Below are 68,726 nucleotides of genomic sequence, written 5' to 3'. Positions count from 1 at the left end.
GCAGACAGTGGGTAGAGGAGGTCTGTGATCATAGCAGACAGTGGGTAGAGGAGGTCTGTGTGTGGTCACAGCAGACAGTGGGTAGAGGAGGTCTGTCTGTGGTCACAGCAGACAGTGGGTAGAGGAGGTCTGTGTGTGATCACAGCAGACAGTGGGTAGAGGAGGTCTGTCTGTGATCACAGCAGACAGTGGGTAGAGGAGGTCTGTGATCACAGCAGACAGTGGGTAGAGGAGGTCTGTCTGTGGTCACAGGAGACAGTGGGTAGAGGAGGTCTGTGTGTGATCACAGCAGACAGTGGGTAGAGGAGGTCTGTGTGTGATCACAGGAGACAGTGGGTAGAGGAGGTCTGTGATCACAGCAGACAGTGGGTAGAGGAGGTCTGTGATCACAGCAGACAGTGGGTAGAGGAGGTCTGTGTGTGATCACAGCAGACAGTGGGTAGAGGAGGTCTGTGATCACAGCAGACAGTGGGTAGAGGAGGTCTGTGTGTGATCACAGCAGACAGTGGGTAGAGGAGGTCTGTGATCACAGCAGACAGTGGGTAGAGGAGGTCTGTGATCACAGCAGACAGTGGGTAGAGGAGGTCTGTGTGTGGTCACAGGAGACAGTGGGTAGAGGAGGTCTGTGTGTGATCACAGCAGACAGTGGGTAGAGGAGGTCTGTGATCACAGGAGACAGTGGGTAGAGGAGGTCTGTGTGTGATCACAGCAGACAGTGGGTAGAGGAGGTCTGTGTGTGATCACAGCAGACAGTGGGTAGAGGAGGTCTGTGTGTGATCACAGGAGACAGTGGGTAGAGGAGGTCTGTGATCACAGGAGACAGTGGGTAGAGGAGGTCTGTGTGTGGTCACAGCAGACAGTGGGTAGAGAAGGTCTGTGTGTGATCACAGCAGACAGTGGGTAGAGGAGGTCTGTGTGTGGTCACAGGAGACAGTGGGTAGAGGAGGTCTGTGTGTGTTCACAGCAGACAGTGGGTAGAGGAGGTCTGGGATCACAGGAGACAGTGGGTAGAGGAGGTCTCTGTGATCATAGCAGACAGTGGGTAGAGGAGGTCTGTGTGTGGTCACAGCAGACAGTGGGTAGAAGAGGTCTGTGATCACAGGAGACAGTGGGTAGAGGAGGTCTGTGTGTGATCACAGCAGACAGTGGGTAGAGGAGGTCTGTGATCACAGCAGACAGTGGGTAGGGGAGGTCTGTGATCACAGCAGACAGTGGGTAGAGGAGGTCTGTGTGTGGTCACAGGAGACAGTGGGTAGAGGAGGTCTGTGTGTGATCACAGCAGACAGTGGGTAGAGGAGGTCTGTGATCACAGGAGACAGTGGGTAGAGGAGGTCTGTGTGTGGTCACAGGAGACAGTGGGTAGAGGAGGTCTGTGTGTGATCACAGCAGACAGTGGGTAGAGGAGGTCTGTGATCACAGGAGACAGTGGGTAGAGGAGGTCTCTGTGATCATAGCAGACAGTGGGTAGAGGACGTCTGTCTGTGGTCACAGCAGACAGTGGGTAGAGGAGGTCTGTGCGTGATCACAGGAGACAGTGGGTAGAGGAGGTCTGTGTGTGATCACAGGAGACAGTGGGTAGAGGAGGTCTGTGTGTGGTCACAGCAGACAGTGGGTAGAGGAGGTCTGTGCGTGATCACAGGAGACAGTGGGTAGAGGAGGTCTGTGTGTGATCACAGGAGACAGTGGGTAGAGGAGGTCTGTGTGTGATCACAGCAGACAGTGGGTAGAGGAGGTCTGTGTGTGATCACAGCAGACAGTGGGTAGAGGAGGTCTGTGTGTGATCACAGGAGACAGTGGGTAGAGGAGGTCTGTGATCACAGCAGACAGTGGGTAGAGGAGGTCTGTGTGTGATCACAGGAGACAGTGGGTAGAGGAGGTCTGTGATCACAGCAGACAGTGGGTAGAGGAGGTCTGTGTGTGATCACAGCAGACAGTGGGTAGAGGAGGTCTGTGATCACAGGAGACAGTGGGTAGAGGAGGTCTGTGATCACAGGAGACAGTGGGTAGAGGAGGTCTGTGATCACAGGAGACAGTGGGTAGAGGAGGTCTGTGTGTGATCACAGCAGACAGTGGGTAGAGGAGGTCTGTGTGTGGTCACAGGAGACAGTGGGTAGAGGAGGTCTGTGTGTGATCACAGCAGACAGTGGGTAGAGGAGGTCTGTGTGTGATCACAGGAGACAGTGGGTAGAGGAGGTCTGTGTGTGATCACAGCAGACAGTGGGTAGAGGAGGTCTGTGATCACAGCAGACAGTGGGTAGAGGAGGTCTGTGTGTGATCACAGCAGACAGTGGGTAGAGGAGGTCTGTGTGTGATCACAGCAGACAGTGGGTAGAGGAGGTCTGTGTGTGATCACAGCAGACAGTGGGTAGAGGAGGTCTGTGTGTGATCACAGGAGACAGTGGGTAGAGGAGGTCTGTGATCACAGCAGACAGTGGGTAGAGGAGGTCTGTGTGTGGTCACAGCAGACAGTGGGTAGAGGAGGTCTGTGTGTGGTCACAGGAGACAGTGGGTAGAGGAGGTCTGTGTGTGGTCACAGCAGACAGTGGGTAGAGGAGGTCTGTGTGTGGTCACAGCAGACAGTGGGTAGAGGAGGTCTGTGATCACAGCAGACAGTGGGTAGAGGAGGTCTGTGTGTGATCACAGGAGACAGTGGGTAGAGGAGGTCTGTGTGTGATCACAGCAGACAGTGGGTAGAGGAGGTCTGTGTGTGATCACAGGAGACAGTGGGTAGAGGAGGTCTCTGTGATCACAGCAAACAGTGGGTAGAGGAGGTCTGTGTGTGATCACAGCAGACAGTGGGTAGAGGAGGTCTGTGATCACAGCAGACAGTGGGTAGAGGAGGTCTGTGTGTGGTCACAGCAGACAGTGGGTAGAGGAGGTCTGTGTGTGGTCACAGGAGACAGTGGGTAGAGGAGGTCTGTGTGTGGTCACAGCAGACAGTGGGTAGAGGAGGTCTGTGTGTGGTCACAGCAGACAGTGGGTAGAGGAGGTCTGTGTGTGATCACAGGAGACAGTGGGTAGAGGAGGTCTGTGTGTGGTCACAGCAGACAGTGGGTAGAGGAGGTCTGTGTGTGGTCACAGCAGACAGTGGGTAGAGGAGGTCTGTTTGTGATCACAGCAGACAGTGGGTAGAGGAGGTCTGTGTGTGGTCACAGCAGACAGTGGGTAGAGGAGGTCTGTTTGTGATCACAGCAGACAGTGGGTAGAGGAGGTCTGTGATCACAGGAGACAGTGGGTAGAGGAGGTCTGTGTGTGGTCACAGGAGACAGTGGGTAGAGGAGGTCTGTGTGTGATCACAGGAGACAGTGGGTAGAGGAGGTCTGTGTGTGGTCACAGGAGACAGTGGGTAGAGGAGGTCTGTGTGTGATCACAGCAGAAAGTGGGTAGAGGAGGTCTGTGGTCACAGGAGACAGTGGGTAGAGGAGTTCTGTGGTCACAGCAGACAGTGGGTAGAGGAGGTCTGTGATCACAGGAGACAGTGGGTAGAGGAGGTCTGTGGTCACAGGAGACAGTGGGTAGAGGAGGTCTGTGATCACAGCAGACAGTGGGTAGAGGAGGTCTATGATCACAGCAGACAGTGGGTAGAGGAGGTCTGTGTGTGATCACAGGAGACAGTGGGTAGAGGAGGTCTGTGATCACAGGAGACAGTGGGTAGAGGAGGTCTGTCTGTGATCACAGCAGACAGTGGGTAGAGGAGGTCTGTCTGTGATCACAGCAGACAGTGGGTAGAGGAGGTCTGTGATCATAGCAGACAGTGGGTAGAGGAGGTCTGTGTGTGGTCACAGCAGACAGTGGGTAGAGGAGGTCTGTCTGTGGTCACAGCAGACAGTGGGTAGAGGAGGTCTGTGTGTGATCACAGCAGACAGTGGGTAGAGGAGGTCTGTCTGTGATCACAGCAGACAGTGGGTAGAGGAGGTCTGTGATCACAGCAGACAGTGGGTAGAGGAGGTCTGTCTGTGGTCACAGGAGACAGTGGGTAGAGGAGGTCTGTGTGTGATCACAGCAGACAGTGGGTAGAGGAGGTCTGTGTGTGATCACAGGAGACAGTGGGTAGAGGAGGTCTGTGATCACAGCAGACAGTGGGTAGAGGAGGTCTGTGATCACAGCAGACAGTGGGTAGAGGAGGTCTGTGTGTGATCACAGCAGACAGTGGGTAGAGGAGGTCTGTGATCACAGCAGACAGTGGGTAGAGGAGGTCTGTGTGTGATCACAGCAGACAGTGGGTAGAGGAGGTCTGTGATCACAGGAGACAGTGGGTAGAGGAGGTCTGTGATCACAGGAGACAGTGGGTAGAGGAGGTCTGTGATCACAGGAGACAGTGGGTAGAGGAGGTCTGTGTGTGATCACAGCAGACAGTGGGTAGAGGAGGTCTGTGTGTGGTCACAGGAGACAGTGGGTAGAGGAGGTCTGTGTGTGATCACAGCAGACAGTGGGTAGAGGAGGTCTGTGTGTGATCACAGGAGACAGTGGGTAGAGGAGGTCTGTGTGTGATCACAGCAGACAGTGGGTAGAGGAGGTCTGTGATCACAGCAGACAGTGGGTAGAGGAGGTCTGTGTGTGATCACAGCAGACAGTGGGTAGAGGAGGTCTGTGTGTGATCACAGCAGACAGTGGGTAGAGGAGGTCTGTGTGTGATCACAGCAGACAGTGGGTAGAGGAGGTCTGTGTGTGATCACAGGAGACAGTGGGTAGAGGAGGTCTGTGATCACAGCAGACAGTGGGTAGAGGAGGTCTGTGTGTGGTCACAGCAGACAGTGGGTAGAGGAGGTCTGTGTGTGGTCACAGGAGACAGTGGGTAGAGGAGGTCTGTGTGTGGTCACAGCAGACAGTGGGTAGAGGAGGTCTGTGTGTGGTCACAGCAGACAGTGGGTAGAGGAGGTCTGTGATCACAGCAGACAGTGGGTAGAGGAGGTCTGTGTGTGATCACAGGAGACAGTGGGTAGAGGAGGTCTGTGTGTGATCACAGCAGACAGTGGGTAGAGGAGGTCTGTGTGTGATCACAGGAGACAGTGGGTAGAGGAGGTCTCTGTGATCACAGCAAACAGTGGGTAGAGGAGGTCTGTGTGTGATCACAGCAGACAGTGGGTAGAGGAGGTCTGTGATCACAGCAGACAGTGGGTAGAGGAGGTCTGTGTGTGGTCACAGCAGACAGTGGGTAGAGGAGGTCTGTGTGTGGTCACAGGAGACAGTGGGTAGAGGAGGTCTGTGTGTGGTCACAGCAGACAGTGGGTAGAGGAGGTCTGTGTGTGGTCACAGCAGACAGTGGGTAGAGGAGGTCTGTGTGTGATCACAGGAGACAGTGGGTAGAGGAGGTCTGTGTGTGGTCACAGCAGACAGTGGGTAGAGGAGGTCTGTGTGTGGTCACAGCAGACAGTGGGTAGAGGAGGTCTGTTTGTGATCACAGCAGACAGTGGGTAGAGGAGGTCTGTGTGTGGTCACAGCAGACAGTGGGTAGAGGAGGTCTGTTTGTGATCACAGCAGACAGTGGGTAGAGGAGGTCTGTGATCACAGGAGACAGTGGGTAGAGGAGGTCTGTGTGTGGTCACAGGAGACAGTGGGTAGAGGAGGTCTGTGTGTGATCACAGGAGACAGTGGGTAGAGGAGGTCTGTGTGTGGTCACAGGAGACAGTGGGTAGAGGAGGTCTGTGTGTGATCACAGCAGAAAGTGGGTAGAGGAGGTCTGTGGTCACAGGAGACAGTGGGTAGAGGAGTTCTGTGGTCACAGCAGACAGTGGGTAGAGGAGGTCTGTGATCACAGGAGACAGTGGGTAGAGGAGGTCTGTGGTCACAGGAGACAGTGGGTAGAGGAGGTCTGTGATCACAGCAGACAGTGGGTAGAGGAGGTCTATGATCACAGCAGACAGTGGGTAGAGGAGGTCTGTGTGTGATCACAGGAGACAGTGGGTAGAGGAGGTCTGTGATCACAGGAGACAGTGGGTAGAGGAGGTCTGTCTGTGATCACAGCAGACAGTGGGTAGAGGAGGTCTGTCTGTGATCACAGCAGACAGTGGGTAGAGGAGGTCTGTGATCATAGCAGACAGTGGGTAGAGGAGGTCTGTGTGTGGTCACAGCAGACAGTGGGTAGAGGAGGTCTGTCTGTGGTCACAGCAGACAGTGGGTAGAGGAGGTCTGTGTGTGATCACAGCAGACAGTGGGTAGAGGAGGTCTGTCTGTGATCACAGCAGACAGTGGGTAGAGGAGGTCTGTGATCACAGCAGACAGTGGGTAGAGGAGGTCTGTCTGTGGTCACAGGAGACAGTGGGTAGAGGAGGTCTGTGTGTGATCACAGCAGACAGTGGGTAGAGGAGGTCTGTGTGTGATCACAGGAGACAGTGGGTAGAGGAGGTCTGTGATCACAGCAGACAGTGGGTAGAGGAGGTCTGTGATCACAGCAGACAGTGGGTAGAGGAGGTCTGTGTGTGATCACAGCAGACAGTGGGTAGAGGAGGTCTGTGATCACAGCAGACAGTGGGTAGAGGAGGTCTGTGTGTGATCACAGCAGACAGTGGGTAGAGGAGGTCTGTGATCACAGCAGACAGTGGGTAGAGGAGGTCTGTGATCACAGCAGACAGTGGGTAGAGGAGGTCTGTGATCACAGGAGACAGTGGGTAAAGGAGGTCTGTGTGTGGTCACAGCAGACAGTGGGTAGAGGAGGTCTGTGTGTGATCACAGCAGACAGTGGGTAGAGGAGGTCTGTGTGTGGTCACAGGAGACAGTGGGTAGAGGAGGTCTGTGTGTGTTCACAGCAGACAGTGGGTAGAGGAGGTCTGTGATCACAGGAGACAGTGGGTAGAGGAGGTCTCTGTGATCATAGCAGACAGTGGGTAGAGGAGGTCTGTGTGTGGTCACAGCAGACAGTGGGTAGAGGAGGTCTGTGATCACAGGAGACAGTGGGTAGAGGAGGTCTGTGTGTGATCACAGCAGACAGTGGGTAGAGGAGGTCTGTGATCACAGCAGACAGTGGGTAGGGGAGGTCTGTGATCACAGCAGACAGTGGGTAGAGGAGGTCTGTGTGTGGTCACAGGAGACAGTGGGTAGAGGAGGTCTGTGTGTGATCACAGCAGACAGTGGGTAGAGGAGGTCTGTGATCACAGGAGACAGTGGGTAGAGGAGGTCTGTGTGTGGTCACAGGAGACAGTGGGTAGAGGAGGTCTGTGTGTGATCACAGCAGACAGTGGGTAGAGGAGGTCTGTGATCACAGGAGACAGTGGGTAGAGGAGGTCTCTGTGATCATAGCAGACAGTGGGTAGAGGAGGTCTGTCTGTGGTCACAGCAGACAGTGGGTAGAGGAGGTCTGTGCGTGATCACAGGAGACAGTGGGTAGAGGAGGTCTGTGTGTGATCACAGGAGACAGTGGGTAGAGGAGGTCTGTGTGTGGTCACAGCAGACAGTGGGTAAAGGAGGTCTGTGCGTGATCACAGGAGACAGTGGGTAGAGGAGGTCTGTGTGTGATCACAGGAGACAGTGGGTAGAGGAGGTCTGTGTGTGATCACAGCAGACAGTGGGTAGAGGAGGTCTGTGTGTGATCACAGCAGACAGTGGGTAGAGGAGGTCTGTGTGTGATCACAGGAGACAGTGGGTAGAGGAGGTCTGTGATCACAGCAGACAGTGGGTAGAGGAGGTCTGTGTGTGATCACAGGAGACAGTGGGTAGAGGAGGTCTGTGATCACAGCAGACAGTGGGTAGAGGAGATCTGTGTGTGATCACAGCAGACAGTGGGTAGAGGAGGTCTGTGATCACAGGAGACAGTGGGTAGAGGAGGTCTGTGATCACAGGATACAGTGGGTAGAGGAGGTCTGTGATCACAGGAGACAGTGGGTAGAGGAGGTCTGTGTGTGATCACAGCAGACAGTGGGTAGAGGAGGTCTGTGTGTGGTCACAGGAGACAGTGGGTAGAGGAGGTCTGTGTGTGATCACAGCAGACAGTGGGTAGAGGAGGTCTGTGTGTGATCACAGGAGACAGTGGGTAGAGGAGGTCTGTGTGTGATCACAGGAGACAGTGGGTAGAGGAGGTCTGTGATCACAGGAGACAGTGGGTAGAGGAGGTCTGTGTGTGGTCACAGGAGACAGTGGGTAGAGGAGGTCTGTGTGTGATCACAGGAGACAGTGGGTAGAGGAGGTCTGTGTGTGATCACAGCAGACAGTGGGTAGAGGAGGTCTGTGATCACAGCAGACAGTGGGTAGAGGAGGTCTGTGTGTGATCACAGCAGACAGTGGGTAGAGGAGGTCTGTGTGTGATCACAGCAGACAGTGGGTAGAGGAGGTCTGTGTGTGATCACAGCAGACAGTGGGTAGAGGAGGTCTGTGTGTGATCACAGGAGACAGTGGGTAGAGGAGGTCTGTGTGTGATCACAGGAGACAGTGGGTAGAGGAGGTCTGTGATCACAGCAGACAGTGGGTAGAGGAGGTCTGTGTGTGATCACAGGAGACAGTGGGTAGAGGAGGTCTGTGTGTGATCACAGCAGACAGTGGGTAGAGGAGGTCTGTGTGTGATCACAGCAGACAGTGGGTAGAGGAGGTCTGTGTGTGATCACAGGAGACAGTGGGTAGAGGAGGTCTGTGATCACAGGAGACAGTGGGTAGAGGAGGTCTGTGTGTGATCACAGCAGACAGTGGGTAGAGGAGGTCTGTGTGTGATCACAGGAGACAGTGGGTAGAGGAGGTCTGTGTGTGATCACAGCAGACAGTGGGTAGAGGAGGTCTGTGATCACAGGAGACAGTGGGTAGAGGAGGTCTGTGTGTGATCACAGGAGACAGTGGGTAGAGGAGGTCTGTGTGTGATCACAGCAGACAGTGGGTAGAGGAGGTCTGTCTGTGATCACAGGAGACAGTGGGTAGAGGAGGTCTGTCTGTGATCACAGCAGACAGTGGGTAGAGGAGGTCTGTGTGTGATCACAGCAGACAGTGGGTAGAGGAGGTCTGTGTGTGATCACAGCAGACAGTGGGTAGAGGAGGTCTCTGTGATCACAGCAGACAGTGGGTAGAGGAGGTCTGTGTGTGATCACAGGAGACAGTGGGTAGAGGAGGTCTCTGTGATCACAGCAAACAGTGGGTAGAGGAGGTCTGTGTGTGGTCACAGCAGACAGTGGGTAGAGGAGGTCTGTGATCACAGGAGACAGTGGGTAGAGGAGGTCTGTGTGTGGTCACAGCAGACAGTGGGTAGAGGAGGTCTGTCTGTGATCACAGGAGACAGTGGGTAGAGGAGGTCTGTGTGTGATCACAGGAGACAGTGGGTAGAGGAGGTCTGTGTGTGATCACAGGAGACAGTGGGTAGAGGAGGTCTGTGTGTGATCACAGCAGACAGTGGGTAGAGGAGGTCTGTGTGTGGTCACAGCAGACAGTGGGTAGAGGAGGTCTCTGTGATCACAGCAGACAGTGGGTAGAGGAGGTCTGTGTGTGGTCACAGCAGACAGTGGGTAGAGGAGGTCTGTGTGTGATCACAGGAGACAGTGGGTAGAGGAGGTCTGTGTGTGATCACAGGAGACAGTGGGTAGAGGAGGTCTGTGTGTGATCACAGCAGACAGTGGGTAGAGGAGGTCTGTGTGTGGTCACAGCAGACAGTGGGTAGAGGAGGTCTCTGTGATCACAGCAGACAGTGGGTAGAGGAGGTCTGTGATCACAGCAGACAGTGGGTAGAGGAGGTCTGTGTGTGTTCACAGGAGACAGTGGGTAGAGGAGGTCTGTGTGTGATCACAGCAGACAGTGGGTAGAGGAGGTCTGTGTGTGATCACAGGAGACAGTGGGTAGAGGAGGTCTGTGTGTGATCACAGGAGACAGTGGGTAGAGGAGGTCTGTGTGTGGTCACAGCAGACAGTGGGTAGAGGAGGTCTGTGTGTGGTCACAGCAGACAGTGGGTAGAGGAGGTCTGTGATCACAGCAGACAGTGGGTAGAGGAGGTCTGTGTGTGATCACAGCAGACAGTGGGTAGAGGAGGTCTGTGTGTGATCACAGGAGACAGTGGGTAGAGGAGGTCTGTGTGTGGTCACAGCAGACAGTGGGTAGAGGAGGTCTGTGTGTGATCACAGCAGACAGTGGGTAGAGGAGGTCTGTGTGTGATCACAGGAGACAGTGGGTAGAGGAGGTCTGTGTGTGGTCACAGCAGACAGTGGGTAGAGGAGGTCTGTGTGTGGTCACAGCAGACAGTGGGTAGAGGAGGTCTGTGTGTGATCACAGGAGACAGTGGGTAGAGGAGGTCTGTGTGTGGTCACAGCAGACAGTGGGTAGAGGAGGTCTGTGTGTGGTCACAGCAGACAGTGGGTAGAGGAGGTCTGTGTGTGATCACAGCAGACAGTGGGTAGAGGAGGTCTGTGATCACAGCAGACAGTGGGTAGAGGAGGTCTGTCTGTGATCACAGCAGACAGTGGGTAGAGGAGGTCTGTGTGTGGTCACAGCAGACAGTGGGTAGAGGAGGTCTGTGTGTGATCACAGGAGACAGTGGGTAGAGGAGGTCTCTGTGATCACAGCAAACAGTGGGTAGAGGAGGTCTGTGTGTGATCACAGCAGACAGTGGGTAGAGGAGGTCTGTGATCACAGCAGACAGTGGGTAGAGGAGGTCTGTGTGTGGTCACAGCAGACAGTGGGTAGAGGAGGTCTGTGTGTGGTCACAGGAGACAGTGGGTAGAGGAGGTCTGTGTGTGGTCACAGCAGACAGTGGGTAGAGGAGGTCTGTGTGTGATCACAGCAGACAGTGGGTAGAGGAGGTCTGTGTGTGATCACAGGAGACAGTGGGTAGAGGAGGTCTGTGTGTGGTCACAGCAGACAGTGGGTAGAGGAGGTCTGTGTGTGGTCACAGCAGACAGTGGGTAGAGGAGGTCTGTGTGTGATCACAGGAGACAGTGGGTAGAGGAGGTCTGTGTGTGGTCACAGCAGACAGTGGGTAGAGGAGGTCTGTGTGTGGTCACAGCAGACAGTGGGTAGAGGAGGTCTGTTTGTGATCACAGCAGACAGTGGGTAGAGGAGGTCTGTGTGTGGTCACAGCAGACAGTGGGTAGAGGAGGTCTGTTTGTGATCACAGCAGACAGTGGGTAGAGGAGGTCTGTGATCACAGGAGACAGTGGGTAGAGGAGGTCTGTGTGTGGTCACAGGAGACAGTGGGTAGAGGAGGTCTGTGTGTGATCACAGGAGACAGTGGGTAGAGGAGGTCTGTGTGTGGTCACAGGAGACAGTGGGTAGAGGAGGTCTGTGTGTGATCACAGCAGAAAGTGGGTAGAGGAGGTCTGTGGTCACAGGAGACAGTGGGTAGAGGAGTTCTGTGGTCACAGCAGACAGTGGGTAGAGGAGGTCTGTGGTCACAGGAGACAGTGGGTAGAGGAGGTCTGTGGTCACAGGAGACAGTGGGTAGAGGAGGTCTGTGATCACAGCAGACAGTGGGTAGAGGAGGTCTATGATCACAGCAGACAGTGGGTAGAGGAGGTCTGTGTGTGATCACAGGAGACAGTGGGTAGAGGAGGTCTGTGATCACAGGAGACAGTGGGTAGAGGAGGTCTGTCTGTGATCACAGCAGACAGTGGGTAGAGGAGGTCTGTCTGTGATCATAGCAGACAGTGGGTAGAGGAGGTCTGTGTGTGGTCACAGCAGACAGTGGGTAGAGGAGGTCTGTCTGTGGTCACAGCAGACAGTGGGTAGAGGAGGTCTGTGTGTGATCACAGCAGACAGTGGGTAGAGGAGGTCTGTCTGTGATCACAGCAGACAGTGGGTAGAGGAGGTCTGTGATCACAGCAGACAGTGGGTAGAGGAGGTCTGTCTGTGGTCACAGGAGACAGTGGGTAGAGGAGGTCTGTGTGTGATCACAGCAGACAGTGGGTAGAGGAGGTCTGTGTGTGATCACAGGAGACAGTGGGTAGAGGAGGTCTGTGATCACAGCAGACAGTGGGTAGAGGAGGTCTGTGATCACAGCAGACAGTGGGTAGAGGAGGTCTGTGTGTGATCACAGCAGACAGTGGGTAGAGGAGGTCTGTGATCACAGCAGACAGTGGGTAGAGGAGGTCTGTGTGTGATCACAGCAGACAGTGGGTAGAGGAGGTCTGTGATCACAGCAGACAGTGGGTAGAGGAGGTCTGTGATCACAGCAGACAGTGGGTAGAGGAGGTCTGTGTGTGGTCACAGGAGACAGTGGGTAGAGGAGGTCTGTGTGTGATCACAGCAGACAGTGGGTAGAGGAGGTCTGTGATCACAGGAGACAGTGGGTAGAGGAGGTCTGTGTGTGATCACAGCAGACAGTGGGTAGAGGAGGTCTGTGTGTGATCACAGCAGACAGTGGGTAGAGGAGGTCTGTGTGTGATCACAGGAGACAGTGGGTAGAGGAGGTCTGTGTGTGATCACAGCAGACAGTGGGTAGAGGAGGTCTGTGATCACAGGAGACAGTGGGTAGAGGAGGTCTGTGTGTGATCACAGCAGACAGTGGGTAGAGGAGGTCTGTGTGTGATCACAGCAGACAGTGGGTAGAGGAGGTCTGTGATCACAGGAGACAGTGGGTAGAGGAGGTCTGTGTGTGATCACAGCAGACAGTGGGTAGAGGAGGTCTGTGTGTGATCACAGCAGACAGTGGGTAGAGGAGGTCTGTGTGTGATCACAGGAGACAGTGGGTAGAGGAGGTCTGTGTGTGGTCACAGCAGACAGTGGGTAGAGAAGGTCTGTGTGTGATCACAGCAGACAGTGGGTAGAGGAGGTCTGTGTGTGGTCACAGGAGACAGTGGGTAGAGGAGGTCTGTGTGTGTTCACAGCAGACAGTGGGTAGAGGAGGTCTGGGATCACAGGAGACAGTGGGTAGAGGAGGTCTCTGTGATCATAGCAGACAGTGGGTAGAGGAGGTCTGTGTGTGGTCACAGCAGACAGTGGGTAGAAGAGGTCTGTGATCACAGGAGACAGTGGGTAGAGGAGGTCTGTGTGTGATCACAGCAGACAGTGGGTAGAGGAGGTCTGTGATCACAGCAGACAGTGGGTAGGGGAGGTCTGTGATCACAGCAGACAGTGGGTAGAGGAGGTCTGTGTGTGGTCACAGGAGACAGTGGGTAGAGGAGGTCTGTGTGTGATCACAGCAGACAGTGGGTAGAGGAGGTCTGTGATCACAGGAGACAGTGGGTAGAGGAGGTCTGTGTGTGGTCACAGGAGACAGTGGGTAGAGGAGGTCTGTGTGTGATCACAGCAGACAGTGGGTAGAGGAGGTCTGTGATCACAGGAGACAGTGGGTAGAGGAGGTCTCTGTGATCATAGCAGACAGTGGGTAGAGGACGTCTGTCTGTGGTCACAGCAGACAGTGGGTAGAGGAGGTCTGTGCGTGATCACAGGAGACAGTGGGTAGAGGAGGTCTGTGTGTGATCACAGGAGACAGTGGGTAGAGGAGGTCTGTGTGTGGTCACAGCAGACAGTGGGTAGAGGAGGTCTGTGCGTGATCACAGGAGACAGTGGGTAGAGGAGGTCTGTGTGTGATCACAGGAGACAGTGGGTAGAGGAGGTCTGTGTGTGATCACAGCAGACAGTGGGTAGAGGAGGTCTGTGTGTGATCACAGCAGACAGTGGGTAGAGGAGGTCTGTGTGTGATCACAGGAGACAGTGGGTAGAGGAGGTCTGTGATCACAGCAGACAGTGGGTAGAGGAGGTCTGTGTGTGATCACAGGAGACAGTGGGTAGAGGAGGTCTGTGATCACAGCAGACAGTGGGTAGAGGAGGTCTGTGTGTGATCACAGCAGACAGTGGGTAGAGGAGGTCTGTGATCACAGGAGACAGTGGGTAGAGGAGGTCTGTGTGTGATCACAGCAGACAGTGGGTAGAGGAGGTCTGTGATCACAGCAGACAGTGGGTAGAGGAGGTCTGTGTGTGGTCACAGCAGACAGTGGGTAGAGGAGGTCTGTGTGTGATCACAGGAGACAGTGGGTAGAGGAGGTCTGTCTGTGATCACAGGAGACAGTGGGTAGAGGAGGTCTGTGATCACAGGAGACAGTGGGTAGAGGAGGTCTGTGTGTGATCACAGCAGACAGTGGGTAGAGGAGGTCTGTGTGTGGTCACAGGAGACAGTGGGTAGAGGAGGTCTGTGTGTGATCACAGCAGACAGTGGGTAGAGGAGGTCTGTGTGTGATCACAGGAGACAGTGGGTAGAGGAGGTCTGTGTGTGATCACAGCAGACAGTGGGTAGAGGAGGTCTGTGATCACAGCAGACAGTGGGTAGAGGAGGTCTGTGTGTGATCACAGCAGACAGTGGGTAGAGGAGGTCTGTGTGTGATCACAGCAGACAGTGGGTAGAGGAGGTCTGTGTGTGATCACAGCAGACAGTGGGTAGAGGAGGTCTGTGTGTGATCACAGGAGACAGTGGGTAGAGGAGGTCTGTGTGTGATCACAGGAGACAGTGGGTAGAGGAGGTCTGTGATCACAGCAGACAGTGGGTAGAGGAGGTCTGTGTGTGATCACAGGAGACAGTGGGTAGAGGAGGTCTGTGTGTGATCACAGCAGACAGTGGGTAGAGGAGGTCTGTGTGTGATCACAGGAGACAGTGGGTAGAGGAGGTCTCTGTGATCACAGCAAACAGTGGGTAGAGGAGGTCTGTGTGTGATCACAGCAGACAGTGGGTAGAGGAGGTCTGTGATCACAGCAGACAGTGGGTAGAGGAGGTCTGTGTGTGGTCACAGCAGACAGTGGGTAGAGGAGGTCTGTGTGTGGTCACAGGAGACAGTGGGTAGAGGAGGTCTGTGTGTGGTCACAGCAGACAGTGGGTAGAGGAGGTCTGTGTGTGGTCACAGCAGACAGTGGGTAGAGGAGGTCTGTGTGTGATCACAGGAGACAGTGGGTAGAGGAGGTCTGTGTGTGGTCACAGCAGACAGTGGGTAGAGGAGGTCTGTGTGTGGTCACAGCAGACAGTGGGTAGAGGAGGTCTGTTTGTGATCACAGCAGACAGTGGGTAGAGGAGGTCTGTGTGTGGTCACAGCAGACAGTGGGTAGAGGAGGTCTGTTTGTGATCACAGCAGACAGTGGGTAGAGGAGGTCTGTGATCACAGGAGACAGTGGGTAGAGGAGGTCTGTGTGTGGTCACAGGAGACAGTGGGTAGAGGAGGTCTGTGTGTGATCACAGGAGACAGTGGGTAGAGGAGGTCTGTGTGTGGTCACAGGAGACAGTGGGTAGAGGAGGTCTGTGTGTGATCACAGCAGAAAGTGGGTAGAGGAGGTCTGTGGTCACAGGAGACAGTGGGTAGAGGAGTTCTGTGGTCACAGCAGACAGTGGGTAGAGGAGGTCTGTGATCACAGGAGACAGTGGGTAGAGGAGGTCTGTGGTCACAGGAGACAGTGGGTAGAGGAGGTCTGTGATCACAGCAGACAGTGGGTAGAGGAGGTCTATGATCACAGCAGACAGTGGGTAGAGGAGGTCTGTGTGTGATCACAGGAGACAGTGGGTAGAGGAGGTCTGTGATCACAGGAGACAGTGGGTAGAGGAGGTCTGTCTGTGATCACAGCAGACAGTGGGTAGAGGAGGTCTGTCTGTGATCACAGCAGACAGTGGGTAGAGGAGGTCTGTGATCATAGCAGACAGTGGGTAGAGGAGGTCTGTGTGTGGTCACAGCAGACAGTGGGTAGAGGAGGTCTGTCTGTGGTCACAGCAGACAGTGGGTAGAGGAGGTCTGTGTGTGATCACAGCAGACAGTGGGTAGAGGAGGTCTGTCTGTGATCACAGCAGACAGTGGGTAGAGGAGGTCTGTGATCACAGCAGACAGTGGGTAGAGGAGGTCTGTCTGTGGTCACAGGAGACAGTGGGTAGAGGAGGTCTGTGTGTGATCACAGCAGACAGTGGGTAGAGGAGGTCTGTGTGTGATCACAGGAGACAGTGGGTAGAGGAGGTCTGTGATCACAGCAGACAGTGGGTAGAGGAGGTCTGTGATCACAGCAGACAGTGGGTAGAGGAGGTCTGTGTGTGATCACAGCAGACAGTGGGTAGAGGAGGTCTGTGATCACAGCAGACAGTGGGTAGAGGAGGTCTGTGTGTGATCACAGCAGACAGTGGGTAGAGGAGGTCTGTGATCACAGCAGACAGTGGGTAGAGGAGGTCTGTGATCACAGCAGACAGTGGGTAGAGGAGGTCTGTGTGTGGTCACAGGAGACAGTGGGTAGAGGAGGTCTGTGTGTGATCACAGCAGACAGTGGGTAGAGGAGGTCTGTGATCACAGGAGACAGTGGGTAGAGGAGGTCTGTGTGTGATCACAGGAGACAGTGGGTAGAGGAGGTCTGTGTGTGATCACAGCAGACAGTGGGTAGAGGAGGTCTGTGTGTGATCACAGGAGACAGTGGGTAGAGGAGGTCTGTGATCACAGGAGACAGTGGGTAGAGGAGGTCTGTGTGTGGTCACAGCAGACAGTGGGTAGAGGAGGTCTGTGTGTGATCACAGCAGACAGTGGGTAGAGGAGGTCTGTGTGTGGTCACAGGAGACAGTGGGTAGAGGAGGTCTGTGTGTGTTCACAGCAGACAGTGGGTAGAGGAGGTCTGTGATCACAGGAGACAGTGGGTAGAGGAGGTCTCTGTGATCATAGCAGACAGTGGGTAGAGGAGGTCTGTGTGTGGTCACAGCAGACAGTGGGTAGAGGAGGTCTGTGATCACAGGAGACAGTGGGTAGAGGAGGTCTGTGTGTGATCACAGCAGACAGTGGGTAGAGGAGGTCTGTGATCACAGCAGACAGTGGGTAGGGGAGGTCTGTGATCACAGCAGACAGTGGGTAGAGGAGGTCTGTGTGTGGTCACAGGAGACAGTGGGTAGAGGAGGTCTGTGTGTGATCACAGCAGACAGTGGGTAGAGGAGGTCTGTGATCACAGGAGACAGTGGGTAGAGGAGGTCTGTGTGTGGTCACAGGAGACAGTGGGTAGAGGAGGTCTGTGTGTGATCACAGCAGACAGTGGGTAGAGGAGGTCTGTGATCACAGGAGACAGTGGGTAGAGGAGGTCTCTGTGATCATAGCAGACAGTGGGTAGAGGAGGTCTGTCTGTGGTCACAGCAGACAGTGGGTAGAGGAGGTCTGTGCGTGATCACAGGAGACAGTGGGTAGAGGAGGTCTGTGTGTGATCACAGGAGACAGTGGGTAGAGGAGGTCTGTGTGTGGTCACAGCAGACAGTGGGTAAAGGAGGTCTGTGCGTGATCACAGGAGACAGTGGGTAGAGGAGGTCTGTGTGTGATCACAGGAGACAGTGGGTAGAGGAGGTCTGTGTGTGATCACAGCAGACAGTGGGTAGAGGAGGTCTGTGTGTGATCACAGCAGACAGTGGGTAGAGGAGGTCTGTGTGTGATCACAGGAGACAGTGGGTAGAGGAGGTCTGTGATCACAGCAGACAGTGGGTAGAGGAGGTCTGTGTGTGATCACAGGAGACAGTGGGTAGAGGAGGTCTGTGATCACAGCAGACAGTGGGTAGAGGAGATCTGTGTGTGATCACAGCAGACAGTGGGTAGAGGAGGTCTGTGATCACAGGAGACAGTGGGTAGAGGAGGTCTGTGATCACAGGATACAGTGGGTAGAGGAGGTCTGTGATCACAGGAGACAGTGGGTAGAGGAGGTCTGTGTGTGATCACAGCAGACAGTGGGTAGAGGAGGTCTGTGTGTGGTCACAGGAGACAGTGGGTAGAGGAGGTCTGTGTGTGATCACAGCAGACAGTGGGTAGAGGAGGTCTGTGTGTGATCACAGGAGACAGTGGGTAGAGGAGGTCTGTGTGTGATCACAGGAGACAGTGGGTAGAGGAGGTCTGTGATCACAGGAGACAGTGGGTAGAGGAGGTCTGTGTGTGGTCACAGGAGACAGTGGGTAGAGGAGGTCTGTGTGTGATCACAGGAGACAGTGGGTAGAGGAGGTCTGTGTGTGATCACAGCAGACAGTGGGTAGAGGAGGTCTGTGATCACAGCAGACAGTGGGTAGAGGAGGTCTGTGTGTGATCACAGCAGACAGTGGGTAGAGGAGGTCTGTGTGTGATCACAGCAGACAGTGGGTAGAGGAGGTCTGTGTGTGATCACAGCAGACAGTGGGTAGAGGAGGTCTGTGTGTGATCACAGGAGACAGTGGGTAGAGGAGGTCTGTGTGTGATCACAGGAGACAGTGGGTAGAGGAGGTCTGTGATCACAGCAGACAGTGGGTAGAGGAGGTCTGTGTGTGATCACAGGAGACAGTGGGTAGAGGAGGTCTGTGTGTGATCACAGCAGACAGTGGGTAGAGGAGGTCTGTGTGTGATCACAGCAGACAGTGGGTAGAGGAGGTCTGTGTGTGATCACAGGAGACAGTGGGTAGAGGAGGTCTGTGATCACAGGAGACAGTGGGTAGAGGAGGTCTGTGTGTGATCACAGCAGACAGTGGGTAGAGGAGGTCTGTGTGTGATCACAGGAGACAGTGGGTAGAGGAGGTCTGTGTGTGATCACAGCAGACAGTGGGTAGAGGAGGTCTGTGATCACAGGAGACAGTGGGTAGAGGAGGTCTGTGTGTGATCACAGGAGACAGTGGGTAGAGGAGGTCTGTGTGTGATCACAGCAGACAGTGGGTAGAGGAGGTCTGTCTGTGATCACAGGAGACAGTGGGTAGAGGAGGTCTGTCTGTGATCACAGCAGACAGTGGGTAGAGGAGGTCTGTGTGTGATCACAGCAGACAGTGGGTAGAGGAGGTCTGTGTGTGATCACAGCAGACAGTGGGTAGAGGAGGTCTCTGTGATCACAGCAGACAGTGGGTAGAGGAGGTCTGTGTGTGATCACAGGAGACAGTGGGTAGAGGAGGTCTCTGTGATCACAGCAAACAGTGGGTAGAGGAGGTCTGTGTGTGGTCACAGCAGACAGTGGGTAGAGGAGGTCTGTGATCACAGGAGACAGTGGGTAGAGGAGGTCTGTGTGTGGTCACAGCAGACAGTGGGTAGAGGAGGTCTGTGTGTGGTCACAGCAGACAGTGGGTAGAGGAGGTCTGTGTGTGATCACAGGAGACAGTGGGTAGAGGAGGTCTGTGTGTGATCACAGGAGACAGTGGGTAGAGGAGGTCTGTGTGTGATCACAGGAGACAGTGGGTAGAGGAGGTCTGTGATCACAGCAGACAGTGGGTAGAGGAGGTCTCTGTGATCACAGCAGACAGTGGGTAGAGGAGGTCTGTGATCACAGGAGACAGTGGGTAGAGGAGGTCTGTGTGTGATCACAGGAGACAGTGGGTAGAGGAGGTCTGTGTGTGATCACAGCAGACAGTGGGTAGAGGAGGTCTGTCTGTGATCACAGGAGACAGTGGGTAGAGGAGGTCTGTGTGTGATCACAGGAGACAGTGGGTAGAGGAGGTCTGTGTGTGATCACAGGAGACAGTGGGTAGAGGAGGTCTGTGATCACAGGAGACAGTGGGTAGAGGAGGTCTGTGTGTGGTCACAGGAGACAGTGGGTAGAGGAGGTCTGTGTGTGATCACAGGAGACAGTGGGTAGAGGAGGTCTGTGTGTGATCACAGCAGACAGTGGGTAGAGGAGGTCTGTGATCACAGCAGACAGTGGGTAGAGGAGGTCTGTGTGTGATCACAGCAGACAGTGGGTAGAGGAGGTCTGTGTGTGATCACAGCAGACAGTGGGTAGAGGAGGTCTGTGTGTGATCACAGCAGACAGTGGGTAGAGGAGGTCTGTGTGTGATCACAGGAGACAGTGGGTAGAGGAGGTCTGTGTGTGGTCACAGGAGACAGTGGGTAGAGGAGGTCTGTGTGTGATCACAGGAGACAGTGGGTAGAGGAGGTCTGTGATCACAGCAGACAGTGGGTAGAGGAGGTCTGTGTGTGATCACAGGAGACAGTGGGTAGAGGAGGTCTGTGTGTGATCACAGCAGACAGTGGGTAGAGGAGGTCTGTGTGTGATCACAGCAGACAGTGGGTAGAGGAGGTCTGTGTGTGATCACAGGAGACAGTGGGTAGAGGAGGTCTGTGATCACAGGAGACAGTGGGTAGAGGAGGTCTGTGTGTGATCACAGCAGACAGTGGGTAGAGGAGGTCTGTGTGTGATCACAGGAGACAGTGGGTAGAGGAGGTCTGTGTGTGATCACAGCAGACAGTGGGTAGAGGAGGTCTGTGATCACAGGAGACAGTGGGTAGAGGAGGTCTGTGTGTGATCACAGGAGACAGTGGGTAGAGGAGGTCTGTGTGTGATCACAGCAGACAGTGGGTAGAGGAGGTCTGTCTGTGATCACAGGAGACAGTGGGTAGAGGAGGTCTGTCTGTGATCACAGCAGACAGTGGGTAGAGGAGGTCTGTGTGTGATCACAGCAGACAGTGGGTAGAGGAGGTCTGTGTGTGATCACAGCAGACAGTGGGTAGAGGAGGTCTCTGTGATCACAGCAGACAGTGGGTAGAGGAGGTCTGTGTGTGATCACAGGAGACAGTGGGTAGAGGAGGTCTCTGTGATCACAGCAAACAGTGGGTAGAGGAGGTCTGTGTGTGGTCACAGCAGCCAGTGGGTAGAGGAGGTCTGTGATCACAGGAGACAGTGGGTAGAGGAGGTCTGTGTGTGGTCACAGCAGACAGTGGGTAGAGGAGGTCTGTGTGTGGTCACAGCAGCCAGTGGGTAGAGGAGGTCTGTGTGTGATCACAGGAGACAGTGGGTAGAGGAGGTCTGTGTGTGATCACAGGAGACAGTGGGTAGAGGAGGTCTGTGTGTGATCACAGGAGACAGTGGGTAGAGGAGGTCTGTGATCACAGCAGACAGTGGGTAGAGGAGGTCTCTGTGATCACAGCAGACAGTGGGTAGAGGAGGTCTGTGATCACAGGAGACAGTGGGTAGAGGAGGTCTGTGTGTGATCACAGGAGACAGTGGGTAGAGGAGGTCTGTGTGTGATCACAGCAGACAGTGGGTAGAGGAGGTCTGTCTGTGATCACAGGAGACAGTGGGTAGAGGAGGTCTGTGTGTGATCACAGGAGACAGTGGGTAGAGGAGGTCTGTGTGTGATCACAGGAGACAGTGGGTAGAGGAGGTCTGTGTGTGATCACAGCAGACAGTGGGTAGAGGAGGTCTGTGTGTGGTCACAGCAGACAGTGGGTAGAGGAGGTCTGTGTCTGTGGTCACAGCAGACAGTGGGTAGAGGAGGTCTGTGTGTGGTCACAGCAGACAGTGGGTAGAGGAGGTCTGTGTGTGATCACAGCAGACAGTGGGTAGAGGAGGTCTGTGTGTGATCACAGCAGACAGTGGGTAGAGGAGGTCTGTGATCACAGCAGACAGTGGGTAGAGGAGGTCTGTGTGTGGTCACAGGAGACAGTGGGTAGAGGAGGTCTGTGTGTGATCACAGCAGACAGTGGGTAGAGGAGGTCTGTGATCACAGGAGACAGTGGGTAGAGGAGGTCTGTGATCATAGCAGACAGTGGGTAGAGGAGGTCTGTGTGTGTGGTCACAGGAGACAGTGGGTAGAGGAGGTCTGTGATCACAGGAGACATTTGCATAGTTTATATCCTCTGAACACAAGCAGAGGCCATTGTGCCCCCTCCCTGTCCAGCTCTGCCAGGCAATATGGTCACTCTCCCTGGCACAGGCCAGTGTGTGCTGTGTGTCCCAGCTTCTGGTGAAGGACCAAGGAAAGCAGACACAAGGCTTCTCCCCAAGGACAAATGGGACCAGCGTGCTCGGCTTAGAGTCGCCCCCAAATAGCATTCACCCCACGGTGCAGATCAAAACCCCGACTTCCAGGGACCAAGAAGGTCACTCACAGCAGGGAGGAAGATGCAAGAACAGAGATCACAGTGTGGAATCCAAGAAGACATATTTTCATGTTTGTTTGTTTTTGGTCAGTGGTTGGTCTTGAACTCTGGGCCTGGGCACTGTCCCTCAGCTCTTCAGCTCAAGGCCAGCGCTCTACCACTTGAGCCACAGCGCCACTCCTGGTTTTCTGAGTGGTTTATTGGAGATAATGGTCTCATAGACTTTCCTGCCCAGGCTGGCTTTGGACTGTGACCCTCAGATCTCAGTCTCCTGAGTAGCTAGGATGACAGCTGTGAGCCACTGGCGCCCGGCCTGGCTTTTTCTTGTTCTTATCTGATGGTTTAAACTCTCATTTCTCCAAATTGTGGGCCCGAGTCTTAGGCGGTATAGAAGCCATGGATGGGGCGTGGGGGAGGGTCTGTCAGAAGAACGCAGCAGGTGTGCAGTGCTCCAGGTGATGAGAACAGGGGACATGGTCGCGGGGACAGCGTCTCCCACGGTGCCCGCGCGCCGTCAGTCTGGGATGGCTGGAGCCTGGTCCACCTGGCTGCCGTCCCCATTTCTGGGCAAGCCCTGAGTGGCAGTGGCGGTGGCCGGCTGTGCTCCGAGGAGGCCGGGCAGCTCCGGGCGCTCCAGGCCGGCAGTAGAGGGTCAGCTACAGAATTTCTTCACCGCTTTCTGAAGGTTGGGGTAAAACTCAGCCATGCTGCGTGGGAAGAAGGCATCCACCACGCTCTGTGGGAGGAAGCCGCTTAGGTCGGACTGGAAGAAGGAGACCAGGTTGGTCTTGTCGGGCTCCCTGGGGAAGCAACGGCAAGGCGGTGAGACAGAGCAGCGGTGAGACGTGTCCCCAGCAGAGGAGCTGGGCACAAGCACCTGTGTGTGTGTGTGTGTGCGTGTGTGTGTGTGAGAGAGAGAGAGAGAGATACAGACAGAGAGAGGAAAGACAGACAGGGAGGGGGAGAGAGCAGCACTGCGTATCCCCAGCAGAGGGGCTGGGCACAAGCACGTGTACGTACGTGTGTGTGTGTGTGTGTGTGTGTGTGTGTGTGTGAGACAGAGAGAGGCAGACAGACAGACAGACATGGAGGGGGAGGGGGACAGAGGTCTGCAGCAGTGAGCCCACCGCTGGCAGCAGGTTTGTCTGGCACACTGGAGTCTTCAGCCGGTCTCCCGTCCACTCTAGGGTCTGGCCAAGCAGCCACAGTCCTTACCCTGGCACAGGCTCGATAAAGCAGCCGCAAGGATGGTTAAATCCTCTCACAAAGCCTGGCTTCGGGGGGCACAGCGGGTGCTCGATGTGTGTGGCTGGAAGACAGTTCATGGTCAGGGCGCCGGTGCCCGGCAGCAGGCCAGCACCTCCCCGGAGCCTGGCACCTGCGGACCAGGCCCCCGGGGTGCTGTCAAGGCCTGACACTCAAGCACGCGCTCACACATACACACGGGTGTGTCCCACATCCTCAGACCCACCCGCAGGGGCACAGCTCTCCAGTCCCCCAGGACTCTGAGCAAGGACTGTAACAAAACGGAAGGCAGGGCGTTTGGAGGCAGGAGGGAGGGTCCTCAGCTCACAGCGGCTGTGTGCACACTCGGCCTCCCAACCCCTCGCTCAGAGGAATGGCAGGGCTGTGCGGTGGCACTGGGCAGGAGGAGGAACACTGCCACCCCCAGGACAGGAGCCGGGACAGGGCCCAGCACAGCACAAAAGGGAGTCTCCACAGGAACTGAGGGGTGCACTCCAAACGTGAGGCCCCTGGCACATGGGCCACTGTCACTCACCATTGGTGCCGATGGTCCCATCCTCGTACTTCTTGACTAACACCACATCCACAAAGTCCCTGGGAGAAATGAGCTTCATGGCAGCAGAAGGCGTTGTGGTTCTGGTTATGTTGAGTGCCTGCCAAGGTAATGAGACACCGCGTGTCTACGTCCAGATGTGTCTTCCTGTCCCGCTTTCTACCCGTGGCCTGCCGGAGCGAGGCACTGGTGCGGGCACGGGGAGCATGGGGCATGGGAATGGGGCAGCGACTTCCAACGGACACACCCAGGGCCAGTCTCCAAACGACTGTGCTTCCACAACTGTCCCGCCCAAACTGCCCTGCAGCCGGGACATCTGCACACAGCTTCCCCCGTCATCCAGAACCAACCACAAACAGCCTCCCCTGTCATCCAGAACCAACCACACACAGCCTCCCCCGTCATCCAGAACCAACCACACACAGCTTCCTCCATCATCCAGAACCAACCACCACAGCTTCCCCCATCATCCAGAACCAACCACAAACAGCCTCCCCCATCATCCAGAACCAACCACACACAGCTTCCTCCTCCATCATCCAGAACCAACCACACACAGCTTCCTCCCCGTCATCTAGAACCAGCCGCACACAGCCTCCCCCGTCATCCAGAACCAACCACACACAGCTTCCTCCATCATCCAGAACCAACCACCACAGCTTCCCCCATCATCCAGAACCAACCACAAACAGCCTCCCCCATCATCCAGAACCAACCGCACACAGCTTCCTCCCCGTCATCCAGAACCAACCACACACAGCTTCCCCCGTCATCCAGAACCAGCCACAAACAGCCTCCCCCGTCATCCAGAACCAACCACACACAGCTTCCTCCCCATCATCCAGAACCAACCACACACAGCTTCCTGTCATCCAGAACCAACCACACACAGCTTCCTCCATCATCCAGAACCAACCACACACAGCTTCCTCCCCATCATCCAGAACCAACCACACACAGCTTCCCCTGTCATCCAGAACCAACCACAAACAGCTTCCTCCCCGTCATCCAGAACCAACCACACACAGCCTCCTCCCCGTCATCCAGAACCAACCACACACAGCTTCCCGTCATCCAGAACCAACCACACACAGCTTCCTCCCCATCATCCAGAACCAACCACAAACAGCCTCCCCCGTCATCCAGAACCAACCACACACAGCTTCCTCCATCATCCAGAACCAACCACACACAGCTTCCTCCCCGTCATCCAGAACCAGCCGCACACAGCTTCCCCCGTCATCCAAAACCAATCACACACACACAGCTTCCCCCGTCATCCAGAACCAACCCCACACAGCTTCCCCCATCATCTAGAACCAACCACACAGCACACAGCTTCTGCTGTCATCTAGAACCAGCAGCATACAGCTTTCCCCATCATCTAGAACCAGCAGCATACAGCTTCCCCCATCATCTAGAACCAACCGCACACTGCTTCCACCACCATCTAGAACCAACCGCACGCAGCTTCCGCCATCTAGAACCAACCGCACGCAGCTTCTGCCGTCATCTAGAACCAGCCACACGCAGCTTCCCCTGTCATCTAGAACCAACCGCACACAGCTTCCCCCCGTCATCTAGAACTGACCACACACTGCTTCCCCCCATCATCTAGAACCCACCGCGCTTCCCCCATCATCCAGAACCAACCACACACAGCTTCCCCCGTCATCTAGAACCAACCACACACAGCTTCCCCTGTCATCTAGAACCAACCACACACACCTTCCGCTGTCATCTAGAACCAGCCGCACGCAGCTTCTCCTGTCATCCAGAACCAACCACACACAGCTTCCCCTGTCATCTAGAACCAACCGCACACAGCTTCCGCCATCATCTAGAACCAACCGCACACAGCTTCCGCCATCATCTAGAACCAACTGCACACAACTTCCTCCCCCACTCTCTAGAACAAACTGCATACAAGCCTTCCTCCCCCCACCAACTGCACACAGGCCTTCTCTCACTGTCTAGAACCAATGTCATGCAGCCTCCTTCCCACCACCTAGAACCAATCACACAAGGCTTTCCTGCCCCACCATCTAGAACCAATTGCAGGCAGGCCTTCCTCTCTCACTTTCTAGAACCAACTGCAGTTTCCTCCCCCACCATCTGTAACCAACTGAATGTAGCTTCCTCTCCTACTGTCTAGAACCAACAGCACACAGCTTACTTCCTCACCATCCACCACAAACTGCATGTAAGCCTCCACCATCTAGAACCAACTGCACATAGGCCTTCCTCCCCCATCATCTAGAACCAATGGCATGCAAGCCTTCCTCCCCCACTGTCTCAAACCAACTGCCTGCATCTTCTCCCACCACCTAGAACCAACTGCACACAGCTTCCTCCCCCACATCGAGGCAACCGCACAACTGCCTTTCATCCCACTGTCTAGAACTAACGGCACACAGGGTACATGCCAAAGCTTGGCATTAGGAACAAGGCACTTAGCCATTTGTGAATTCTGGGGCTTGGCATCAGGAATGGCAGCTTTTTCAATAGTTACACTGCTTCCACCCTGATTATTGCTCCTGTAAACTCGATTCCAGGGGGTGGCGGAGAGCCAGGCTGGGATGCAGGGCACACGTGCAGCAGAGATGCCGGCACGGCTCTGTGTCCACTCGTCCATCCGCTTACTCGACATCTGCTTATTTTATAACCTGGGTATCTGAGGTTTTCCAAAACCACGCTGAGAAATGCCAGTAAGAGCTCCCACTGTTGGCTGCTTCTCCGCTTTTTAGTAAAAAGCCTGTGCAAACCAGCAGCCTCACCTTCTGTCCTTCCTGCCTTTAACAGCTACCGAGGCTGGATCTCTCTGGCAGAAGCCCTACAGTTCTACAGACACATGAATTAATTAGGACAAAGTTCCCAACATCTACACAGAGATGCAAAATAACTTTGTCTTCGTGTTTCATAATGCTTCATCGGAATTTCCAAGCTTTTGTAATAAATTACATCCATACTTGAACCCAGACGCTTGATTAAAAACAGTCCTACGCTCAAAGGAAATGAACAGTTTTTAAAAGAATAATCTCAATACCTACAACGAAAGATGATGATCTTCAAGTATAAACAAGCATTATGTTATAGTAAAATCCAGTGGGCTCAGTGGAGTTCAATTACACACAATTCCTATTCCACAACAATGTGTTTGCATACTTTTAAGATGGATGGCAGCAAATAAAAATGCATGTTATTTAGATGCAATTAGAAGAATGTCAAACAAAAATGCCATGCTTTGCAGTTTATGGAAACGTAGCTATCAACTAGGATGGAATTTCTCAACAATGCCGCACCAGGGCACTAGCTGGAGCCCAAGGGCCCAAAGGTCCAAGGTCCAGCCTTCAGGAAGTGCTGGCTGGGCCAGACTAGGTACACCAGCCAGCCTTCAGGAAGTGCTGGCTGGGCCAGACTAGGTACACCAGCCAGCCTTCAGGAAGTGCTGGCTGGGCCAGACTAGGTACACCAGCCAGCCTTCAGGAGGTGCTGGCTGGGCCAGACTAGGTATACCAGCCAGCCTTCAGGAAGTGCTGGCTGGGCCAGACTAGGTACACCAGCCAGCCTTCAGGAGGTGCTAGCTGGGCCAGACTAGGTACACCAGCCAGCCTTCAGGAGGTGCTGGCTGGGCCAGACTAGGTACAGCAGCCAGCCTTTAGGCGGTGCTGGCTGTGTCTGACGGGGCTTCATTTCTTCCCCAGCTGATGCCGTCGGTGTTCCCGGGGCTGAGGCTTCTCTGCCTCTCTGAGACAGCATTTCCCAGGCTGGGCCTGGGACCTGATCATGTCAATCTCCACTCACCACCGCAGCACCTCCCTCCCCAGGGGCCTGGGTACTGCAGCAGGGAGTGTGCTTGGGAGAACTCACATCTGAGAAGCTCTGGATAATTTCAACGCTGCTCACGTTCTCATCCCACTTCTCCCGCAGGCCCCCCTCGCCGGGCTTCAGGCACTGCCACACCTGCTGCGGTGACCCGGACAGAACCCCCTCTCCTCGGTACCTGCAGGGCAAAAGGGAATTTGGTGCCCCAGGCACCCATCAAACCGGTTTACCTGGGGTTCTTTCTGAACTGTGCAGCTGTCACGGCTCCTGCGCCAGGCAGAGCAGGGGCCGCCATACCCGAACCCACCTCCCTGGCTGCAGACACAGAGTGCCTGACATTATGCTTTCTGGAAGTGATTTTAAACCAGAAGATCATGGCCAGTTGATCACAGGGGCCAGAGCTGATCTTTGAAGAGCAAACCCAGAGGACCCAGCGTGAGGCAGCAGCTCCACCAGGCTCTGGAGGAGGCATGAACTTACAGGTGCCCTGGGAACTCCACAGATGGCCTCCAGGACACTGTCACTGCATTCTGTCGAAAGGCACAGAACCGCAGCATTTCAGGGCTGGCGGGGCTCGGGGACACTGGCCTGGGACTCGTGCCTCAGGACGGGACCCAGGGTCTCAGGCCCGTGTCTGTCTAGGGGCTGGGGGTCTCAGGCTCGTGTCTGTCTAGGGGTCAGGGGTCTCAGGCTCGTGTCTGTCTAGGGGTCAGGGGTCTCAGGCCTGTGTCTGTCTAGGGGTCGAGGGTCTTGGTGCCCTGTCTGTCTAGGTGTCGGGGGTCTTGGTGCCATGTCTGTCTAGGGGTTGGGGGTCTTGGTGCTGTGTCTATCTTGGGGCCTGGCCTCTCCAAGGCTGTGCCTGGCCCACTGGGGTCTGGTCCCCATTCCCCCTTGCTTGATGGCTGAGGTCTGGGGGTCTCTCGGGTGATCTCTCGCAGGGGTGGTGGCTCTGATGGCTTTGGTCTGGGGGTCCCTCGGGTGGTCTCTCGCAGGGGTGGCTCTGATGGCTGAGGTCTGGGGGTCCCTCGGGTGGTCTCTAGCAGGGGTGGCTCTGATGGCTGCGGTCTGGGGGTCCCTCGGGTGGTCTCTGGCAGGGGTGGTGGCTCTGATGGCTTTGGTCTGGGGGTCCCTCGGGTGGTCTCTCGCAGGGGTGGTGGCTCTGATGGCTGAGGTCTGGGGGTCCCTCGGGTGGTCTCTCGCAGGGGTGGTGGCTCTGATGGCTGCGGTCTGGGGGTCCCTCGGGTGGTCTCTCGCAGGGGTGGTGGCTCTGATGGCTGCGGTCTGGGGGTCCCTCGGGTGGTCTCTCGCAGGGGTGGTGGCTCTGATGGCTGAGGTCTGGGGGTCCCTCGGGTGGTCTCTCGCAGGGGTGGTGGCTCTGATGGCTGCGGTCTGGGGGTCCCTCGGGTGGTCTCTCGCAGGGGTGGTGGCTCTGATGGCTGAGGTCTGGGGGTCCCTCGGGTGATCTCTCGCAGGGGTGGTGGCTCTGATGGCTGCGGTCTGGGGGTCCCTCGGGTGGTCTCTGGCAGGGGTGGTGGCTCTGATGGCTGCGGTCTGGGGGTCCCTCGGGTGGTCTCTGGCAGGGGTGGCTCTGATGGCTGCGGTCTGGGGGTCTCTCGGGTGGTCTCTGGCAGGGGTGGCTCTGATGGCTTTGGTCTGGGGGTCCCTCGGGTGGTCTCTGGCAGGGGTGGCTCTGATGGCTGCGGTCTGGGGGTCCCTCGGGTGGTCTCTGGCAGGGGTGGCTCTGATGGCTTTGGTCTGGGGGTCCCTCGGGTGGTCTCTGGCAGGGGTGGCTCTGATGGCTGCGGTCTGGGGGTCCCTCAGGTGGTCTCTCGCAGGGGTGGCTCTGATGGCTGCGGTCTGGGGGTCCCTCGGGTGGTCTCTGGCAGGGGTGGTGGCTCTGATGGCTGCGGTCTGGGGATCCCTCGCTTGGTCTCTAGCAGGGGTGGCTCTGATGGCTGAGGCCTGGGGGTCCCTCGGGTGGTCTCTAGCAGGGGTGGCTCTGATGGCTGTGGTCTGGGGGTCCCTTGGGTGGTCTCTAGCAGGGGTGGCTCTGATGGCTGCGGTCTGGGGGTCCCTCGGGTGGTCTCTCGCAGGGGTGGCTCTGATGGCTGCGGTCTGGGGGTCCCTTCCGTCCCTTCCGGTCGTCTCTAGCAGGGCGGGGACTCAGCTCCGCCCTCCAGGAAGCGCACAGGAGAGAAGTCGCCCGCGCCTCCGGTGCCCCCGCCCCGGAGTCGCGCTGGGGACCCGTGGGGTGGCAGCCCGGCCGGAGGGGGCGCACACGGCCGGGCCTACTCACGCCTTCCCGGCAGGTCTTCCAGCCCGCCGGGTCCCGCCGGTACCAGAGCAGCTTCTCCGCCACCTGCTCGCCGGCCTGCTCGGCCTGCGCCGGGTCCATGGCGCCGCGGGGCTGCGGGGCTGCGGGGCGCGGGGCTGCGGGGCGCGGGGCTGCGGGGCTGCGGGGCGCGGGGCTGCGGGGCGCGGGGCTGCGGGGCGTGGGGAGCAGGACGCGGGCGGCCGGTCGCGGGGCTGCGGGGCGCGGGGCTGCGGGGCGCGGGGCTGCGGTGCGTGGGGCTGCGGGGCAGCGGGGCGTGGGGAGCAGGACGCGGGCGGCCGGGCGCGGGGCTGCGGGGCGTGGGGAGCGGGACGCGGGCGGCTGGGCACGGGGCTGCGGGGTGCGGGTCTGTGGGTCTGCGGGGCTGCGGGGCGCGGGTCTGCGGGGCGCGGGGCTGCGGGTCTGCGGGGTGCGGGCCTGCGGGGCGCGGGTCTGCGGGGCGCGGGGCTGCGGGGCGCGGGTCTGCGGGGCTGCGGGTCTGCGGGGCGCGGGGCTGCGGGTCTGCGGGGTGCGGGCCTGCGGGTCTGCGGGTCTGCGGGGCGCGGGTCTGGGGCGCGGGCGGCTCGCAGAGGTGGCGGCTGCGCTCAGAGCCCGGAGCCTAGGCGGAGGGGGCGGAGCCTGGAGCCGGGGCCACGCCCCGCGCCAGGATTGGCCCGGGCCCCAGTGGGTCCCGCCCAGGCCTCCGATCGGCAGGTCCGGGGCGGGCTCCCCGCGGAGGGTCCCGGGATTGCAGGGAGGCGCCGACGTCAGGCGGTGACGTAAGGCGGCGGCGTAAGGCGCGGCGCCGGCCCGGTCAGGCCCGGGACCGACGGGGACGCGCACTGGCGTCCGGCACCTGTGCTGCGCCCGGCGCTCCGCACCAGGCCCGGGGCTGCCCCGCGCGGCAGGCAGCGGGGCGCGGGCGCGGCCCTGATGAGTGCGGGCGGGCGGGGCCCTGATGAGTGCGGGCGGGGCCCTGATGAGTGCGGGCGGGCGCGGCCCTGATGAGTGCGGGCGGGCGGGCGCGGCCCTGATGAGTGCGGGCGGGCGGGGCTCTGATGAGTGCGGGCGGGCGCGGCCCTGATGAGTGCGGGCGGGCGCGGCCCTGATGAGTGCGGGCGGGGCCCTGATGAGTGCGGGCGGGCGGGGCCCTGATGAGTGCGGGCGGGCGGGGCTCTGATGAGTGCGGGCGGGGCTCTGATGAGTGCGGGCGGGGCCCTGATGAGTGCGGGCGGGCGGGCGGGGCTCTGATGAGTGCGGGCGGGCGGGGCTCTGATGAGTGCGGGCGGGCGGGGCCCTGATGAGTGCGGGCGGGCGGGCGGGGCTCTGATGAGTGCGGGCGGGCGGGGCCCTGATGAGTGCGGGCGGGCGGGGCTCTGATGAGTGCGGGCGGGCGGGGCTCTGATGAGTGCGGGCGGGCGGGGCCCTGATGAGTGCGGGCGGGCGGGCGGGGCTCTGATGAGTGCGGGCGGGCGGGGCCCTGATGAGTGCGGGCGGGCGGGGCTCTGATGAGTGCGGGCGGGCGGGCGGGGCTCTGATGAGTGCGGGCGGGGCCCTGATGAGTGCGGGCGGGCGGGGCCCTGATGAGTGCGGGCGGGCGGGGCCCTGATGAGTGCGGGCGCGGCTCTGATGAGTGCGGGCGGGCGGGGCCCTGATGAGTGCGGGCGGGCGGGGCTCTGATGAGTGCGGGCGGGCGGGGCCCTGATGAGTGCGGGCGGGCGGGGCTCTGATGAGTGCGGGCGGGCGGGGCCCTGATGAGTGCGGGCGGGCGGGGCCCTGATGAGTGCGGGCGGGGCTCTGATGAGTGCGGGCGGGGCCCTGATGAGTGCGGGCGGGGCTCTGATGAGTGCGGGCGGGGCTCTGATGAGTGCGGGCGGGGCTCTGATGAGTGCGGGCGGGCGGGGCCCTGATGAGTGCGGGCGGGCGGGGCCCTGATGAGTGCGGGCGGGCGGGGCTCTGATGAGTGCGGGCGGGCGGGGCCCTGATGAGTGCGGGCGGGCGGGGCCCTGATGAGTGCGGGCGGGCGGGGCCCTGATGAGTGCGGGCGGGCGGGGCTCTGATGAGTGCGGGCGGGCGGGGCCCTGATGAGTGCGGGCGGGCGGGGCCCTGATGAGTGCGGGCGGGGCTCTGATGAGTGCGGGCGGGGCCCTGATGAGTGCGGGCGGGGCTCTGATGAGTGCGGGCGGGGCTCTGATGAGTGCGGGCGGGGCTCTGATGAGTGCGGGCGGGGCTCTGATGAGTGCGGGCGGGCGGGGCCCTGATGAGTGCGGGCGGGGCTCTGATGAGTGCGGGCGGGGCTCTGATGAGTGCGGGCGGGGCCCTGATGAGTGCGGGCGGGCGGGGCTCTGATGAGTGCGGGCGGGGCCCACGCACCCAGGCCGCTGCGCCCCGGCACAGGTGCGGCCGCTGAGGCGGAGCCCAGCTTGTGCGGCCGGGGGCGGCAGCTCGGGACCCAAGGAAGGATGGGGCTGCGGCCCGGCGGGCAGGCGACCCCGGAGGGCGGGGCCTGGCGGGCAGGCGACCCCGGAGGGCGGGGCCCGGCGGGCAGGCGACCCCCCCCCCGGAGGGCGGGGCCCGGCGGGCAGGCGACCCCCCCGGAGGGCGGGGCCCGGCGGGCAGGCGACCCCCCCGGAGGGCGGGGCCCGGCGGGCAGGTGATCTCCCCCGGAGGGCGGGGCCTGGCGGGCAGGTGATTTCCCCCCCCCCCGGAGGGCGGGGCCTGGCGGGCAGGCGATCCCCCCCCGGAGGGCGGGGCCCGGCGGGCAGGTGATCTCCCCCCGGAGGGCGGGGCCCGGCGGGCAGGTGATCTCCCCCCGGAGGGCGGGGCCTGGCGGGCAGGCGACCCCCCCGGAGGGCGGGGCCTGGCGGGCAGGCGACCCCGGAGGGCGGGGCCCGGCGGGCAGGTGATCTCCCCCCGGAGGGCGGGGCCTGGCGGGCAGGCGACCCCCCCCCCCGGAGGGCGGGGCCTGGCGGGCAGGCGACCCCGGAGGGCGGGGCCCGGCGGGCAGGTGATCCCCCCCGGAGGGCGGGGCCTGGCGGGCAGGCGACCCCGGAGGGCGGGGCCCGGCGGGCAGGTGATCCCCCCCGGAGGGCGGGGCCCGGCGGGCAGGCGACCCCCCCGGAGGGCGGGGCCCGGCGGGCAGGCGACCCCCCCGGAGGGCGGGGCCCGGCGGGCAGGCGACCCCCCCGGAGGGCGGGGCCCGGCGGGCAGGCGACCCCCCCGGAGGGCGGGGCCTGGCGGGCAGGCGACCCCCCCCGGAGGGCGGGGCCCGGCGGGCAGGCGATCCCCCCCGGAGGGCGGGGCCTGGCGGGCAGGTGATCTCCCCCCGGAGGGCGGGGCCCGGCGGGCAGGCGACCCCGGAGGGCGGGGCCTGGCGGGCAGGCGACCCCGGAGGGCGGGGCCCGGCGGGCAGGCGATCCCGCCGATGGGGACTCGGCCCATAATCAGGATGCTGGCTGCACACAGAAAAGCTAGAGCCGGGGGGCGGGCGGCCCCAGCCCACCGCGGTCGGCCAGCCCTGGCCTGCTGTGCGGAAGGCCGGCCTCTCACCCGACAGGGCCCTCGCGGCTCTGGGCCGGTGCCCACGGTGAGGTGAACGGAGAAGGCCTGGCCCGCTGCAGGTAGCAGCGAGGAGGAGACGCGATTTCAAGGCCACGTGTGTTGTGCACAGTCCGCACACACAGACAATGTATTTTGCATGTATTGTGGACTCAGCAGGATAACATAGCAGCTTACAATCTCCCTAAGTGAGCTTGAGGCACACATGTCCTTTACGGACCCTGAAAACAAACTAACAACGCATGTAGGGTAACCGCACGGACTGGGTACACAGGTGACAACTGCACACGCATGTTCACACACAGGTGACATTTGAGCATGTTTCCACCTCTGTTGGTCACCAAACTATGAAAACTGCCAGGCTCTAAATGGGAGCCCAGGAGTCAGGCGGGAACAGGAAGAAGGTAAAGCTGGGCAGTTGTGCAATAGGGAATTTCATGCACAGATGCACGATAACGAGAACAATTGCAAAACACACCAGAGCCACAACCTGGCGGGAGAGTTGCCGCACCCTGGCACAGCCAGCACTCCGGCCTGGCAGCAGGCTGCCCAGCCCTGGGCTGCTGCCAGCTTTGTCCTGTGTCCTGCGTCCTGCGTCCCTGCCGTAAGGACAGAGTTGATTCAGACCACTTACGTAGCCTCATCCCAATTTTAAAACTTTCTTCTGGTCCCAGATTCTCTGAATGCGCTCTCGGTTTACTGGGCCACTCCTCCCACTGCAATGCGTGCTTTTGCATCCTGTTATATGGCGTGGCATTGGGAAACAAGCATAGTATCCATAAGCCACCATTCCAAACACAGAGGATACAGTGGAGGAGACAGGAGCATTGGGAAGATGGTCTGGCGTGACCGTTACAGGGAGAACTGTCCCTGCGACCACGGCGCGTGGAACCCACGTGGTGTCAAGCTCTGCCCAGTGGCAGGCAGTTTTGGAAGGGGGTCTGCCATACAGGGAAAGGCGGTGTGAGGCTGGTGGGCTGCCCCGAGGTCCCCTGCCCTGGCCAGTGGAGCGTGTGAGTCTGGAAATTCTGGGTTGACATCCTCCCACCATCGACTGCCTAGAGGAAGTCTGCAAACTTCTCGAGGTACAAGTGAGATCAGCAAGCAGAAGTAGACGAGAGAGGCAGACAATTACTCCCTCCTGAATAGTCCCAGACTCAATTGAGCCTTAATCTCCATCTTTCCCAATGAACCACAGGATAATCCTGCATTACATGCAGGCCAAGTGTCCTGGCTAATGAGTCCAGATACACAGTCCAGAAAACAGAGTGAGGACTAGCTCTCAACGCATGCGTCCCTCTTCTAGTGCTAAACTGATTAAGCCTTGTGAAATCCTCAAGGACAGTCAGTAGTTTCTGGGTGTGTTTTATGGGGCACTGATACTAGATCACAGCGCACACGCCTCTCAGGTGTCTGTGGGCGCTGTGAGATGTCTGTCTGGCATATGATCTCTAGTCGCCCTGCATGGAAGGGAGCAAAGGATGAAGGTTTTCTCAGAATGATGGCCTGATGCTTCGGGGTGGTGACGGGCACTGGACACACAGCCTGCGGAAGCAAGTTGCATTCTGAGGGTCCTGGCGGTGAAGCCATGTTCACGCACCACACATCTCTGGCACCCAGAGGCAAGCACCCTCTCCAGGGGCGTGAGACCAAGCACCGGCCCCACACTTCCCTGAAAGCAGGGGCCTAGACATTTGAGCAAACCAGGTCATTCAGACCTGCCACCAGCACCTGCCCAGACTTGGCCTTGCTTCTGCCTAGCTGGCCAGCAGGCCTCCGGAACTCTCCCTGGTCGTGGGTGGCTTGAAGGTACTGGTCAGCGCTGCTGTGCTGCTGGTCGCTGCTGGACGCTGCCGACATGGAGTCAGACTCCGTGAAGGCCGGCTTGCCCCAGGCCTTCAGAGGGGGCTGCGGGTACTGGCCGTTTCGGGAACATGGCTTTCTGTACACAGATGTGGGTTGGTCAGGTTGGCACTCAAAGCCAAAATCCCCCGGCCTGCAGGATGTATTTCCCTGGTACTCAGGATTGAAAATGCCACTTTCTGACCTTTTGCCAATATAAACGTGAGGAGCCCCAGGGAGGTCAGTCAGAGAGCGGGTGGGGAGTGGCCACGGGACCAAGCCTCTCCTCAGCATGGCCTCCTCCTCTTCCTCACTCAGCTGTGGAGAGCGAGGCCGGAGCGGTACCCAGGACACATGCTGGGACATGCCCCTGGCGTGCCGCTCCAAGTCACCAGAAGCATCTATCCTGAAATGCCTCTCTGGCCGGAACGTTGGCTGTGCTTTTCTGTGAGAGTTGCGTTCGTCCATGATGAGGTATTTGGGGGTCTGGGGTCTACGACCATGTGCCGTGGGGGCCGGGACCCTGGGCCCACAGCCAGGGGTGCTGACTGGTTCCTGCGTGTGCTGTGCACACGTCACGGGGGCGCAGGGTCTGCTCTGGTACAGGTCACCCGTGCTCGCACACAGCCCGCGTCGCCACCTGCAAACCAGGGCCGTTACCGATCTTAAGGTGCTCCGGGGTGTTCTGTGGCTGCACACACACACACACACACACACACACACACACACACACACATGTCTGTGGGAAACTGCATGGAGTAGGTTTGTTCCGGAAGGCTCAGGGCCCTGGGACAGGCAGCATCAACCTCCTTGTGGGGGTTAGGGGAAGGGACTTCTGCCAACACGTCTTACAATGGAGCCTCGGCTTGGAGGAGCACTTGTGAAGCTACATGTGTGGGGAGCTAGCCTGAGGGGCACACGTAGGAACACTGTTACCTCCAAGCCCGTCCCAGCTCCCCAGGCTATCCCTCAACTGTTCACTGGGGGGGGGAGGGGGGAGCTGCACCTGCTCCCAGGCTCCTCCCTGTGAAGACCAGAATGGCCAGGGGGGGGGGGGAGGGGGGAGCTGCACCTGCTCCCAGGCTCCTCCCTGTGAAGACCAGAATGGCCGGGGGGGGGGGGGGAGCTGCACCTGCTCCCAGGCTCCTCCCTGTGAAGACCAGAATGGCCCGGGGGGGGGGGGGGAGCTGCACCTGCTCCCAGGCTCCTCCCTGTGAAGACTGGAATGGCCCAGCGGGGGGGGGGGGGGGGAGGGGGGAGCTGCACCTGCTCCCAGGCTCCTCCCTGTGAAGACTGGAATGGCCCAGCGGGGGGGGGGGGGGGGGGGGAGCTGCACCTGCTCCCAGGCTCCTCCCTGTGAAGACTGGAATGGCCCAGCAGGGGGGGGGGAGGGGGGAGCTGCACCTGCTCCCAGGCTCCTCCCTGTGGGGGCGGGGGAGGGGGAGCTGCACCTGCTCCCAGGCTCCTCCCTGTGAAGACTGGAATGGCCCAGCGGGGCGGGGGGGGGGGGGGGGAGAGCTGCACCTGCTCCCAGGCTCCTCCCTGTGGGGGGGGGGGAGGGGGAGCTGCACCTGCTCCCAGGCTCCTCCCTGTGAAGACTGGAATGGCCCAGCAGCCTGGCTGGGAATATTTGCAGCCGCCTTTGTTGTCAGCCCCACACAGATATGAGCACAGCTCATCATACAGTGAGACCTCTATTTCCAAATCTAGTCACAGGCTTCAAAAGAGAACAAGAGGGGGGCTGGGAAGGTGGCTCAGTGGTAGAGTGCTTGCCTTGCATGCAGGAGGCCCTGGGTTTGATTCCTCAGCACCACATAAACAGAAAAAGCCAGAAGTGGCACTGTGGCTCAAGTGGTAGAGCGCTAGCCTTGAGCTGAAGAGCTGAGGGACAGTGCCCAGGCCAGAGTTCAGGCCCCACGACTGACAAACAAAACCAAGAAAAAAGAAAAGGAGTGAAGAGATGGCCTTGATATTTATCTGTGTTGCTACCACTGCGGCGCGTGCAGTCAGGGCTAGGGAGATCTGTCACCCTGTGCATGTCCTATGTCCATGGAAGGCCTCCAACAAACAGCCACTCTGGTGGCCTCTTCACGGAGGAGACCACACTCAGGCACCAGCTGCCACTGAAATACAGATCTTTCCCATAACACAGCCAGTCTTGGGCTAAGAGAATGGAAGGCAAACAATGTAAAAGGCCTTTCCACAGCAATGCAACCCCAAGACCCCAGTGCACTCCCTAGACCACAGCAATGCACCCCTAGATCACCGCAATGTACCTCTAGATCACAGCAACGCACCCCTATGTCACGGCAATGCACCCCTAGACCACGGCAATACATCCCTAGACCACAGCAATGCATCCCTAGACCACGGCAATATACCTCTAGATCATGGCAATGTACCCCTAGATCACGACAATGCACCCCTAGGTCATGGCAATGCACCCCTAGGTCACGGCAATGCACCCCTAGGTCACGGCAATGCACCCCTAGACCACGGCAATGCATCCCTAGATCACGGCAATGCACCCCTACACCACTGCAATGTACCCCTAGACCACGGCAATGCACCCCTAGATCATGGCAATGCACCCCTAGGTCATGGCAATGCACCCCTAGATCACGGCAATGCACCCCTAGACCATGGCAATGCACCCCTAGACCACGGCAATGCACCCCTAGATCATGGCAATGCACCCCTAGACCACAACAATGCACCCCTAGATCACGGCAATGCACCCCTAGGTCACGGCAATGCACCCCTAGACCACGGCAATGTACCCCTAGACCACGGCAATGTACCCCTAGGTCACGGCAATGCACCCCTAGGTCACGGCAATGCACCCCTAGATAACGGCAATGCACCCCTAGACCATGGCAATGCACCCCTAGACCACGGCAATGCACCCCTAGATCATGGCAATGCACCCCTAGACCACGGCAATGCACCCCTAGACCACGGCAATGCACCCCTAGACCACGGCAATGGACCTCTAGATCACGGCAATGCACCCCTAGGTCACGGCAATGCACCCCTAGACCACGGCAATGCACCCCCTAGGCTGCCAGGAAGGGTTGCTTGAGGTATATAGAAGATGCGGGGGGAGGGGTCCAGTTCACAGTTCACAGTTCACGCCCCCCGCTCCCCAGCTCTCCTCTGAGATCTCAGGCCAGGGCACCACCCTTCTGAACCCATGGCCTGTCTGCTGACAACTGGAGCATCATGGTTCTGGCTGATGACTTAGGACACTGGGGACACCTCAACTTCCTGCCCTGTCTGGGCCCACGCAGGAAGCCGGCTTCCCGTGTCACGGAAGGCTCACCTGTGGGTATGGTGTTCTGGCCTCCGTTTGGAGCCATCAGGCAGAGGTGAGCAGCGACCACCATGCCCCAGCCCAGGACTCGGGGGCACAGGGTGGGCGATTGTCTCTACTTTGCCACTTTTGTTGCTCAGGGAGTCAAAACGGGCCAGGCTCCCACTGTCCTGGGCGGAGGCCAGCTGGCTGGGGCCGTCCCGGGGAAGCCCCTTGCTGCTCTCCTCCTGCGTCTGGATTCGCACTGCAGGCACAAGAAGGGCCAGGGGAAGGGAGTCAGCGAGGGATGGGTCCGGCGCGCCGCCTGGCGGGGTGTGAAGGAACACCACTGGCGCTTGGGGATTCTGCCAGTGGTGGGCCTGGAACCATGTCCTGCTCTATTTTGAGACACTGGATTTTGGCGTTTTCAAAAGATACTCACCCTCTATCATTTGGGCAGCCTTTTTCTTATCTTCAGATCTTGCCTAAAATGTAAATGAATGTCAGGGTTGTTTTGGATTTAGTGGGAAGCAGTAAAAAAAAAAAAAATCATGTGGGGAGTAAAAGATCTGTGAGTCATGGTTTGTACCTTGGGCTGCGCCAACCTACTACCGTTGGTGAGGGCAGAGCTCGCGGTCTAAGGCCTCTTGACTGAGGAGATGGGCACAGACACGGGGCCTCACACCCAGCTGGTTTCATTTAGGGCTGGCTACTCAGCCGCCACCTTAGATTCTCCCAGCCCAGGCCGAGAGCCCTCACCGGTGCCGGCCGGGGGCGGAGAGGTTTGATTTTCAGATCTTGGACACAATATATAAACACAGAATTTGTTTTCCCTTCGGATGCACTCACAAGCTTTGAAGGTAATTTTACGCATGAGATGAAGCGCCACCGTGTGGAATGTCCACTTGTGGCCTCGTGCTGGTGTTCCTCAGTTTCTGGAGCATTTCAGCTTTGGGATTTTTTTTTAGAGGTGTCTGACCTGCACAGCTGGCCTGAGTCACGACGGGAAATGTATGGATCAACCATGGAGTTTCGCAGCACAGAACCTCTCTGAGACTCCAAATGCATTTCCAGTTGGACCTTTCACAAGACTAGCTCCTGTTTCTTTGCATGAACTGATATTTATGGTTTTTTTTTTTTTTTGTCAGTCATGGGTCTTGAACTCAGGGCCTGGGCGCTGTCCCTCAGGTCTTCAGCGCCTCAAGACTAGCTCTCTACCACTGGAGCCACAGTGCTACTTCTGGTTTTCTGGTGGTTCATTGAGATAAAGAGTCTCACAGACGTTCCTGCCCAGGCTGGCTTTGAACCGTGATCCTCATATCTCAGCCTCCTGAGTGGCTAGGATGGCAGGCGTGAGCTGCCAGCACCGGGGGCAGGGGGATTTTTTTTTTTAACTGTAAAGAGTGGAAGGCCCTTTCTGCACAAGGCCAGGGAGCAAAGGGAGGCAGAGACAGCTGTCACCTTGACAGAGGATGGGGAGGGGCCTCTTCTCCTCCTTCCCAGCCGGCTGGGACCCATGGAGGAGCCTGGTATAGGAGGGCACAGGTGTGGGCGTGTTCAAGGCACCAGCCCCTCACAGAGCAGAGGGAAGAGGAGTAGGCTTGTCTCTGGAAAATGTGGGCTGCCGCTCATACTCCCAGAAAAGCTCTCAAGGACCGGGGTGGTGGCCTTGGGCTTGGGGGGGGGGGAGGGGGGGGCTTGGGCTGGTCCAGAGAGCGCCACCTGGAGGTCTGAGGGCCCGGTCAATGCAATACTTGCATTTTGTATCTGCATCCGGAGCTGTTGGTTGCTGAGCCTGAGTGACCGGGCAATGCTCTGCAGGTAGTAGATGAGCATGCTAGGAGAGATGGCCAGAAGCTGAGTTCCACGCAGCCCCTGGGCTCCCAGGCCCAGCGCCCTGCCCACGCGGCCCGGGGCTCCCAGGCCCAGCGCCCTGCCCAGGCGGCCCGGGGCTCCCAGGCCCAGCGCCCTGCCCAGGCGGCCCGGGGCTCCCAGGCCCAGCGCCCTGCCCACGCGGCCCGGGGCTCCCAGGCCCAGCGCCCTGCCCACGCGGCCCGGGGCTCCCAGGCCCAGCGCCCTGCCCACGCGGGCCCGGGGCTCCCAGGCCCAGCGCCCACACGGCCCGGGGCTCCTAGGCCCAGCGCCCTGCCCACACAGGCAGTGGAAAGCAAGCTGGGGCCCCACGTGGGAGCCCCACCCTACCATGGTGAGCCAGGCACGCCCGCGCCCAGGAGCCCTGGGGAGGAGCCTGGGCTGCATCTGCCTTCTCAGCCTCCCTCAGGACCTGGGCTCTGCACACGCTCTGCCCGTGACACGCAGGACCTGGGCTCTGCACACGCTCTGCCCGTGACACGTGACACGCAGGACCTGGGCTCTGCACATGCTCTGCCCGTGACACGTGACACGCAGGACCTGGGCTCTGCACACGCTCTGCCCGTGACACGTGACACGCAGGACCTGGGCTCTGCACACACTCTGCCCGTGACACGCAGGACCTGGGCTCTGCACACGCTCTGCCCCGTGACACGCAGGACCTGGGCTCTGCACACGCTCTGCCCCGTGACACGCAGGACCTGGGCTCTGCACACGCTCTGCCCGTGACACGTGACACGCAGGACCTGGGCTCTGCACACGCTCTGCCCATGACACGTGACACGCAGGACCTGGGCTCTGCACACGCTTTGCCCGTGACACGCAGGACCTGGGCTCTGCACATGCTCTGCCCCGTGACACGCAGGACCTGGGCTCTGCACACGCTCTGCCCATGACACGTGACACGCAGGACCTGGGCTCTGCACACGCTCTGCCCGTGACACGCAGGACCTGGGCTCTGCACACGCTCTGCCCGTGACACGTGACACGCAGGACCTGGGCTCTGCACACGCTCTGCCCGTGACACGTGACACGCAGGACCTGGGCTCTGCACACACTCTGCCCGTGACACGCAGGACCTGGGCTCTGCACACGCTCTGCCCCGTGACACGCAGGACCTGGGCTCTGCACACACTCTGCCCGTGACACGTGACACGCAGGACCTGGGCTCTGCACACGCTCTGCCCATGACACGTGACACGCAGGACCTGGGCTCTGCACACGCTTTGCCCGTGACACGCAGGACCTGGGCTCTGCACATGCTCTGCCCATGACACGTGACACGCAGGACCTGGGCTCTGCACACGCTCTGCCCGTGACACGTGACACGCAGGACCTGGGCTCTGCACACGCTTTGCCCGTGACACGCAGGACCTGGGCTCTGCACACGCTCTGCCCATGACACGCAGGACCTGGGCTCTGCACACGCTTTGCCCGTGACACGCAGGACCTGGGCTCTGCACACGCTCTGCCCGTGACACGTGACACACAATACCTGGGCTCTGCACACGCTCTGCCCGTGACATGCAGGCAACCGGGCGGCGAAAACCAGCTGGGCTTTAAGCCAAAGCAGCCGAACTGGGAAGCTCCCCTCTGAGACTGCATTCCTGGGGCGTGTGGTGGGTGGTGCTAAGTGCTCAGTCCCAGTGGCTCCCACGGCGGGCACCCGGATGCCACTGGTGCCCCCCACAGGAGTCCAGATGCGGCTGACGGATCCGCAGCTACCCCGTGCAGTGGCGCCCCCTTGCTGTGCTGGGGCTCAGAGGCCACCCCCCCAGGGGTGGTGCCTGGCTCCAGGCTCTGACTCAGAATCCCTGCATGGACCCCCAGGCTCAGTCCCTCATTCCACGCACAGCCGTCTCGTGACCAATGCGTGTCTGTCCCAGAGGTGGGCAGGGTGGCACTCACAAGAGAAGCAGCACCGCTGGCAGGATGGCCACGGGGCTGGTGGCGTGGCTCGCCACGGAGCGGAGCCACACCGGGAAGTCGTTCTCCACCGTCTCGGACAGGATGTGGTAAATCTTCTCTTGTCCGCTGTGAGGGAGGAAACGGTCCAGATTTTATCGCTTTCGGCAGCGGGAAGCTGCAAGCCATCAAAATGTCTGGAAGCTGAACCTCAAGATCAGCTACAAAAGGCAGAGGTAAACGTGTAAACGGAAGAACCCCATGGTATTGTCTGCAAGGCAGACATCTATGGGTTGGAAGAGGTGGAAATCAGCAACAGTGTGCTTGTGTGTTACCAGCACACAAAGATGGATGGATTCGTTTTATGACATGTTGGCTGTGGGGATTGAGCCCGGAGCCTGGTCTTGCACTTTGCCACTTCACCCTCATCAGAGGGGAGACCGCCTGGCACCGAGGATGGAGGCTGTGCTGGGTTCAGGAGAGGCAGGGCTGACCTCTCTCCACCCAGCTTTCTGGCTCAAGGCGGGAGGGGAAGTCAAAGCAATGCTGCGGACAGTTTCCCGGCCACTGGCAGCCAGCCGCACCCACCTGAACGGCCCACAGTTCTGAGATGGCTTGTAGCGGGCAATGGCGAAGATGGTGGGCAGCATGCACAGGAAGAGCATGAAGAGGAGCATCGCCAGGTAGAAGTTGTTGGACCTGAGGGAGACCGGATGCCGTGAGATGAGTTCAGAGGCAGATGCCCAAAGGGCCCAGGAAGCAACAGTCACCCCAACTGGATGCAGGTAGGAAGGTCCTCTTCTCAGTGCTCCCCGGCAGCGATGTGACACAGAGTCTCACACAGCTCAAGCTTCCGGAAATCAATGTTCAAGGCAACCCCAGCCCCTCCAGCCCACCCCGGCCATCTCATAAACATGGCTGAGCACTTGCACACACACCTTGGGAGCAGCCCAGGTGACCTTGTCCTGCAGGTTGAAATGTTTGAGAGTCACAGATATGGATGGGCACACAATTAAATGAGACACCAAAGCAAGGTAGCCGAGCCTTCCATGTGGCATGGGAAATGCTGCTATAAACCCAACACAACTCAGGAGAAAGGACCCTGTGTGGAGCGCATTCCCGCAGGGGCACGGGGAAGCCAGAGCCTTCGCTGGTTCTGGGGTACAAAATGGCCCCGGGGCCGGTGGCCTGCAGCTCCGCGACCCGGCTGGGCAGAAGCAGAGAGAGCCACAGCCCTCGGCTGCAGCGCAGATGGACAGGGATGCATTCTCTGTGAGATGAGGCTCAGAGACAGGCCCCGGAGTGAACACAGCTGACACAAAGCCACACACACACACACACGCACACACACGCGCGTACACACACACACACACAGGCACACACACGCGCGCGTGCACACGCACACACACGTGCAACCCACGCACGCACACACGTGCACACACATATGTGCAACACACGTGTGCGCGCACACACGCGCACACACAGGCGCACACACATGTGCATGCACGCACACACAGGCACACACATGTGCACGCACTCACGCACACAGGCACACACATGTGCGAGCACGCACACACGCACACACGTGTGCGCACACGCACACACACAGGCACACACACGTGCACGCACGCACACAGGCACACACACACGTGCATGCACGCACACACACACGCGCACACACACAGGCACACACACACGTGCATGCACGCACACACACACGCGCGCACACACACAGGCACACACACATGTGCATGCACGCACACACAGGCACACACATGTGCGCACACGCACACACGTGTGCACACATGCACACACATACGCACACACACATGTGTGCGCACACACGCACACGCAGGCACACACACGTGCACGTGCACACGCGCACACACACGCACACACACATGCACATACACGTGCGCACACATGCATGTGCATGCACACACACATGCACACACACGCACACACACACACACACCATGAGGCGTGACCACACTGCCCGGAGAGAGCCTGCACATCCAGCCCAGCCCTGCGGCACCCACACTCTGTTTCTTTGTCCTGGGTGTGAAGTGCATGTTGGTGCCTGGTGTGTGAACATTCACCAAGCTACTTAACACTTACAATGCTGTAGTTTTCCTACCTAATCATTAAATGTCATTAAAAAGTCTTAAAAACAGGTGGGTGCTGGTGGCTCACGCCTGTAATCCTAGCTACACAGGGTCACGGTTCAAAGCCAGCCCGGGCAGGAAAGTCCATGAGACTCTTATCTCCAATAAACCACTCAGAAGACTGGAGTGGTGCTGTGGCTCAAGTGGTAGAGCGCTCGCCTTGAGCTGAAGCCCTGAGGGACAGCGCCCAGGCCCAGAGTTCAAGCCCCACAAACATGTCTTGAGTTTCAGCCAGTGCCAGGGTGAGTGGTGGGCAGTGCTTCATGGAGGGAAGAGGACAGGACAGGACGGGTTGGGGGTCCCTGGCGGGGCGAGGCACACGGGGGGCCCCACCCCACCCCCTCCTCGCAGACCGCGTTCCCGCTGACCTGGATGCCCGGAACACCTGCTGGTGGGGCACATTGCAGGTGAGCACAGCCCAGCTCCGCAGGTACATGAGGCCGATGAGCTTGAGCACGTTGAACGCTGGGAGGCACGGGGAGAAGAAGGCCCCCATCCTGAGGCACAAGGAAGGTCAGCTGGCGCGGCCTCCCTGGCCGGGCTCGGGAGGAGCCGGGGCTGGGGCTCTGAGACTCACACCCTCGGCCTGAGGACGTGGGAAAGTCCCTGCAAGGTCTGAGACCTCAACTTCCACTTTTGGGGAACAGGACAGGGTGGGCAAGAAGGGGAGGGTGGCTCAGGGGTGGAGCAGGACAAATGTCTGCTTTGTGGAGGGGACAGAAGTGCCATTGTTTAGGGCAGGGGAGCCCGCTCCCCGGCCCGTGTCCTCAGTCTCTCGTTGACGGGATCTGTCTATGCGGTCCGGGCCGGGCCCGCACTGTTCACACTTCCAGCCCGCATCGCGAGTGAGCAGCGATGGGCGGCCGGTGCTCACCAGATCATCCCTTGGTTGTACACGAGGTGCAGCACATTCTCAGCTATTTTGAACTCCCCGTATTCAGGCTAGAAGAGGGCAAGAGATTCCGTATGACGAAGGGCTCACCGCCATGCGGGGCAGCGTGGACGCGTCGCCCAGCTGGGCCGGCCGCTTCCTGGGGAGCCCGCAGACACGCCTGGGCCAGCCCCAGGCCCCCATGCAGCAGGGGACTCACGAACTTGCTCTCCAGGTCCCAGCACCAGTAGTCGCTTAAGTAGCGAACGAAAAGCCCCCGGAAGAAGTCGATGAGCAGGATACTTGCCACGGTGAAGAGCATGTCGATGACAGATAGCTTCAGCATCTCCTGTGACACAGGAATCGGCTGCAGGGCTGCCCTCCCTCCCGCAGCTGCCCTCCCTCCCGCAGCTGCCCTCCCTCCCGCAGCTGCCCAGCCTCCTGCAGCTGCCCTCCCTCCCGCAGCTGCCCCTCCCTCCCGCAGCTGCCCCTCCCTCCCGCAGCTGCTCCTCCCTCCCGCAGCTGCCCTCCCTCCCGCAGCTGCCCTCCCTCCCGCAGCTGCTCCTCCCTCCCGCAGCTGCCCTCCCTCCCGCAGCTGCCCAGCCTCCCGCAGCTGCTCCTCCCTCCCGCAGCTGCCCAGCCTCCTGCAGCTGCCCTCCCTCCCGCAGCTGCCCAGCCTCCCGCAGCTGCCCCTCCCTCCCGCAGCTGCCCTCCCTCCCGCAGCTGCCCTCCCTCCCGCAGCTGCTCCTCCCTCCCGCAGCTGCCCTCCCTCCCGCAGCTGCCCTCCCTCCCGCAGCTGCCCAGCCTCCCGCAGCTGCCCTCCCTCCCGCAGCTGCCCTCCCTCCCGCAGCTGCCCTCCCTCCCGCAGCTGCCCTCCCTCCCGCAGCTGCTCCTCCCTCCCGCAGCTGCCCTCCCTCCCGCAGCTGCCCTCCCTCCCGCAGCTGCCCAGCCTCCCGCAGCTGCCCTCCCTCCCGCAGCTGCCCTCCCTCCCGCAGCTGCCCTCCCTCCCGCAGCTGCCCTCCCTCCCGCAGCTGCTCCTCCCTCCCGCAGCTGCCCTCCCTCCCGCAGCTGCCCTCCCTCCCGCAGCTGCTCCTCCCTCCCGCAGCTGCCCTCCCTCCCGCAGCTGCCCTCCCTCCCGCAGCTGCCCAGCCTCCCGCAGCTGCCCTCCCTCCCGCAGCTGCCCTCCCTCCCGCAGCTGCCCTCCCTCCCGCAGCTGCCCTCCCTCCCGCAGCTGCTCCTCCCTCCCGCAGCTGCCCTCCCTCCCGCAGCTGCTCCTCCCTCCCGCAGCTGCCCTCCCTCCCGCAGCTGCCCTCCCTCCCGCAGCTGCCCAGCCTCCCGCAGCTGCCCTCCCTCCCGCAGCTGCCCTCCCTCCCGCAGCTGCCCCTCCCTCCCGCAGCTGCCTTCCCTCCCGCAGCTGCCCAGCCTCCCGCAGCTGCCCTCCCTCCCGCAGCTGCCCAGCCTCCTGCAGCTGCTCCTCCCAGCCTTCTCACAGCGCCCCTGCCCTGGCCCTCCTTGCTCAGTTCCTTCTCGGGGCTGACCAGGGGCCACCGGGGTGGTCTTTGTTTCCCATCTTTACACAGCAGGGTAGCTGGAGGGAGGAACTTCCCAACTGAGGGGTTGTTAGTTCAAATTTGGATGCTGATAGCTGAGGCCACCTTAGGTAAAACTAGGAAGGGACCTGAGGCGGGGCCCTGCTCTGAGTGCAGGGCTCAGCCCACGGGCTGTCCTGGGTGGGGACCGCCAGGTGAAGCCCCAAGGCTCAGCCCATGGAGCTGTCCTGGGTGGGGGAGGCTCAGCCCACGGGGCTGTCCCGGGTGGGGACTGCCAGGCGAAGCCCCGAGGCTCAGCCCATGGAGCTGTCCCGGGTGGGGGAGGCTCAGCCCACGGAGCCGGAGCCGCCCCGGGTGGGGACCGCCAGGTGAAGCCCGGAGGCAGAGTCTGTAGGAACAGACTTTGGAGAGGTGTCTCGGCTGAGTCTTTATTCTGCTCTTCACCCTCATGCTCTCAGGACAGTTACCACCGCCTCAGTTTCCACGTGGCCAGAAGGACCCCAGGGACCCTGCCTGGCACACACAAGCCACCGCGCCACGCTCCGCCTGACTGTCGCATTGACGGAAACCCCACCGGACAGTGCTCGCTTAGTTATGAAGCAGGATGGCAACCCCTCAGAGAAGCTGTGATGATGTAGAGGAGAGGGCCCTGTGGGGTGAGGGGGTGAGGGCCCTGTGGGGTGAGGGGGTGAGGGCCCTGTGGGGTGAGGGGGTGAGGGCCCTGTGGGGTGAGGGGGTGAGGGGGTGAGGTCTCCTGTGGGGGTGAGGGGGTGAGGGCCCTGTGGGGTGAGGGGGTGAGGGCCCCGTAGGGGTCAGGGGGTGAGGGGGTGAGGGCCCTGTGGGGTGAGGTCTCCTGTGGGGGTGAGGGGGTGAGGGCCCTGTGGGGTGAGGTCTCCTGTGGGGGTGAGGGGGTGAGGGCCCTGTGGGGTGAGGGGGTGAGGGCCCTGTGGGGTGAGGTCTCCTGTGGGGGTGAGGGCCCTGTGGGGTGAGGGCCCTGTGGGGTGAGGGCCCTGTGGGGTGAGGTCTCCTGTGGGGTGAGGGCCCTGTGGGGTGAGGGCCCTGTGGGGTGAGGTCTCCTGTGGGGTGAGGTCTCCTGTGGGGTGAGGGCCCTGTGGGGTGAGGTCTCCTGTGGGGTGAGGTCTCCTGTGGGGTGAGGGCCCTGTGGGGTGAGGGCCCTGTGGGGTGAGGTCTCCTGTGGGGTGAGGGCCCTGTGGGGTGAGGGCCCTGTGGGGTGAGGTCTTCTGTGGGGTGAGGTCTCCTGTGGGGTGAGGTCTCCTGTGGGGTGAGGGCCCTGTGGGGTGAGGGCCCTGTGGGGTGAGGGCCCTGTGGGGTGAGGTCTCCTGTGGGGTGAGGTCTCCTGTGGGGTGAGGGCCCTGTGGGGTGAGGTCTCCTGTGGGGTGAGGGCCCTGTGGGGTGAGGGCCCTGTGGGGTGAGGGCCCTGTGGGGTGAGGTCTTCTGTGGGGTGAGGTCTCCTGTGGGGTGAGGTCTCCTGTGGGGTGAGGGCCCTGTGGGGTGAGGGCCCTGTGGGGTGAGGGCCCTGTGGGGTGAGGGCCCTGTGGGGTGAGGTCTCCTGTGGGGTGAGGTCTCCTGTGGGGTGAGGGCCCTGTGGGGTGAGGTCTCCTGTGGGGTGAGGGCCCTGTGGGGTGAGGTCTCCTGTGGGGTGAGGGCCCTGTGGGGTGAGGTCTCCTGTGGGGTGAGGTCTCCTGTGGGGTGAGGGCCCTGTGGGGTGAGGGCCCTGTGGGGTGAGGGGGTGAGGGCCCTGTAGGGGTGAGGGCCCTGTGGGGTGAGGTCTCCTGTGGGGTGAGGGCCCTGTGGGGTGAGGTCTCCTGTGGGGTGAGGGCCCTGTGGGGTGAGGTCTCCTGTGGGGTGAGGGCCCTGTGGGGTGAGGTCTCCTGTGGGGTGAGGTCTCCTGTGGGGTGAGGTCTCCTGTGGGGTGAGGGCCCTGTGGGGTGAGGGCCCTGTGGGGTGAGGTCTCCTGTGGGGTGAGGTCTCCTGTGGGGTGAGGGCCCTGTGGGGTGAGGGCCCTGTGGGGTGAGGGCCCTGTGGGGTGAGGTCTCCTGTGGGGTGAGGTCTCCTGTGGGGTGAGGGCCCTGTGGGGTGAGGGCCCTGTGGGGTGAGGGCCCTGTGGGGTGAGGTCTCCTGTGGGGTGAGGTCTCCTGTGGGGTGAGGGCCCTGTGGGGTGAGGTCTCCTGTGGGGTGAGGTCTCCTGTGGGGTGAGGGCCCTGTGGGGTGAGGGCCCTGTGGGGTGAGGGGGTGAGGGCCCTGTGGGGTGAGGTCTCCTGTGGGGTGAGGGCCCTGTGGGGTGAGGTCTCCTGTGGGGGTGAGGGCCCTGTGGGGTGAGGGGGTGAGGGCCCTGTGGGGTGAGGGGGTGAGGGCCCTGTGGGGTGAGGGCCCTGTGGGGTGAGGGGGTGAGGGCCCTGTGGGGTGAGGGGGTGAGGGCCCTGTGGGGTCAGGGGGTGAGGGCCCTGTGGGGGTGAGGGCCCTGTGGGGTGAGGGGGTGAGGGCCCTGTGGGGTGAGGGGGTGAGGGCCCTGTGGGGTGAGGGGGTGAGGGCCCTGTGGGGTGAGGGCCCTGTGGGGTGAGGGGGTGAGGGCCCTGTGGGGTGAGGGCCCTGTGGGGTGAGGGGGTGAGGGCCCTGTGGGGTGAGGGCCCTGTGGGGTGAGGGGGTGAGGGCCCCGTAGGGGTGAGGGGGTGAGGGCCTCGTGGGGCCGAGGGACCCACCTGGCCGACGTAGGTCTCCCAGCACTGGTCCTGGGGGCTCTGGGGGGGCGGCGCGGTGCTGTTGGCCCCGGGGAGGGGTGTGGGGTAAGCTGGCACGCGCGTCTCTTCCAGGCCCCAGGTGCTGTTCCTCCCGAGTCCTGACCCTGGCCTTGCGGGTGGTGTGGACCATGTTCCGTCCTCATAGGTCACCCTGGTCGCGAAGAAGGCGGCGGGATCCACCCGGGGACGCGTGCCGTTCCCCGCAGAAGCGTCCTGGGGGGGCGCAGGGAAGGACAGAGGCTGGGGCATGTTGGAGGAGCTGAGACTCCCACACGGCTAACAGAGCACAGAGATGCACTGCTCAGGAGTAATCTCCCGGCCCTCCCTCCCCTTCCCTGTCCTAGAGACGTAGACGCTGCCTGTGGTGCCCAGAAGGGTCGGAGGCCCCCGGGAGTCCCCGGTGAGGCTGGCTGTTCACGTCCGTGAGAAGGCTGGCACTCAAGCGGGTGGAGACCATTCACAAATGCTGCTCGGGGCCCACCCAGGTCTGGGGCCTCAGAGCCTTGGTGCAGAAAAATGGCTCCCTACGGCCCCATCAGCCTCTACCTCCCGTCCCGGCCAGCACCCGGGCGAGGAGCCTCAGGAAGCCCCCTCCCCTGCGGTCCGGGTGGCCGGCCTGGCCGGTGGGCAGGCCCACGGACACCTGCTGGGCCTCTCCTCCAGCGCTGGCCGTGGGATTCGTCTCCCGATGGTCCGTGGAGTCCCGCAGCCGCTGCTGTGCCTGTGGCCATTTGTGAGAGCTGCCTCAGCGTTCCCCAGGGCACCCAGCGGGCCAGCTGAGCACAGATGCACGTCAGCACCCCGACCTCAGCTCCGCCACTTACCAGCCAGGATCCTGCCCCAGGGACTCGCCCGGGGTGTGGGCCGATCTCCCCACCCTTACCCGCCGCCTGGCCCTGGACACGGCTGTGGAGGGCAGGTGTTAGCTGTGGACCTGACGTCCATGAGGGCCACGGCCACTCACCCCAGTGCTCATGCTGTTCACCTTGTCCAGGAGGGCGATGATCAGGCTGTAGAGGTTCCCCAGGTACAGCACGAGGACCCTGGAGACCGGAGCCCCTCAGGAACAAGCCTGCCCCACGCAGGCCCCCGGGCCCAGGCTCTCCCAACCAGCCCTGTCCTTGATGCACCAGACAGCCTTTAAATCACCCAGCTGCTCTAAAACCAATTCACCACGGGCCCCGGGTGGTCTGTGAGCCCCTCTGCAGCTGCCACCCCAGCTCAGAGTGTCAGGAACCCCAGCGTCGTTGGCTGGTGGCTCACACTGATAATCCCGGGTACTCTGGAAGCAGAGTCTGGGAGGGTTGTGCTTTGAGGCCAGACTGGACAGAAAGTTAGGGAGACCCTCTCTCCACCAGTCATCTGATGTTTTACATTAGAACGCCACCGCAGGGGAGGCTGGGATAGGAGGATTGCTGTCTGAGGCAGCCCCAGGCAAAAACCATGACTCTACCTGAAAAATAACTAAGGAGACAAAGCTGGCAGCAGAATATCAGAGAAAAAAGAACAAAAAGGAAGGGAGGGAGGGAAGAGGAGGGCACGGAGAGGAGGGCAGGGGAGGGCAGGGGAGGGCAGGGGAGGGGAGAGACAGCCTAGTGCCACAGAGAGGCTGGAGCCGGCGGTGGGAAGGGCGTGTGTGCCGTGCGTTCTGGCTGAAGCGTTTCCCTCGCACCACAGCACGGATCCGCACACCGCTCCAATCTCCATCTAAGGGGCAGTGCGCCGGATCGCAGAGGCAGCTGGCTGAAACCAGCCTCCCGTCTCTGCTTCTGCCTCTCGGTTGCCGCTGTGCCTAGGGTCGGAGCTTAGGCTGCCGCCACCCTCTGCTCTTAGCATCAGAATCATCCCTAATTCGTCTGGGCCGGGTCTCTCTGCGTCTCTGTTTCTCTAGTTTTAAGCATGACTGAAGAGGCCAATCTGTGTAATAGGATTGCTTTTAGACCAAATGCAATCACGGAATGGATTCTCTCCATGGCTGCTGGAGAGGAGCAGGGGAGGGCACTGCTCGCCCAGGTCAGGGAGGGCACCCAGGGCCGGGAGTCTGGGCCCAGCCTCATTTCCCGTTGACCCTGGGTGCTGAGGTTTTGCCCAACCTCTTGCTTTGCACCTCTGAAATGGCTGTGGGTGGATTGTGCCTTTCAAACAAGATCTGTTGGAACAAGAGCCAACTTTGGCCAGTGCTCCTGGCTGAGACTCACACCTGGCCTGGAAAACGTGAAACATTCATTGACACATCCTCTCCTGCGAGATGCTGGCTGACTCCTGCGGGACCCAGTGTGGGGGCCGTGGGAGAGGAAGGGACGGGCCATCCCAACTCTGGAAGTGTGGGGGGCGTGCCCTGACAGCGGCTCCACCGAGAGCCCCAGCAGCTCCAGGCAAATCTGGAAGAATCTCTGATCTGACCTTGTGGGAGCTAGGAGCAGAGCAGCCTGTTCCTCTGTTGTCTGGAAAACTCCTTCCCAGTGAGGACGATAGTGAGGAAAACCAGGCCTGCCTTCCGCCACCTTGCGCTTCCTTTTTGTTTGTTCCCTGCCTACTTTTCTCCTTCTCCTCCTCCTCCTCCCTTGCCCCATCTCCTCTTCCTCATTATCTGTGTGTCTAGTCATGCACCCAGTTTTCCATCCGTGTCATTCTGGCCCCCTTCCCCGCCTCTCCTCTCTCTCCTGTCCTGCGCACCAAAGGCACAGATGTGTGTGCACAGTGTGTGGCGGCGCCAGGGAGAAGCCAGCCCTGCCTCCCTCCAGGGACATGCTCGCCCTGTGGGTGGCGGATGGCTGACCGTGAAGGGGCCTTTGTCCCGGGGCTGCTGTACCTCGCCAGCTGGAAGCGCAGTGTGGTCCGAGGGTGGTACATCTCCAGAGCGGCGATGAGGTCAAAGGCAGAGGGTGCTAGCATGGTGACGAGAGAGACCACCACACTCACCTGCGGAGAGAAGGCGTGCCAAGCCTCTGCCCAGGGGTCCCTGTGCCGGCCGGGCCTGTGCCCCCCGCAAGCCCCTGTGCTGGCCGGGCCTGTGCCCCCTAACAACCCCCGTGCCCACCGGGCCTGTGCCCCCCAACAACCCCCGTGCCCACCGGGCCTGTGCCCCCCGCAAGCCCCTGTGCCCCCCGCAAGCCCCTGTGCTGGCCGGGCCAGTCCCCCCCCCGTGCCAGCCGGGCCTGTGCCCCCCACAAACCCGTGCCGGCTCCTCAAGGGGCCCTGTGCCAGCCTCTCCAAGCCCACAGCTGGGCAGAGGAGATCTGTCGTGGGCGTGGAGCTCCTACACAGAAAGCCCCCCATCTGCACTGGCCATCCTTCTCCAGAAGGCCCTCCGCTGTGACTCTGCTCCCTCTGCGCCTCTCCCTGGGCTCTGAGCGCGCCCTGCGAGCCATGGGCTGCCCAGCAGCATTTTGGCCACACTTTTCAATTACCATCTTATTTATTTATACTTTCTCTTCCTAGGATGGAAGATGGAAATAACTGTGATCATTACAAATAGAAAAGGGAAGGCAGAGAGGTAATTTAATATTCTTTCTGTACATGGAAGATTAATTATCTAGAGAATTATGTCTGGTTCTTGTTTCTCCATTCTTATGGCAAAAGGAAGGAGAGTTCTGGCTGCTACACATGGTGTTTGAACTAAACTCAATAATTTCTTTGCTATATCTTTAAAGCATCTACATAATGCACTTGACTGATGAGACAGAAAGGTGTGGTATCAGGTTTGATCAATGAATACATTTAGGTTAAATTAATAATCACTTCATTGCTTGCATGTATTTTTTGTACAATACTCACTGTTACCTCAGGAAGTGCTCACGGTCAACCTTTCTGACAACCGCCTTCTAACAGATGTTAAGAATTCCACTTGTGTAATTTCCCACTTGTGGATTGGCAGGAAGGACTGGCCCAGGCCACCTGTGCGGGGCCAGATCTGGAAGCCTAGGGATGTGGAAGCTACCCACGTCTCTGCCAGAGGATGGTGGGCAGCCCTTGATGCAGGTCAGGGGCAGGCATGCAAGTCTGCAGGCAGGGCTGGTTTCTGAGTGCAGAGGCAGGAAGGACGGGAGGAGCAAGGAGGGACAGGGAAGGGGGGACAGGGGAGGGGAAGAGGGATGGGGAGGGGGGAGAGGGGAGGGGAGGAGGGACGGGGAGGGGGGACAGGGGAGGGGAGGAGGGACGGGGAGGGGGGAGAGGGGAGGGGAGGAGGGACGGGGAGGGGGGAGAGGGGAGGGGACCCCTGCAAGGCGCAGACAGTGAAGCTCGAAGCCCGAAGGTGTTCTGACACACAGACCAGCAGATCCTGTAGCCAGGCCTGGGTTCTGCGGAGCGCTTCGCAGCCCTAGTGGCCTGCGCTGAGTCCCGGGAGCTTGTTTCTAGAGATGTCCTGAGCGGCCGCCAGCCGCTCCCGGCAGGTTCCGGCAGTTACCTCATTCTTTTCCCAAAGCGTCAGCTCCTTCTTTGACCGCTCCAGCCTCTGGGACCGGTCCACCACGAAATAGATGAGGCAGATGCTCCCCGCCAGGGACAGGAGCACCAGGGCGTTGGCCACGATCCTCAGGCCGATGGTCACTGCCCTGGGGAGAGAGGCGGCCAGAGGAGCCTGGGAAACCGAGACGCGCCCGGGAGCTCAGAGACCTAGGCACTTAGGACAGCGCGCAGGGCCGCCGTCCATGCTGAGGACCATGGCCGCCGTCACCCCCATCATCTTCAAAGGGGTCAAGAATGCCGCGACGGGAACTGGGCGCAGGTTTAAACCTGTGTGTTTGACGGTTTAAGCCTTCTCACAGTGAATCTTTGCATCAGACGGTTTGGTCTGGAGCTGCCAGCACTGCCAGGGGCTCCAGTCCAGAGCCAAGGCAGCCTGCCAGCGTGCGGGAGGGGGGCCGCTGCCATGGGCAGGGGCACCCGTGCCCGCAGCCTGCCGGGGGACAGGAGGCCACACTGCTGGGCTCTACACCCCGGCCCGAGGGTGTCTCCCGAGCGCCCGTGCGCGCTCCCCCAGCGGCTCTGGGAATGGGCCTTCTGCATGAAGAGTCCAGCGGCCAGGCAGGGCTGGGCCCAGGACTGACGTGAGGAGCTCAGACACACAAGGGCAGGGTGGGGTCTCTGAGGGATCCACCCCTGGGCCCTCTCCCGAGGGCAGGGTGGGGTCTCCGCGGGATCCACCCCTGGGCCCCTCTCCCGAGGGCAGGGTGGGGTCTCTGAGAGATCCACCCCTGGGCCCCTCTCCCGAGGGCAGGGTGTGGTCTCCGCAGGATGCACCCCTCGGCCCCCTCCCGTGCCTGGGAGGAGGTGCGTGTCCCACGGGGCGGGGTGCGCCTCTCCCTGGGAAAGCCCTTCTCTTGTTGCTCCATCCCAGGTGTCATCACCAGGCTAGCCCGCAGAGCTCATACCTAGGAACTTACCCTGCGAGATTGTGAACGTAATTGGACACTTTATGTCTTCCCTATTGTCCTACAGCACTTGCAGATTGGCTTTACTACGCAAACTAGAAGTTGGCACTAAAGCCATCCATCCCCTGAGCAAAAGGAGAGGGACTGCGTGGCGGTCCCCCCCCCCCCCACCGCCCCGCGGGTCTGTGCCAGGGGGAAGCGGTCTCTACCCTGCGGCGCCCAGCGCAGGACATGCAGGAAGAAGGGCTGTCTGGTAACTAACAAGGCACCATCTCACTAAAGCTCCAACGACATTAAAGCAGACCTTAGTGCGGACAGAAGCACGGGAGCACTAATCAATACCTACAGGTTTTTGCTTTTCTTCTTTTCCTGCTCTTCCAGAATGGCCTCCTTTAAGGAAACACACACAGCATTAGAAGCTTAGCGCCGCCATGGGTTTAACCCTGGAGTGACCGTAGCCCGTATGCCAACCCAGAGCTGCCATGCCTGGCTTCTTGGGTAGGATTCTACTGAGAGCAGCAAGTTAGATCTCCAGGATCTAGTCATCAGTTCAAAAAAGAGTTTTCTTCAAATGAGTGGAACAAGGTTTCTTTAAAGCAGGGTTCCCAGCGACTCCCAAGTTCCTGAGCACATTTGACTGCATCTGACTGAGAGCAAAAAGTAAACCGTGGCTTCCCAACGTCCAGTGCAGGTAACATACATGCACCATGTATGTAATCCTGGGATTTACGTAAAACGCAACGAGTTGAAACTTTACAAGGCTAGAGGGGGGCGGAATCAGGAGCCGCTGGGGCACCCAGGGTGCTGGGGGGCGTGGCTTCCCGGAGGCGTGACTTCCGGGCTTAGTGTCAAGGCGGTGTGTCTTCACAGGGCATGCCTCTAGGGGCGTGGTCTACAGGGGCGTGGCCTCGCGTGGGGACTGGCCTCTCTGGGGCGTGGCCTCACGTGGGCCTGGCCTCTCTGGGGCGTGGCCTCTCCGGGGGCGTGGCCTCCCGGGGCGTGGTCTCTCTAGGACGTGGCCTTGCAGGGGCCTGGCCTCTCCGGGGCGTGGCTTCCCGGGGCGTGGCTTCCCGGGGGCGCGGCCTCTCCGGGGCGTGGCTTCCCGGGGCGTGGCTTCCCGGGGGCGTGGCCTCCCCGGCATACCGGATGGGGCCCGGTCCATTCTGCGCCTGGACCCCTCACGCACCCGGATGCTGTTCAGGATGGCGGCTGTCTTGCTCTCGGCGGCCTCTGCGTTTCCAATGAGGTAGTCCCAGGCGCAGAACACCCGCCAGCAGAAGGTGTAGTTCTCATCGGAGGCGCTGGCAAGGCTGGTGCGGGAGTTCTTGGCCATCCTGCCGGGAGAAGAGCGCGGGAGCCGGGCTGGGCTGGGCTGGGCTCCGGGCTGGGCTCGGGCTGGGCCGGGCTCCGGGCTGGGCTCGGGCTGGGCCGGGCTCCGGGCTGGGCTCGGGCTGGGCCGGGCTGGGCTGGGCTGGGCTGGGCTGGGCTCGGGCTGGGCCGGGCTGGGCTGGGCTGGGCTGGGCTCGGGCTGGGCTGGGCTGGGCTGGGCTGGGCTCCGGGCTGGGCTGGGCTCGGGCTGGGCTGGGCTCGGGCTGGGCCGGGCTGGGCTGGGCTGGGCTGGGGCTGGGCTGGGGCTGGGCTGGGCTGGGCTGGGCTGGGCTCCGGGCTGGGCTGGGCTGGGCTGGGCTGGGCTGGGGCTGGGCTCGGGCTGGGCCGGGCTGGGCCGGGCTGGGCTGGGCTCGGGCTGGGCTGGGCTCGGGCTGGGCTGGGCTGGGCTCGGGCTGGGCTGGGCTGGGCTGGGCTGGGCTGGGCTGGGCCGGGCTGGGCTGGGCTCGGGCTCCGGGCTGGGCTCCGGGCTGGGCTCCGGGCTGGGCTGGGCTGGGCTGGGCTGGGCTCCGGGCTGGGCTGGGCTGGGCTCGGGCTGGGCTGGGCTGGGCTCCGGGCTGGGCTGGGCTGGGCTGGGCTCGGGCTGGGCTGGGCTGGGCTGGGCTGGGCTCCGGGCTGGGCTGGGCTGGGCTCCGGGCTGGGCTGGGCTGGGCTGGGCTCCGGGCTGGGCTGGGCTCCGGGCTGGGCTGGGCTGGGCTGGGCTCCGGGCTGGGCTCCGGGCTGGGCTGGGCTGGGCTGGGCTGGGCTGGGCTCCGGGCTGGGCTCGGGCTGGGCTGGGCTGGGCTGGGCTCCGGGCTGGGCTGGGCTGGGCTGGGCTGGGCTCGGGCTGGGCTGGGCTCGGGCTGGGCTGGGCTGGGCTCGGGCTGGGCTGGGCTGGGCTGGGCTGGGCTGGGCTGGGCCGGGCTGGGCTGGGCTCGGGCTCCGGGCTGGGCTCCGGGCTGGGCTCCGGGCTGGGCTGGGCTGGGCTGGGCTGGGCTCCGGGCTGGGCTGGGCTGGGCTCGGGCTGGGCTGGGCTGGGCTCCGGGCTGGGCTGGGCTGGGCTGGGCTCGGGCTGGGCTGGGCTGGGCTGGGCTGGGCTCCGGGCTGGGCTGGGCTGGGCTCCGGGCTGGGCTGGGCTGGGCTGGGCTCCGGGCTGGGCTGGGCTCCGGGCTGGGCTGGGCTGGGCTGGGCTGGGCTGGGCTCCGGGCTGGGCTCGGGCTGGGCTGGGCTGGGCTGGGCTCCGGGCTGGGCTGGGCTGGGCTGGGCTCCGGGCTGGGCTCCGGGCTGGGCTCCGGGCTGGGCTGGGCTGGGCTGGGCTGGGCTGGGCTGGGCTGGGCTCCGGGCTGGGCTGGGCTGGGCTGGGCTCCGGGCTGGGCTCCGGGCTGGGCTGGGCTCGGGCTCCGGGCTGGGCTCGGGCTGGGCTCCGGGCTGGGCTGGGCTGGGCTGGGCTCCGGGCTGGGCTGGGCTGGGCTGGGCTGGGCTGGGCTGGGCTCGGGCTGGGCTGGGCTGGTCTCCGGGCTGGGCTGGGCTGGGCTGGGCTGGGCTGGGCTCCGGGCTGGGCTCCGGGCTGGGCTGGGCTGGGCTGGGCTGGGCTGGGCTGGGCTCGGGCTGGGCTGGGCTGGTCTCCGGGCTGGGCTGGGCTGGGCTGGGCTGGGCTGGGCTCCGGGCTGGGCTCCGGGCTGGGCTGGGCTGGGCTCGGGCTGGGCTGGGCTGGGCTCGGGCTGGGCTCCGGGCTGGGCTGGGCTGGGCTGGGCTGGGCTGGGCTGGGCTGGGCTGGGCTCCGGGCTGGGCTGGGCTGGGCTGGGCTCGGGCTGGGCTCCGGGCTGGGCTGGGCTGCGGGCTGGGCTGGGCTGGGCTGGGCTGGGCTCGGGCTGGGCTGGGCTCGGGCTCCGGGCTGGGCTCGGGCTCCGGGCTGGGCTCGGGCTGGGCTCAGGCTGGGCTGGGCTCGGGCTCCGGGCTGGGCTCGGGCTGGGCTCGGGCTGGGCTGGGCTTGGGCTCCGGGCTGGGCTCCGGGCTGGGCTCGGGCTGGGCTTGGGCTCGGGCTCCGGGCTGGGCTCCGGGCTGGTCTGGGCTCGGGCTCCGGGCTGGGCTGGGCTGGGCTGGGCTGCCCCTGGCTGGGCTCGGGCTCCGGGCTGGGCTCCGGGCTGGGCTGGGCTGCCCCTGGCTGGGCTCGGGCTCCGGGCTGGGCTGGGCTGCCCCTGGCTGGGCTCGGGCTCCGGGCTGGGCTCGGGCTGGGCTCGGGCTGGGCTCGGGCTGGGCTCGGGCTCCGGGCTGGGCTCGGGCTGGGCTCGGGCTCCGGGCTGGGCTGGGGCTGGGCTCGGGCTCTGGGCTGGGCTGGGCTCCGGGCTGGGCTCCGGGCTGGGCTGGGCTCTGGGCTGGGCTTCGGCTCCGGGCTCGGCCCCTGCCGCCTGGACACATCCCGGCCTCTCTGTTCGGTCTTGAGGACAGGGCGGCCCACGCCGCCAGGCCGGCTCCGATCCCCCTCCCCCGGCTCCCAAGGGCTGGGCTCCAGACGTGCGCTACCAGCCACGGGCCGTGCGCAAACAAGCACGCGCGTGTGAGCCGCGGGAGGGCCGTGTGCGGACACGCGCGTGTGAGCCGCGGGAGGGCCGCCCGTGCCCAGGGTGTGCCGTGTGCAGACACGCGCGTGTGAGCCGGGGGAGGGCTGCCCGTGGCCAGTGCGTGCCGTGTGCGGACACGCGCGTGTGAGCCGCGGGAGGGCCTCCCGTGGCCAGCGTGTGCCGTGTGCGGACACGCGCGCCTGTGCCCAGCCCGGAGAGCTTGGCGCTGCTGCATCTCGAACCCTCCCCAGGAACCCACGCTGGCTGGCGGCGCCCGGCTGGCTCCTCACCCCTGCCCACCCGGCCGGCCAGTGACTTTCTTCTGTGTGGCCAGTGGGCCGAGGGCCTGCAGGGCTGAGCCTCACCCAGCGCAGACGCCAGCTTCCAAAGGAGCCACCGCTCACCAGCGGGCTTGCGTTCTGAGCCCGCAGCCTCGTGCTTCGCAGGGTCCCCCTGCCCGGCCAGCGGCCACCTCCTCGGACGCGCCTCCCCAGGCCTCACCCTCCAGGCATGGCTAGAACCCAGGACCACACAGGAGGGGCTGGCCTCCTCCCAGCACAGGCCTAACATCACCAGGCTGTCGATGGTGCACGCATGTGAGAATTCCCTACAAGGCCCTAGAGAAACTGAGCACGCTTACTTACTTTTTCAAGAGAATGATGAAGCTGTATGCAAACACTGCCATCCCCACCAGAAAATAGGCCAAGGGCAGCCGGTAGCCAGCCCTCCCAATCCTCCTCTCTCTGCCATAGTAGCCGTAGAAGAGGGCTGAGTACTGCAGGTGGCCCTGCAGAGAGAGGAGAGGGGAGAGGGGGGAGGGAAGAGGGGGGAGGGAGGGGGGAAAGGGAGGGGAGGGGGGAGAGAGGGAAGGGGGAGGGGGGAGGAGAGGGGGAGAGGGGGAAGAGGGAGGGGGGGAGGAGAGAGGGGAGAGGGGAGGGGGGAGGGGAGAGGGGGAGAGAGGGGAAGAGTAGAGAGGGGGGAGGGGGAAGAGGGACACCCATGTGGTGCTGTCAGTCCCAGATGGTGACCATTCGCCCTTCTCCACTCCAACCTCACCCCCTCCTTCCCTTCCCCCCTCCTCTCCTTCCCCTCCCCCCTCTCCTCGCCCTCCTCCCCCACCCTGGGCAAGAGTGTGTCCAGGCATCCACCTTACCCCCAGGGACCAGATGGTGTCCAGGTCCTGGGCGGACGCAGCCTGCTCCCTGGGGATGGTCTTGCTGGCCGTGCTTCCAAAGGGCTGGCCTGCGATCAGCTGGCGGGAGAAGGAAGGGGTCAGCAGGACAAGGGGGAAGACCTCCATCTGCCTGGACAGTTCCCACCCCCGGGGGATCTGCAGGCGGCTTTCCGCTCAGTCCTTGCCCTGAGTGGTCAGATGATCACTTTCAGGCTCCCTGTCTGGGAGGGGCGTGGCTTCAGGGGTCACTGAGGTCCTGGTGTCTGTGACCGCCTGGGAGGAGAATGGCCTTGTCTGAAGTTTATTTGCAAAAGGGGCTTTATTTTAAATGGGAAACTTGGAATGAAGGTGAAATGCAGCTTGCCACCTCTCTTTTGTGTATGATCTGAAAATAGGAATCACGTGTACATTTTTAAATGGCTGTAAAAGATCAAAAGAAAAGCTAAAAATGACATAAAATTCAAACTGCGTTTTCCGTAGTTTGTAATAACACAGCCACGCTCGCTGGTGTCTGCATGGATGGCTTTTGCTCTCGAGGGGAGCTGGGAGCCCTGTCCGGGTCTGTGGTCACCTGAAACACCACGCGGCCCTCTGAAGGAGAGGCGCCGTGTGCCGAGCCCTCCTGCCAGTCTCCTGAAAACGCGTGTCATCACCCAGCTCTACCTCGTTGTTAGTGAATGGCCCCGCCCCTGGGACGGTTCTTACCTCGGGGAGGACAATAAAAGCGCCCGTCATAATTGTGAGCATGACGTTAATTCCAAATAACCATCTCAAGAATATGAAGTAGGAAGCCACGCCGGATCCAAAATGACCTGAAAGGAGATGGTAGGAGCAGGCACTACACAACGGACTGGCGGGGGGGGGGGGGGGGGGGCGGTCAACCAGAACCAGATAAACAGTTTGGGGAGCGGTCCCTTCTGGAACAGACTTCCGTCTCTGTGTCCTGAGCTGGGCAGCACCAGCCGCGTGCCCCTCCCCACCCCAGGACAGGACAGAACAGAACCGTCTGGCTGGAGCCGGTCACAGGCATGCATTCTGCCCCATCACCTGGGTCCAGATACTTACTCTCGATTTTCTTTATCCTCATTTCCCAGGGAATGAAGATGACCACAAAGTTACAGGCAAGACGAGCAAGCTTGCGCCAGAGCTAGATGGAGGAGGCAGAATTGTCCTGGGTGGAGGGCCAGCTCCAGGCACACCCTCTGGCCTCTGGCCTGTGGCTGCCGCTCCAGGGCTGGTCCTCAGCGGGTCCTGACTGCTGAGCACCCCTCTGGCCTCCCAGCTGTGGTTTTGTACATTGCTACATCTGTTTTTAGGGTCATGGCTTGTGTTATTCACACAATTTCTGAGGCCAGGACTAAGGTGGTAAATATGAAGGAGTAACATCTCGAGACCCTTGACCTTGTCACAGACCTAAGATAGCTCAGGGAGGGGGCTGGGGATCCTGGTGGCCAGCTCCTCAGACGGCTGGACTGGATTTGTGTGCAAGGACTAGATGCTAGTCAGAAATCGCTCTCCGCCCATGCAGCCCTGGGTTCTGTCACAGAGCTCTGTCCTGGCATCTTTCCTGTGTGGCTTCTCCTCTCCTGGCTGAGGTGACTGGGAATAAGGTTAGGAAATTTGTCTGGTGGATTTAAGTTACAATTGCCAAAAGCTTGCAACGTTTTCCTTCTCAGAGGAGAATAAAGCAGAGTGTGCCTTGTTACTGGCTCTGCTCTCTGACAAAATTGGCAGGCAGTGAGTTTTAACACACAAACAATCTGGGTTTGTGTTGGAAGCAAATGATATCATTGCACAAAGAAGGGCTGCAAATGCAATTACCACATTCAGAACTGTGCGGCAGCGCCCGGCCCTGCCACGGGCTCCCACGGCAGTGGCCTCTGGATGTGTCTGCTAAGACCAGATGCCACTGGCAAATGGTAACCTGAATACTGTGAGGAGGTGGAATTGGTCATCTCCTCCTCATGATCTGAGAGCCAAGGCAGATACAGCCACGCCCACAAACGCCCACACAGACTCAGTGCAGCCAGAGATAAACAGCTGTCTGCAGATGCTCTGCTGTAGACGGGGCCCTCACATTCTCATATTCCAGCTCACATTGCCCGTAATCCACTTAAACACATCCACAACAGGCAAGGAGATTGGAGCAGTAACAAAGAGTCTCCCAACGAAGAAAAATCCAGCCAGCCGGATGAATTCACAGCCAGATTCTCAGACCTTTAAAGGACTAAACTAATGCTCTTCAAACTCTTCCATAAAATAGATAGATAGTACTGTGCCAGTTCTATGAAGCAAATATTAGATTTGTCCCCAAACCAGAGACACAACAAAGAGCATTATAAATCTCTCTGCTGAGTATTGGTACAACAATTCTAATAATATTCTTGCAGATGTTGACCCAACAACACATTAAAAAGACCCTACACCTCGATGGAGTTGGTTTCATGCAGGGATGGTTTGCACACATCAGTCATTGAAAGTAACGCATCCCATCAGCAAGCTCAAAGCCAAACCAGAATCTCGTTATCATTCCAATGGATGCAGAAAAATCCTCTGAGAAAAATCAAACCCCTTTATAAAAAAGAAACTAGGAGCAAAAGAAAAGCACCTCAATAAGGCTACCAGTGACAAACCTACAGCTGAACGCCTGTGAAATGGGAAAGGAACTGAGAATCAGGAGACAGACCAGCATTGTTATGAGTTGTAAGCTGGGATGTGTTTGCAACACTGTTGCTGCAGAGGTCCTCGATGAAGCGGATGTCCAGGGACCCAGCGAATGAAGGCATGGAAGGCCGGGCCAGGGACCCAGCGAATGAAGGCATGGAAGGCCGGGCCAGGGACCCAGCGAATGAAGGCATGGAAGGCCCGGCCAGGGACCCAGCGAATGAAGGCATGGAAGGCCCGGCCAGGGACCCAGCGAATGAAGGCATGGAAGGCCCGGCCAGGGACCCAGCGAATGAAGGCATGGAAGGCCCGGCCAAGGACCCAGCGAATGAAGGCATGGAAGGCCCAGCCAGGGACCCAGCGAATGAAGGCATGGAAGGCCCAGCCAGGGACCCAGCGAATGAAGGCATGGAAGGCCCAGCCAGGGACCCAGCGAATGAAGGCATGGAAGGCCCAGCCAGGGACCCAGCGAATGAAGGCATGGAAGGCCCAGCCAGGGACCCAGGGAATGAAGGCATGGAAGGCCCAGCCAGGGACCCAGTGAATGAAGGCATGGAAGGACGGGCCAGGGACCCAGGGAATGAAGGCATGGAAGGCCGGGCCAGGGACCCAGCGAATGAAGGCATGGAAGGCTGGGCCAGGGACCCAGGGAATGAAGGCATGGAAGGCCGGGCCAGGGACCCAGCGAATGAAGGCATGGAAGGCCGGGCCAGGGACCCAGCGAATAAAGGCATGGAAGGCCGGGCCAGGGACCCAGCGAATGAAGGCATGGAAGGCCAGGCTGGGGACCCAGCGAATGAAGGCATGGAAGGCCGGGCCAGGGACCCAGGGAATGAAGGCATGGAAGGCCCAGCCAGGGACCCAGTGAATGAAGGCATGGAAGGCCCAGCCAGGGACCCAGGGAATGAAGGCATGGAAGGCCCAGCCAGGGACCCAGGGAATGAAGGCATGGAAGGCCCAGCCAGGGACCCAGTGAATGAAGGCATGGAAGGCCCAGCCAGGGACCCAGGGAATGAAGGCATGGAAGGCCCAGCCAGGGACCCAGGGAATGAAGGCATGGAAGGCCCAGCCAGGGACCCAGCGAATGAAGGCATGGAAGGACGGGCCAGGGACCCAGGGAATGAAGGCATGGAAGGCCGGGCCAGGGACCCAGCGAATGAAGGCATGGAAGGCCCGGCCAGGGACCCAGCGAATGAAGGCATGGAAGGCCGGGCCAGGGACCCAGGGAATGAAGGCATGGAAGGCCCAGCCAGGGACCCAGCGAATGAAGGCATGGAAGGCCGGGCCAGGGACCCAGCGAATGAAGGCATGGAAGGCCGGGCCAGGGACCCAGCGAATGAAGGCATGGAAGGCCGGGCCAGGGACCCAGCGAATGAAGGCATGGAAGGCCCAGCCAGGGACCCAGCGAATGAAGGCATGGAAGGCCGGGCCAGGGACCCAGGGAATGAAGGCATGGAAGGCCCAGCCAAGGACCCAGCGAATGAAGGCATGGAAGGCCCAGCCAGGGACCCAGCGAATGAAGGCATGGAAGGCCCAGCCAGGGACCCAGGGAATGAAGGCATGGAAGGCCCAGCCAGGGACCCAGCGAATGAAGGCATGGAAGGACGGGCCAGGGACCCAGGGAATGAAGGCATGGAAGGCCGGGCCAGGGACCCAGCGAATGAAGGCATGGAAGGCTGGGCCAGGGACCCAGGGAATGAAGGCATGGAAGGCCGGGCCAGGGACCCAGCAAATGAAGGCATGGAAGGCCCAGCCAGGGACCCAGCGAATGAAGGCATGGAAGGCCGGGCCAGGGACCCAGCAAATGAAGGCATGGAAGGCCGGGCCAGGGACCCAGCGAATAAAGGCATGGAAGGCCGGGCCAGGGACCCAGCGAATGAAGGCATGGAAGGCCGGGCTGGGGACCCAGCGAATGAAGGCATGGAAGGCCGGGCCAGGGACCCAGGGAATGAAGGCATGGAAGGCCCAGCCAGGGACCCAGTGAATGAAGGCATGGAAGGCCCAGCCAGGGACCCAGGGAATGAAGGCATGGAAGGCCCAGCCAGGGACCCAGGGAATGAAGGCATGGAAGGCCCAGCCAGGGACCCAGTGAATGAAGGCATGGAAGGCCCAGCCAGGGACCCAGGGAATGAAGGCATGGAAGGCCCAGCCAGGGACCCAGGGAATGAAGGCATGGAAGGCCCAGCCAGGGACCCAGCGAATGAAGGCATGGAAGGACGGGCCAGGGACCCAGGGAATGAAGGCATGGAAGGCCGGGCCAGGGACCCAGCGAATGAAGGCATGGAAGGCCCGGCCAGGGACCCAGCGAATGAAGGCATGGAAGGCCGGGCCAGGGACCCAGGGAATGAAGGCATGGAAGGCCCAGCCAGGGACCCAGCGAATGAAGGCATGGAAGGCCGGGCCAGGGACCCAGCGAATGAAGGCATGGAAGGCCGGGCCAGGGACCCAGCGAATGAAGGCATGGAAGGCCGGGCCAGGGACCCAGCGAATGAAGGCATGGAAGGCCCAGCCAGGGACCCAGCGAATGAAGGCATGGAAGGCCGGGCCAGGGACCCAGGGAATGAAGGCATGGAAGGCCCAGCCAAGGACCCAGCGAATGAAGGCATGGAAGGCCCAGCCAGGGACCCAGCGAATGAAGGCATGGAAGGCCCAGCCAGGGACCCAGGGAATGAAGGCATGGAAGGCCCAGCCAGGGACCCAGCGAATGAAGGCATGGAAGGACGGGCCACGGACCCAGGGAATGAAGGCATGGAAGGCCGGGCCAGGGACCCAGCGAATGAAGGCATGGAAGGCTGGGCCAGGGACCCAGGGAATGAAGGCATGGAAGGCCGGGCCAGGGACCCAGCAAATGAAGGCATGGAAGGCCCAGCCAGGGACCCAGCGAATGAAGGCATGGAAGGCCGGGCCAGGGACCCAGCAAATGAAGGCATGGAAGGCCGGGCCAGGGACCCAGCGAATGAAGGCATGGAAGGCCGGGCCAGGGACCCAGCGAATGAAGGCATGGAAGGCCGGGCCGGGGACCCAGGGAATGAAGGCATGGAAGGCCGGGCCAGGGACCCAGGGAATGAAGGCATGGAAGGCCCAGCCAGGGACCCAGTGAATGAAGGCATGGAAGGCCCAGCCAGGGACCCAGGGAATGAAGGCATGGAAGGCCCAGCCAGGGACCCAGGGAATGAAGGCATGGAAGGCCCAGCCAGGGACCCAGCGAATGAAGGCATGGAAGGACGGGCCAGGGACCCAGGGAATGAAGGCATGGAAGGCTGGGCCAGGGACCCAGCGAATGAAGGCATGGAAGGCCCGGCCAGGGACCCAGCGAATGAAGGCATGGAAGGCCGGGCCAGGGACCCAGGGAATGAAGGCATGGAAGGCCCAGCCAGGGACCCAGCAAATGAAGGCATGGAAGGCCGGGCTGGGGACCCAGCGAATGAAGGCATGGAAGGCCGGGCCAGGTACCCAGCGAATGAAGGCATGGAAGGCCCAGCCAGGGACCCAGCGAATGAAGGCATGGAAGGCCGGGCCAGGGACCCAGCGAATGAAGGCATGGAAGGCCCGGCCAGGGACCCAGCGAATGAAGGCATGGAAGGCCGGGCCAGGGACCCAGCGAATGAAGGCATGGAAGGCCGGGCCGGGGACCCAGGGAATGAAGGCATGGAAGGCCGGGCCGGGGACCCAGCGAATGAAGGCATGGAAGGCCGGGCCAGGGACCCAGGGAATGAAGGCATGGAAGGCCGGGCCAGGGACCCAGCGAATGAAGGCATGGAAGGCCGGGCCGGGGACCCAGGGAATGAAGGCATGGAAGGCCCGGCCGGGGACCCAGCGAATGAAGGCATGGAAGGCCGGGCCAGGGACCCAGGGAATGAAGGCATGGAAGGCCCAGCCAAGGACCCAGCGAATGAAGGCATGGAAGGCCCAGCCAGGGACCCAGCGAATGAAGGCATGGAAGGCCCAGCCAGGGACCCAGGGAATGAAGGCATGGAAGGCCCAGCCAGGGACCCAGCGAATGAAGGCATGGAAGGCCCAGCCAGGGACCCAGCGAATGAAGGCATGGAAGGACGGGCCAGGGACCCAGGGAATGAAGGCATGGAAGGCCGGGCCAGGGACCCAGCGAATGAAGGCATGGAAGGCTGGGCCAGGGACCCAGGGAATGAAGGCATGGAAGGCCGGGCCAGGGACCCAGCGAATGAAGGCATGGAAGGCCGGGCCAGGGACCCAGCGAATAAAGGCATGGAAGGCCGGGCCAGGGACCCAGCGAATGAAGGCATGGAAGGCCAGGCTGGGGACCCAGCGAATGAAGGCATGGAAGGCCGGGCCAGGGACCCAGGGAATGAAGGCATGGAAGGCCCAGCCAGGGACCCAGTGAATGAAGGCATGGAAGGCCCAGCCAGGGACCCAGGGAATGAAGGCATGGAAGGCCCAGCCAGGGACCCAGGGAATGAAGGCATGGAAGGCCCAGCCAGGGACCCAGTGAATGAAGGCATGGAAGGCCCAGCCAGGGACCCAGGGAATGAAGGCATGGAAGGCCCAGCCAGGGACCCAGGGAATGAAGGCATGGAAGGCCCAGCCAGGGACCCAGCGAATGAAGGCATGGAAGGACGGGCCAGGGACCCAGGGAATGAAGGCATGGAAGGCCGGGCCAGGGACCCAGCGAATGAAGGCATGGAAGGCCCGGCCAGGGACCCAGCGAATGAAGGCATGGAAGGCCGGGCCAGGGACCCAGGGAATGAAGGCATGGAAGGCCCAGCCAGGGACCCAGCGAATGAAGGCATGGAAGGCCGGGCCAGGGACCCAGCGAATGAAGGCATGGAAGGCCGGGCCAGGGACCCAGCGAATGAAGGCATGGAAGGCCGGGCCAGGGACCCAGCGAATGAAGGCATGGAAGGCCCAGCCAGGGACCCAGCGAATGAAGGCATGGAAGGCCGGGCCAGGGACCCAGGGAATGAAGGCATGGAAGGCCCAGCCAAGGACCCAGCGAATGAAGGCATGGAAGGCCCAGCCAGGGACCCAGCGAATGAAGGCATGGAAGGCCCAGCCAGGGACCCAGGGAATGAAGGCATGGAAGGCCCAGCCAGGGACCCAGCGAATGAAGGCATGGAAGGACGGGCCAGGGACCCAGGGAATGAAGGCATGGAAGGCCGGGCCAGGGACCCAGCGAATGAAGGCATGGAAGGCTGGGCCAGGGACCCAGGGAATGAAGGCATGGAAGGCCGGGCCAGGGACCCAGCAAATGAAGGCATGGAAGGCCCAGCCAGGGACCCAGCGAATGAAGGCATGGAAGGCCGGGCCAGGGACCCAGCAAATGAAGGCATGGAAGGCTGGGCCAGGGACCCAGCGAATAAAGGCATGGAAGGCCGGGCCAGGGACCCAGCGAATGAAGGCATGGAAGGCCGGGCTGGGGACCCAGCGAATGAAGGCATGGAAGGCCGGGCCGGGGACCCAGGGAATGAAGGCATGGAAGGCCCAGCCAGGGACCCAGTGAATGAAGGCATGGAAGGCCCAGCCAGGGACCCAGGGAATGAAGGCATGGAAGGCCCAGCCAGGGACCCAGGGAATGAAGGCATGGAAGGCCCAGCCAGGGACCCAGTGAATGAAGGCATGGAAGGCCCAGCCAGGGACCCAGGGAATGAAGGCATGGAAGGCCCAGCCAGGGACCCAGGGAATGAAGGCATGGAAGGCCCAGCCAGGGACCCAGCGAATGAAGGCATGGAAGGACGGGCCAGGGACCCAGGGAATGAAGGCATGGAAGGCCGGGCCAGGGACCCAGCGAATGAAGGCATGGAAGGCCCGGCCAGGGACCCAGCGAATGAAGGCATGGAAGGCCGGGCCAGGGACCCAGGGAATGAAGGCATGGAAGGCCCAGCCAGGGACCCAGCGAATGAAGGCATGGAAGGCCGGGCCAGGGACCCAGCGAATGAAGGCATGGAAGGCCGGGCCAGGGACCCAGCGAATGAAGGCATGGAAGGCCGGGCCAGGGACCCAGCGAATGAAGGCATGGAAGGCCCAGCCAGGGACCCAGCGAATGAAGGCATGGAAGGCCGGGCCAGGGACCCAGGGAATGAAGGCATGGAAGGCCCAGCCAAGGACCCAGCGAATGAAGGCATGGAAGGCCCAGCCAGGGATCCAGCGAATGAAGGCATGGAAGGCCCAGCCAGGGACCCAGGGAATGAAGGCATGGAAGGCCCAGCCAGGGACCCAGCGAAT

At 61.0% G+C, this 68,726-nt stretch overlaps 2 protein-coding genes across 2 annotated transcripts; both read right to left on the bottom strand.

The window, feature by feature from the left end:
- Window positions 1-21,881: 21,881 nt before the first annotated feature.
- On the bottom strand, window positions 21,882-29,693 carry Stard5 (StAR related lipid transfer domain containing 5). Its single transcript, XM_042673323.1, has 6 exons — window positions 29,561-29,693; window positions 27,745-27,794; window positions 27,310-27,442; window positions 23,422-23,539; window positions 22,857-22,950; window positions 21,882-22,441 (listed from the first exon to the last, which is right to left on the bottom strand). The coding sequence occupies exons 1-6, from the start codon at window positions 29,657-29,659 to the stop codon at window positions 22,294-22,296; spliced, it is 642 nt and encodes a 213-aa protein (XP_042529257.1). The 5' UTR covers window positions 29,660-29,693; the 3' UTR covers window positions 21,882-22,293.
- A 5,126-nt stretch (window positions 29,694-34,819) lies between these two features.
- Window positions 34,820-61,011, bottom strand: Tmc3 (transmembrane channel like 3; the record flags this gene model as incomplete). Its single annotated transcript, XM_042673322.1, has 19 exons — window positions 34,820-35,615; window positions 38,298-38,532; window positions 38,710-38,752; window positions 40,026-40,104; window positions 42,048-42,173; window positions 42,633-42,743; window positions 44,578-44,706; window positions 45,084-45,151; window positions 45,301-45,429; window positions 49,351-49,602; window positions 50,354-50,432; window positions 52,202-52,311; window positions 53,798-53,945; window positions 55,111-55,154; window positions 55,951-56,098; window positions 59,335-59,477; window positions 59,844-59,942; window positions 60,570-60,676; window positions 60,930-61,011. Coding segments are annotated over 19 exons (2,928 nt in total), but the record flags the coding sequence as incomplete, so codon positions are not given.
- Between the last annotated feature and the right edge of the window lie 7,715 nt (window positions 61,012-68,726).

This window comes from Dipodomys spectabilis, unplaced genomic scaffold (assembly GCF_019054845.1).
Source record: "Dipodomys spectabilis isolate Male_0828 unplaced genomic scaffold, ASM1905484v1 ptg000797l, whole genome shotgun sequence".
In the NCBI taxonomy this organism is placed as follows: domain Eukaryota; kingdom Metazoa; phylum Chordata; class Mammalia; order Rodentia; family Heteromyidae; genus Dipodomys; species Dipodomys spectabilis.
Note: the sequence above shows the minus strand (reverse complement) of the source record. Positions and strands in the feature narration are given on the sequence as shown.

Bases quoted from the DNA above. Each gene is read 5' to 3' on its own strand.
- Stard5 (XM_042673323.1), bottom strand. From the start codon at position 29,659: ATGGACCCGGCGCAGGCCGAGCAGGCCGGCGAGCAGGTGGCGGAGAAG. The intron at 27,795-29,560 runs GTGAGTAGGCCC...GCCTTTCGACAG, and splicing joins GGAAGACCTGCCGGGAAGGC to AATGCAGTGACAGTGTCCTG. The intron at 22,442-22,856 runs GTAAGGACTGTG...TTGCTTCCCCAG, and splicing joins TTTATCGAGCCTGTGCCAGG to GGAGCCCGACAAGACCAACC.